The 72,089-nt window shown below is 46.3% G+C and overlaps 2 protein-coding genes across 2 annotated transcripts; one reads left to right on the top strand and one right to left on the bottom strand.

Annotated features, from left to right (window-relative positions):
- Positions 1-4,841: 4,841 nt before the first annotated feature.
- Positions 4,842-10,375, top strand: LOC142255177 (actin, alpha skeletal muscle 3). The gene is made up of 7 exons (XM_075326654.1): positions 4,842-4,944; positions 7,382-7,529; positions 8,097-8,421; positions 8,917-9,078; positions 9,188-9,379; positions 9,468-9,649; positions 10,126-10,375. Exons 2-7 carry the CDS (start codon positions 7,401-7,403, stop codon positions 10,267-10,269), a joined length of 1,134 nt encoding a protein of 377 aa, XP_075182769.1. The 5' UTR covers positions 4,842-4,944; positions 7,382-7,400; the 3' UTR covers positions 10,270-10,375.
- A 15,730-nt stretch (positions 10,376-26,105) lies between these two features.
- On the bottom strand, positions 26,106-52,961 carry NAA40 (N-alpha-acetyltransferase 40, NatD catalytic subunit). Its single transcript, XM_075326076.1, has 8 exons — positions 52,811-52,961; positions 50,834-50,929; positions 50,691-50,743; positions 50,506-50,601; positions 45,328-45,486; positions 42,481-42,564; positions 26,584-26,661; positions 26,106-26,481 (listed from the first exon to the last, which is right to left on the bottom strand). Exons 1-8 carry the CDS (start codon positions 52,814-52,816, stop codon positions 26,343-26,345), a joined length of 711 nt encoding a protein of 236 aa, XP_075182191.1. The 5' UTR covers positions 52,817-52,961; the 3' UTR covers positions 26,106-26,342.
- Between the last annotated feature and the right edge of the window lie 19,128 nt (positions 52,962-72,089).

A 72,089-nucleotide genomic window follows, 5' to 3' on the forward strand; every position in this document is an offset into this window, starting at 1 on the left:
GAGACATAAAAAAGCTAGACTGCAGTTTGCCAAAATGTGTGTAAGACAAAATCCTTCTGGGAAAGCGTCTTGTGGACAAATGGGACCAAGATAGAGCTTTTTGGTAAAGCACATCATTCTACTGTGTACCAAAAACAGAGTCCTACAAAGAAAGGAACACAATACCTACAGTCAGATACGGTGGAGGTTCAACTATGTTTTTGGTTGTTCTGCTGCCTCTGGCACTGGGTGCCTTTACTGTGGCAATGTGGTGCCTAGTATCAGAAAGCTGGGTTTCTGTCCTAGGTCATGAGTCTTCATGCAGAACATTCTTCTAAAAGCAGCAGAAATGTATGGAAACAAAGCGCTGGAGAGTTCTGAAGTGACAGCAATGAACACCTGTGAAGACATCTTATAATTACAGTTGGGAGAAGGCGCCTTCAAATATAAGGACCTGGAGCAGTTTGCAAAAGAAGAGAGGTCCAAAATTCCAGATGAGAGGTGTAAGAAGCTTATTCATGGTTATAGGAAGCGATTGATTGCAGTTATTTAGTCCAAAGGGTGTGCACCCAAATATTAAGTTGAGGGTGCCAACAATTTGGCCGGCCATTTTTGGAGTATTGTGAAAAATGCAATCTGCCTTTTTTCCCTGTTTTGTTGTTCCAATAGACACAAGGAAATAAACGTGTATAACGAAACTTGTAACTTCAATAATTTTCTGGAAACAATTTTTTGGAACAATTGAAAGCTTGGCAACACTTTCAGCCATGATTGTTTGTGTATAACAAAAAAATATATATACATAGCAGAAATTTACACACACTATCTAAAGAGACATATCGGCAGGTTTTTCCCTCCGCTCTCTATAAAGACACATCTGCAGACTTTCCTCCCTATCTGACATGAAATCAGAATAAACCTTTCCCGTTTTAGGTCACTTAAGAAACAAAATTATTTATATTTGCCAAATGCCAGAATAATGAGAGAGAGAATGTTTTAAGGCATTTTTATTACTTTCTGCAAAGTCAAAATTTTACATACTTTTCATTAGTATTTGGTACCATTGCCCTTACACTGTATGACTTGGGTGACACGATTTGGATCTCCTTCCACAAGCTTCTCACAATAGTTGGTCGGAATTTGGGCCCATTCCTACTAACAGGACTGGTGTAACTGAGCCATGTTTGTAGGTCACCTTGCTCGCATATGAATTTTCAGTTTTGTCCATGAATGTTCAATAGGATTGAGATCAGGGTTTTGTGATGGCCACTCCAAAACATTGACTTTGTTATCCTTAAGCCACTTTGTAACCAGTTTGGCAGTATGCTTCGGGTCATTGTCCATTTGGAAGACCCATTTCTGCCCAATCTTTAAGTTCCTGGCAGATGTCTTCAGATATTGCTTCAAAATTGCCACATAATCTTCTTTCCTATTTTCTGAATTACAACAGTCTCTCCTGCAGCAAAACAACCCCACGACATGATGCTGCCACCCCCATGTTTCACAGTTGGGATGGTATGCTTAGGCTTTAAAGCTTCTCCCTTTTTCCTACAAATGTAACAATGGTCATTATGGCCAAACAGTTCAATTTTAGTTTAGTCAGATCACATGACATGTTTCCAAAAATTAAGGACTTTGTTCCTGTGTGCACTTGCAACCATAAATCTGGATTTTTTGTTTCTTTTGGAGTAACAGCTTCTTTTTGGCAGAGTGGCCTTTAAGCCCATGTTGATACAGTACTCGTTTCACTGTGGATAATGACACAATCTTACCAGCTTCCACCAGCATCTTCACAAGGTCTTATGCTTTTGTTCTAGGGTTGATATGCACAGGTATGACCAAAGCATGCTCATGTCTGTGTAACGCCTGCCTGGATCCACAGACTCAGATGGGCTGTAATGGGGAGGCTAAAGGGAAACCATTCACCAAGCAGGACCCCCAGAACCCTGAAACCCTTTAACCCCTATACAGGGATTTGGAATTACACAGGGAATTGGTGATCACTACCTGTGGAAGGCTGCAGTCCGATGAGAGTAGTAGTCAGGCAGTGTCAAATCAGGAATTGCGGAACAGGGACAGAATCGGCAGGCAATGACGTAGTCAGCAAACGTAGCAGAGGTCAAATCCGGATCGGGAAGCGAGGTACAGAAACAGTAGGCAGGAGGGTAGTCAGAAAACACGCAGAAGTCAGCACACAGGAATAACCAAACAGAATAGGACGTAACAGGAGCCAGGAAAATCAGAACTATCTCTGGCAGTGGTCATGTGACAGGAGGGGGAATAAGAAGGGTGTGGTGTCTTCCCATTGGCCGTAGCCGAATGCTGGCAACTTCAGCTGGAAGACACATGCCACCCACAGTCAGCCAGCAGTACTGCAGATCCCAAGATAACCCAGCCCAGTAGATGATCGGAGCCTGCACCCACTGGTGTCGCTGGCATCGACTCCTCTCCCATCACCAGCACCATCCACGGCAGGAACACAGCGTCGCATGGCGATCGGAGCAGAAGTTGCTGGAGCAGACTCCGGCGGTGACGTAACAGTCTGGTACACAGAACCCGTCTCCTTCCTGAGCGGTATGATGTCTGGACATTCCCATCATGTTTGCACCTGGGTATAATTGTTTGTACATATGAGTGAGGCACCTTCAGGTATCTGGAAATTGTACCCAAGGATGAACCAAACTTGTGCAAGTCCATAGCTCTCTTCCTGAGATCTTGGCTGATTTCTTTTGACTTTCCCATGATGCTACACAAAGAAGCAGTGTGTTTCAGGTGTGCATTAAAATACATTCACATGTGTGTCTCTAATTAACTCAGATGTTGCCAATAAGCCTATCAGAAGCTTTCAAAGATGTGACATCATCATATAGGCTGTCCCATATTGTTTAAAGGCAAAGTACTCTTAGTGTATTTAAACTTTTGACTTTGCAGAAAGTAATAAAAATTATCTCTCTCTCATTATTCTGGCATTGGGCAAATATAAATAATTTTGGTTCCTAATTGACCTAAAATGGGAAAGGTTTATTCTGATTTCATGTCAGATAGTGAGAAAAACCTGCAGATGTGTCTTTTTAGAGAGTGTATGTAAACTTCTGGTTTCAACGGTAATTTAAATTTGGCATCACAGTAACCATAAAGTCCCACAAAATTAAATTATTGGGGCATTTATACCACACAGGGAACTCAATTAAAACAAAACCTAAAAAACAATGCTGGATTTCTTGGGCTATTTTTCTTTAAAAGGTATACGATATATATACAGTACATACCAAAAGTTTGGACACACCTTCACATCTCTAGAATAACCATTAAGAGGAGACTTGTGCAGCAGGCCTTCATGGTAAAATAGCTGCTAGGAAACCATTGCTAAGGACAGGCAACAAGCAGAACAGACTTGTTTGGGCTAAAGAACACAAGGAATGGACATTAGACCAGTGGAAATCTGTGCTTTGGTCTGATGAGTCCAAATTTGAGATCTTTGGATCCAACCACCATGTCTTTGTAGAAAAGGTGAACGGATGGACTCTACATGCCTGGTTCCCACCGTGAAGCATGGAGGAGGAGGTGTGATGGTGTGGGGAGGCTTTGCTGGTGACACTGTTGGGGATTTATTCAAAATTGAAGGCATACAGAACCAGCATGGCTACCACAGCAACTTGCAGCGGCGTGCTATTCCATCCGGTTTGCGTTTAGTTGGATCATAATTTATTTTTCAACAGGACAATGACCCCCAAACACACCTCCAGGCTGTGTAAGGGCTATTTGACTAAGAAGGAAAGTGAAGAGGTGCTACGCCAGATGACCTGGCCTCCACAGTCACCAGACCTGAACCCAATCGAGATGGTTTGGGGTGAGCTGGACCGCAGAGTGAAGGCAAAAGGGCCAACAAGTGCTAAGCATCTCTGGGAACTCCTTCAAGACTGTTGGAAGACCATTTCCGGTGACTACCTCTTGAAGCTCATCAAGATGCCAAGAGTGTGCAAAGCAGTAATCAAAGCAAAAGGTGGCTACTTTGAAGAACCTAGAAGATAAGACATATTTTCAGTTGTTTCACACTTTTTTCTTAAGTATTTCATTCCACATGTGGTAATTCATAGTTTTGATGCCTTCAATGTGAATCTACGAGAGTCCTGAAAATAAAGAAAACTCCTTGAATGAGATCGTGTGTCCAAACTTTTGGTCTGTACTGTATATTTTTAGATAGTAGAATATATACACATAAAATGGTCAATTTAAAAAATGAATCTCGTTCTGCACATTAGTCCTTAGAAAAAATGCTGCACTATTAGGTTGCACCAAGCATATAATTAGAATTGCTTTAAAGGGTTTAATGTATGCAAACATGATATTTATATTTTCATTGTGAATTTTGCTCCGCCGTTAGTCATGTAATATGTGTCTTCTAGTGAACTTTATGGCGCGGCGTGGTAACTGTTGATGTGGTGTTACATGTTTCTTGGTAGCTTGATACTGAGCCCGTCAAAGCCTTCATGAGAGCTTATAATGTACAGCTGTCCGCGCAGATACAATAACTACGCGGCGTCTTAACGGTTAATTATGCTGCAAGTATTTAAATTATAATTCTAAAATATTTTTTTTTATATATCTGTTAGTTATTTCCAAATCTGTCAATATCTCTGCCTTAAGAAATCTATCTATACACACACACAGCACTTTCTAAGTAAAGCTTCTCGGGTTCTACATCCAGGAATAGCCATGTGTAAGGGTGAGCTCTATAGAGGCTTGGGGGGAGGGAGACCCCCTCTATATATGGTCAGTACTCAGACCCCCAGCTTGGACCCTCACAAGGATGGCCGGGCCGGTCCTGGCTTCTCTCCAAATATGGAGCTAAGTGAGTGTGGGATTTCCCTGATCACCACTACAGGGGCTACCAATATAAATACATGTGAGTGGGCAGCACGAGCCAGCTCACAGCTACACCTACGCCCTCACTGCTGCAGCTTGGTAAGTCCTGTACAGCACCATGCAACCTTTCATAGAAAGAACTGCGGACAATTCCTTATTATCCCTAACAAATTATTAATAATCCCTTTTAATCCCTATTAGATTAATAGGGATTACCCCTATCGGTATATAAACAAATCCCTTATAAATAATCCTTATCGGTATATCAGGAATCCCTTAAAATTCCTATTAAAATATTAGAAACCCCTTATTAGAAGACCCTTACTATCCTCATCAGATTATTAGTAATCCCTTATAATCCCCATAAGATTATTAGTAATCCCTTTTAATACCTATAAGATTAAATAATTATCCCTATCAGTATATAAACGAATTCCCTAAAATAATCCTTATCAGTATATTAGAAACGTTTTATTAAAAGTCCCTTATTATCCCCATCAGATTATTAGGCTTCCCATATAATCCCCATTTTATTATTAGTCTAGATATCCCTATAATATTTATAAGAATTATTCCTATCAGTATATAAACAAATCCCCTATAAATAATCCTTATCACTATATTATATTAGAAACGTTTTATTTAACACTAGACCTACTGGACTCGTGACACCAATATAGAAATACATAGTGCAAAGTAGTCAAAATGACTACCTCAGTAGTTCTAGTGTTAAAGTCCCTTATTATCCTCATCAGATTATTAGTAATCCCTTATAATCACCATTAGATTATTAGTAATTTCTTTTAATCCCTATAAAATTAATAGGAATTATCCCTATCAGTATATAAACGAATAACCTATAGATAATCATCAGTGTATTAAAATGTTAGTAACCTCTTCTAAAAAGTCCCTTATTAGCCCCATCAGATTATTAGGAATCCCTTATAATCCCAATCAGATTATTAGTAATCCCTATAAAGTTAATAGGAATTATCCCTATCAATATATAAATAAATCCCCTATAAATAATCTTTATCAGTATAATATTAGAAAGATCTTATTAAATGTCCCTTTTATCCTCATCAGATTATTAGGAATCCCTTTTAATCCCTATAAAATTAATAGGAATTATCCCTATCAGCATATTAACGAATCTCTAATAATTAATCCATATCAGTATATCAGGCATCCCTTATAATTCATATTAAAATGTTAGAAACCCCTTTTTAAAAGATTATTATCCTCCTCAGATTATTAGCAATGCTTTATAATCCCCATCAGATTATTAGTACTCCCTTTTAATCCCTATAAGATTAATAGGAATTATCCTTAGCAGTTTATAAACGGAATCCCTTGTAAAATAATGCTTATGAGTATATCAGGAATCCCTTATAATCCATTAGAAGGCCTTTATTATCCTCATCAGATTATTAGGAATCCCTTAAAATCCCTTTCAGTCAATTATGATTTCCCTTGCTATTCCCATTGAGTAATTACCTCCCACTTTTTTCCAAATCATATCAAATCTCTATATGATATTGTTAAGTTATTTGGAGCAATTTTTGCATTATTTTTTAGCTTAAAGTTTATCATAAAAATATTTAATATAAATATAAAAATGTTCCTCTTTGTAGAACAATCTTGTTTTAGCTTACAAGAATGTTAGAATGTTTATATATATATATATATATATATATATATTATATATAAAATTATATAAAATAGAATGTATTAACAAAAATGTATTCTGCTATATATATATTATATACATATATCAAATATATAAACATTATAGAATGTTAATGATGAATATTCTATAAAATCGCTACAGATAAATATTATTTTATTCCTAGAACTATATTCTGTAAAGCATGAAGTAGGCTATAATAATAATATAATAATATTTATTCATTTATATAGCGTTATTAATTCCACAGCGCTTTACATACAATGGTAACACTGTCCCCATTGGGGCTCACAATCTAGGTTCCCTATCTGTATGGTTTTGGAGCTAGTATCTGTACACTCAGAGAATTCTATGTACAGTCTTGCTTATCTACAGCAAGCCACAAAAATGAGCAAACATAATCCCCAATATATTGCCTTTTATAAATATTAATCACTCCATAAAATCACACCCCAGCTAAAGAAACACATACTATTTCCCCAAAACCAACACTGACCTTATTCTTGCCAGTCTTTTAATATGGTAATGTAGAATTTCCTGTAGTTTCCTTGCAAGTTGTAAGGTTCTTATAGACGGTTAGAACCTTTATCCCTTTTGCTGTAAATGTTAGTAATGCATATTACATTTTAAGAAGTTAAATATATCTTCTCTGGCCAAACTTCCATCTTAACATCCTGAGCAAGACAGCTGAGTTAAGACGGAAAGGGACAACTGGTCTAAAAGGAGCAGATGGGACAGGAGGGAGGGACAGGTGCAGCCGCCAGGCGAGGGCAAAATATAACTATCAAAGCCTCTACTGTTACTTAAGCTGTTACTTAAGTGTATTCTCCTTTTCTGCTCCCTTAATAGCCTCTCTCCAGACTCCATCATGTGTGACGAAGACGAGACCACCGCCTTGGTGTGCGACAACGGTTCAGGACTTGTGAAGGCTGGCTTCGCCGGTGATGATGCTCCCCGTGCTGTGTTCCCCTCCATTGTTGGACGTCCTCGTCACCAGGTAATTTCTTCACTCCTATAGTTATTTCTCACATAATCCATTTGCGACATATTCTATCAATAGTCTAATATAATCACAAATCAAGCAAATAAAATGTTCTACTTTCCGCAATAAAGTTGGAACATATTTGGAACATACATGTTCTGATAGAAGAGGAAGAATTGTAATGTATTCCTCTAGTTTTAGGCTTGTCTCCAATAATGATGTTCAATGTGGAAATCATCAATATCGACCCTTTAAAGGGGCTAATATAAGACTTAAGGCCCTGTCACACAAAGATAAATCTGTGGCAGATCTGAAGTTGCAGTGAAATTGTGGACAATCAGTGCCAGGTTTGTGGCTGTGTACAAATGGAACAATATGTCCATGATTTCACTGCAACCACAGATCGGCCAAAGATTTATCTCTGTGTGTGACGGGGCCTTTAGGATAAAAAGTCCAACTAAAGAAAAAAAATCTTTTGCAGACACGTGTTTCAGGTTGTTTGCCCCTCATCAGTGCAAATATGACTGTTTGTATCCACATTGTGATATTCTTCTCACAACTACATTTTTCCATCCTCTCCAGGGTGTCATGGTTGGTATGGGTCAAAAAGATTCCTACGTTGGGGATGAAGCCCAGAGCAAGAGAGGTATCCTGACCCTTAAGTACCCCATTGAACATGGTATCATCACCAACTGGGACGACATGGAGAAGATCTGGCACCACACCTTCTACAATGAGCTGCGTGTAGCCCCAGAGGAGCACCCCACCCTGCTTACTGAGGCTCCCCTGAACCCCAAAGCCAACAGAGAAAAGATGACACAGATCATGTTTGAGACCTTCAACGTCCCTGCAATGTATGTTGCCATCCAGGCTGTGCTGTCTCTGTACGCCTCTGGCCGTACCACAGGTGAGATAAGTAATATGGACAAACATTGTATGATAATTTGGCATTTCTGCAAATTGTCTCTTTAGAGAGGATGAGTACTAGAACCTAAGTGCCACCTATTGGGGGTTAGCAATCCTAAAAGTCAATATGAACCCTTAAGAAGCCTTGTCATGTTACTGTTGATAAAATACCAAACCAGAAACACCATTTGCAAACACATGTTTCAGGGTGTTTACCCATCATCAGTGCAAAGTATGGCTGATTTGTCTGGTTAAGAGGCCTCTAACAGTGAGTTAACTTTTCTCCTTGTGGAGAGGGCCAAGCATGTTTGAGGAGACTTATAGGCCATGCAATGCTCCTCAGGGACTTTAAATATGTAAATATTAGAACACTAGTGCCACCTATTGGGGATAGCAGTCCTAAAAGGCAAAAACTAGTCTTAATGCATAATTCTGCAATTCAGTGTGTGTATTTCCCTATGTACCCTTAATTAACAATTTTACAATATCTCGACAGGTATTGTTCTTGACTCTGGAGATGGTGTCACACACAACGTACCAATCTATGAAGGTTATGCTCTGCCCCATGCCATCCAGCGTCTGGACCTGGCTGGCCGTGACCTGACTGACTACCTCATGAAGATCCTGACTGAGAGAGGCTACTCCTTTGTCACAACCGGTAAGGACTTCTTACTTAAAAAGCCAATAGAGCGAAAATAAAATTTATGAATCAATTCACAAAGTATTTTAGAACTTTTTGTAATCATGCTCCATCTTGCCTTATAAAGCTGAACGTGAAATTGTCCGTGACATCAAGGAAAAGCTGGCATACGTAGCTTTGGACTTTGAGAATGAGATGGCAACTGCTGCATCCTCTTCCTCTCTGGAGAAGAGCTATGAACTTCCCGACGGTCAGGTTATCACCATTGGAAATGAAAGGTTCCGTTGCCCAGAAACCCTCTTCCAGCCATCCTTCATTGGTAAGAGGACAATATCGTTCGCCGCATCTACGTTCTATTTTGTCACAATATTCTTTGATCTCACACAACTCCATTTGATCCACCCTAGGAATGGAATCTGCAGGTATCCATGAAACCACCTACAACTCCATCATGAAGTGCGATATTGACATCCGCAAGGACCTTTACGCCAACAATGTGCTCTCCGGTGGTACCACCATGTACCCTGGTATTGCTGACCGTATGCAGAAGGAAATCACAGCCCTGGCACCCAGCACCATGAAGATCAAGGTAAACCTTACATAAGACAAACATCAGTTTATTTTTTTAGGGGTGTCAATGGTAACAAAATTTAACCGGAACCGGTCAGACATGCTGCCCTTAAACCAGAGTCTAACAGCGTCAAACTCCCAGGTATCATTTAGTCTGAAACGCTCTGGCGCTTCAATATTTTACCGATCTGGCCGATATTAAAGACAAAATTAGTATTTGGATGACTTCTTCCCGTACCACTCCAGGTGATTAAGAAGTCACTTCTTATGTACAAACAATACTTCAAGATTTCAGAGAAAAACATACATGGCTAAAATGGTCCACCCCAAGGTCTGTGGTTTGGACCGCATGAATCGATGGTCAGGTTCTCACTAAATTTTAAAGTTCCCCCAGTAATGAAGTTGAACCTTTTTCTCCACTTTGTACATGTTCCGTACAGAATGTCTTTCCTTTCAATGATGAATAATCCTTGGTCATTTTTTTTCCACCCATAGATCATTGCACCACCTGAGCGTAAATACTCTGTATGGATCGGAGGCTCCATCCTGGCTTCTCTCTCCACCTTCCAACAGATGTGGATCAGCAAGCAGGAATACGATGAGGCCGGTCCTTCCATTGTCCACAGGAAGTGCTTCTAAGTTGACTGCCCACCGAATTCTATGTTCCTCCCTCTCATGTGGTACACTAGCAATTACAGAGATCATCTCCTTTTGCAACAAATAATAAACTAACCTTTTGAATAAATTTTGTGTAGGTGTCCCTTTCTCATACATACTTCAAATCATGGAAAAAAATTAATATCGGGATCCTCGGTTTTTGCCGATTACACGGCAAAATAACTGTGACGTATAGTAACATTTGCAAATAAAAGGGTAAAAGGTTTACTGGAGAACATAAGGCAAATGATTGGGTAGCCATCCGACTATGAGAATACCGGATGTGGGAGAAGTTTCATAGGAGCAATACTGCTTTTCGGGTAGGATCATATCAAGTCTAAAAAGACTTTAGCACTACACATGCACACAATACATTGGGCAATAGCAGCATCTCAATCTAATGAGGCAGATTGGTTCATAGTTTTAAGGCTGAAACAAGGTCAAGTTCAACATATACCCCAACATGTTGATGCATAGGAAGGGGGAAAAAAAAACCCCGAAAAACCCATAAGGCTATGTGCACAAGGAGTCTTATTTTGATCAGCTGTTGGAGCAGAAACCCAAAGTTTTTGGGGAGTTTTGAGACTTGGAGAAGAAGGATTTAAAGAGTTTTTGCTCAGATTCTGCTCCAAGTTTGAAAAGAAAAAAAAAAAAAAAAAAAAAAAAAGACAGGCAAATTACTACATTAGGGGAAAAATTCCTTCCTGACTCCACATACGACGGAGATCAGTCTAGCACCTTGGGTCAACATTCCAGAGAATCTATTCCCCACAACTAGTGATGAGCGGGCACTACCATGCTCAGGTGCTCAGTACTCGTAACTAGTGATGAGAGAGCACTACCATACTCGGGTACTCTTAACTACTGATGAGCGGCACTGCTATAATCGGGTACTAGGTACTTGTAACTATTGATGAGCGAGCACTACCATGCTTGGGTCCCGTAACTAGTGATGAGCGAGCACTACCATGCTCGGTTGCTTGGTATTCATAACTAGCAGTTGGATGCTTGGATGGGCGTGACTTGAGTACCAAGAATAATGAAAGTCACTGGGAACAAAAAAAATGCTCAAGTCCCGCGTTGACTTCCATTATACTTGAGTCACGCCCATCCAAGCATCTGACTGCTAGTTACGAGTACTGAGCACCCGAGCATGGTAGTGCCCGCTCATCACTAGTTACCAGTACTGAGCACCTGAGCATGGTAGTGCCCGCTCATCACTAGTTACGAGTACTGAGCACCTGAGCATGGTAGTGCCCGCTCATCACTAGTTTTGGGTACTGAGCCCCCGAGCATGGTAGTGCCCGCTCATCACTAGTTACGAGTACCGAGCACCCGAGCATGGTAGTGCCCGCTCATCACTAGTTATGGGTACTAAGCACCTGAGCATGGTAGTGCCTGCTCATCACCAATCACAACCTGCAATATTAGATTTATAAAGAAAGGCATCCAGGCCCTCCTTGCATTTACCGTATTTAGTGCCACAGCAGTCCAATTTGGATTATAAATGCTACACTTTAAGCACTTTCATTTTAGCTCAAAAAAAAAATAAAAAAAAAAAATTCCAGAATGATAATGCATCTCTAAATTCTACCTTCTCAAAAAAATATAACTAGCAGAACAATATTTGTGTTGTCAACATCCTTCACAGATGCAAACAGCATGAGATGTGATATGTTTTCAGTCGAATCCAAAAGAACGTAAATGCATAGCGAGACACGACAGGTTCAATGGGCGTATTACCGCGAAATCCTTAAAGAGGACCCTTGCTTGCACCAAAGGTCGATTTATTTGACTATTTAGTAATAGTAAGTCATGGTCCTGTAATATCAAGTCTCTGCGAACATCTTGGTTACTTATATAATGTTGCGATGAATGCAGGAGGCATTATTCTCTAATCTGGCACATGCTCAGTTGCAGTATAAGACAGTTTGGGTGCCAGTAGTTCTTTGTGTATTGTGTTATTTGTAAATAATTGTAAAGTGCTGTGAAATATGTTGGCGCTATGGAAATACAATTATTATTATTAAGTAAAATATTATCACAGTATAAATCTTGCTATATAATCATTATTCCAGAGGAAAGATAAGATGGTACCAAAGCTAAAGAACTACCGCACAAGAAGAACGTAATTGGCCAAAACCAAGAACCAACAGTTCTCGGATTTACAAGGAGTGGTCCACTACTCAGCATTAGTGGCCACATCAATGTAAACCTCATAGAGAAGGCTTTTCTCAAATACCTTGTGTAGTAAATTCTGACTCGGAGTGGCTATATCGGAGACCGCTCATCCCCATTACTTGTTCCCAGGGCTCCATGACCTCTGAGATCCAGTGACGTCACATCAACTTCCAGTTGACCCGACATCACCAAGGCGGCCCCAGTCTCTGTGAGTCACTGGGCTGTGGGCGGAGTTTCACCGGTCGTCACAGCCCAGCATCGCTCCTGCTTGCAGCGCTCTGCACTGAAGGAGAGAGCGCGAGATGCTGAGCTGTGAAGAGCGGCGAAACTCCGCCCACAGCCCAATGACTCAGTGAGACTGGGGCCGACCTCGGTGATGTCGGGTAAACTGGAAGTTGACGTGACCTCACCATATCTCAAAGGCCAAGTGATGGGGATGAGTGGACTGCAATAGCACTGCTCAGTCAGAATTTACTACACAAGATATTTGAGAAAAGTCTTCTCTATGAGCTTTACATCGATGTGTGGACATTAATGCTGAGTAGTGGGACTACAATTAAAAGAAGGGAATTTTGTTTACTTACCGTAAATTCCTTTTCTTCTAGCTCCAATTGGGAGACCCAGACAATTGGGGTGTATAGCTTATGCCTCCGGAGGCCACACAAAGTATTACACTAAAAGTGTAAAGCCCCTCCCCTTCAGCCTATACACCCCCCGTACTGCTACGGGCTCATCAGTTTTGGTGCAAAAGCCCGAAGGAGGAAAAAATTATAAACTGGTTTAAAGTAAATTCAATCCGAAGGAATATCGGAGAACTGAAACCATTTAACATGAACAACATGTGTTATACAAAAACAGGGGCGGGTGCTGGGTCTCCCAATTGGAGCTAGAAGAAAAGGAATTTACGGTAAGTAAACAAAATTCCCTTCTTCTTTGTCGCTCCTTATTGGGAGACCCAGACAATTGGGACGTCCAAAAGCAGTCCCTGGGTGGGTAAATAATACCTCATAATAGAGCCGTAACGGCTCCGTCCTACAGGTGGGCAACTGCCGCCTGAAGGACTCGCCTACCTAGGCTGGCATCTGCCGAAGCATAGGTATGCACCTGATAGTGCTTCGTGAAAGTGTGCAGGCTCGACCAGGTAGCTGCCTGACACACCTGCTGAGCCGTAGCCTGGTGTCGCAAGGCCCAGGACGCTCCCACGGCCCTGGTAGAATGGGCCTTCAGTCCTGAGGGAACCGGAAGCCCCGAGGAACGGTAAGCTTCGAGAATTGGTTCCTTGATCCACCGAGCCAGGGTTGACTTGGAAGCTTGTGTCCCTTTACGCTGACCAGCGACAAGGACAAAGAGTGCATCCGAGCGGCGCAGGGGCGCCGTTCGAGAAATGTAGATCTTGGCGGACATAGGTTTCCTAGCCTGTCTCATAGTGGCAATGACCTCTTGAGATAATCCTGAAGACACTAGGATCCAGGACTCAATGGCCACACAGTCAGGTTGAGGGCCGCAGAATTCAGATGGAAAAACGGTCCTTGAGACAGCAAATCTGGTCGGTCTGGCAGTGCCCACGGTTGGCCGACCGTGAGATGCCACAGATCCGGGTACCACGACCTCCTCGGCCAGTCTGGAGCGACGAGGATGACGCGGCGGCAGTCGGCCCTGATCTTGCGTAACACTCTGGGCAACAGTGCCAGAGGAGGAAACACATAAGGAAGCCGAAACTGCGACCAATCCTGAACTAAGGCGTCTGCCGCCAGAGCTCTGTGATCTTGAGATCGAGCCATGAATGTTGGGACCTTGTTGTTGTGCCGTGACGCCATTAGGTCGACGTCCGGCATCCCCCAGCGGCAACAGATCTCCTGAAACACGTCCGGGTGAAGGGACCATTCCCCTGCGTCCATGCCCTGGCGACTGAGAAAGTCTGCTTCCCAGTTTTCTACGCCCGGGATGTGAACTGCGGATATGGTGGATGCTGTGGCTTCCACCCACAGCAGAATCCGCCGGACTTCCTGGAAGGCTTGCCGACTGCGTGTCCCACCTTGGTGGTTGATGTAAGCCACCGCTGTGGAGTTGTCCGACTGAATTCGGATCTGCTTGCCTTCCAGCCACTGCTGGAACGCTTTTAGGGCAAGATACACTGCCCTGATCTCCAGAACATTGATCTGAAGTGAGGACTCTTGCTGAGTCCACGTACCCTGAGCCCTGTGGTGGAGAAAAACTGCTCCCCACCCTGACAGACTCGCGTCCGTCGTGACCACCGCCCCGGATGGGGGTAGGAAGGATTTCCCCTTCGATAATGAAGTGGGAAGAAGCCACCACCGAAGGGAAGCTTTGGTTGCCTGAGAGAGGGAAACGTTCCTGTCTAGGGACGTCGGCATCCTGTCCCACTTGCGTTGGATGTCCCATTGAAGTGGACGCAGGTGAAACTGCGCGAAAGGGACGGCTTCCATTGCTGCCACCATCTTCCCCAGGAAGTGCATGAGGCGCCTCAAGGGGTGTGACCGACCTTGAAGGAGAGATTGCACCCCTGTCTGTAGTGAACGCTGTTTGTCCAGCGGAAGCTTCACTATTGCTGGAAGAGTATGAAACTCCATGCCAAGATATGTCAGCGATTGGACCGGTGTCAGATTTGACTTTGGAAAATTGATGATCCACCCGAAACTCTGGAGAATCTCCAGAGTAACGTTGAGGCTGTGTTGGCATGCCTCTTGAGAGGGTGCCTTGACCAGCAGATCGTCTAAGTAAGGTATCACTGAGTGACCCTGAGAGTGGAGGACCGCAACTACTGTAGCCATGACCTTGGTGAAAACCCTTGGGGCTGTCGCCAGGCCGAACGGCAGTGCCGCGAACTGAAGGTGTTCGCCTCCCATGGCGAAGCGCAAGAAGCGCTGATGCTCTGGAGCAATTGGTACGTGGAGATAAGCATCCTTGATATCGATCGATGCTAGGAAATCTCCTTGGGACATTGAGGCGATGACGGAGCGGAGGGATTCCATCCGGAACCGCCTGGTCCTTACGTGTTTGTTGAGCAGTTTTAGGTCCAAAACAGGACGGAAGGACCCGTCCTTCTTTGGAACCACAAACAGGTTGGAGTAGAAACCGTGGCCCTGTTGCTGAAGAGGAACCGGGACCACCACTCCTTCTGCCTTCAGAATGCCCACCACCTGCAGAAGAGCCTTGGCTCGCTCGGGAGGCGGAGATGTTCTGAAGAATCGAGACGGAGGACGAGAGCTGAACTCTATCCTGTAACCGTGAGACAAAATGTCTCTCACCCAACGGTCTTTTACTTGTGGCAGCCAGGTGTCGCAAAAGCGGGAGAGCCTGCCACCGACCGAGGATGCGGTGTGAGGAGGCCGTAAGTCATGAGGAAGCCGCCTTAGTAGCGGCACCTCCGGCGGTCTTTTTAGGGCGTGATTTAGACCGCCATGCGTCGGAGTTCCTCTGATCCTTCTGAGGCCTTTTGGACGAGGAGAATTGGGACCTGCCCGCACCCCGAAAGGACCGAAACCTCGACTGTCCCCTCCTCTGTTGGGGTGTTTTTGGTTTGGCCTGGGGTAAGGATGTTTCCTTTCCCTTGGATTGTTTGATGATTTCATCCAATCTCTCACCAAACAAACGGTCGCCAGAAAATGGCAATCCAGTTAAGCACTTTTTGGAAGCCGAATCTGCCTTCCATTCCCGCAGCCACAAGGCCCTGCGTATTGCCACCGAATTGTCGGCTGCAACCGCCGTACGGCTCGCAGAGTCCAGGACAGCATTAATAGCGTAGGACGCAAATGCCGACGTTTGAGAGGTTATAGACGCCACCTGCGGCGCAGACGTACGTGTGAGTGCGTCGATTTGCGCCTGACCAGCTGAGATAGCTTGGAGTGCCCATACGGCTGCGAATGCTGGAGCAAAAGACGCGCCGATAGCTTCATAGATGGATTTCAACCAGAGCTCCATCTGTCTGTCAGTGGCATCCTTGAGTGAAGCTCCATCTTCCACTGCAACTATGGATCTAGCCGCAATTCTGGAGATTGGAGGATCCACCTTGGGACACTGAGTCCAGCCCTTGACCACGTCAGGGGGGGAAAGGGTAACGTGTATCCTTAAGGCGCTTGGAAAAACGCTTATCTGGACAAGCTCGGTGTTTCTGGACTGCCTCTCTGAAGTCAGAGTGGTCCAGAAACATACTCTTTGTACGCTTGGGAAATCTGAAACGGAATTTCTCCTGCTGAGAAGCTGACTCCTCCACTGGAGGAGCTGAGGGAGAAATATCCAACATTTCATTGATGGACGCAATAAGATCATTCACTATGGCGTCCCCATCAGGAGTATCAAGGTTGAGAGCAGCTTCAGGATCAGAATCCTGAGCAGCTACCTCCGCTTCATCATACAGAGAGTCCTCTCGCTGAGACCCTGAACATTGTGATGATGTCGAGGGGATATCATAGCGAGCTCGCTTAATCGGTCTGGGGCTGCGGTCCGTGTCAGAGACCTCACCCTGGGATCCATGAGACACCCCGGGAGGACATTGCTGTTCCAACTGAGGGGGACCAGGGGGCAATGATTCCACAGTGCCCCTGGCTTGAGATGCCGGCCTGGACTGCAAGGCTTCTAATATCTTAGCCATAGTCTCAGAAAGTCTTTCAGTAAAAACTGCAAACTCCGTCCCTGTCACCTGGACAGTGTTAACAGGTGGTTCTCCCTGGGCCGCCCTTAGCAGAGGCTCCGGCTGAGAAAGTGCCACAGGGGCCGAGCATTGCACACAATGAGGGTCAGTGGAACCTGCCGGCAGTATAGCCGTACATGCTGCACAGGCAGCATAGTAAGTCTGTGCTTTGGCACCCTTGCTATTTGTGGACGACATGCTGTTGTCTCCTCTGAGCAATACAGGAGGGTATATAGACAAAAATCAACAGTGCACCATACAGTGTAAAGTATAGTCTATAATCATGTAATCTATAATTACACTTCTGCACTAGTGGGGCCAGCACCACAGGTGCTGCTTACCGCCTGCGCAATGCGGTTGTGTGGGCACCAGAAATCCTGCCTGGGTCTCCCTGAGCTTGTCTCTCCTCTCCAGCGTTAGCAGAGCTGAGAGGAATGGCTGCCGGCGTCCTGAGGAGAGGAGGGAGCCGTGGGCGTGACCCAGAAAAGTGCGGGAACTGGTGCCCCACTGTGCAGAGTGAGGGGGGTGGAGTATGCAAAGCATGCTCCAGCCCTCAGTGCTGCCGTCCTGTACAGCGTCCCGCCCTTCCCCTGACTGGCAGGGCTGGGGGCGGGAAGAAAACGAGACTAGGCCGCAAAAGCCGGGGACTCGAGTTATAAGCGCGGCCGCCGTATAAGCGCGGTCGGCGCGGAAGTCCCCGGCGCACTAACAGTCCCAGCCGCACCGTAGTGATAACCATGGCAGCGGCGGTCAGCGCGGCAGTCCCCCTACACGAACACACTCAGCGACGCTGAAGTGTGTAATGGCACAAACGCAGTCAGCGCTGCTGTCCCCGGTGCACTAGCACACCCAGCAATGCTGGAGTGTTGCTGTGCGCGGTCCCCACGGGGACACAGAGTACCTCAAAGTAGCAGGGCCATGTCCCTGAACGATACTCGGCTCTTATCCAGCATGGTCCTCAGGAGCTGTGGATGGAGCACGGTCTCCTGTGCCTGGAGACCGAAAGGATCCCACTTCACCCAGAGCCCTAATTGAGGGATGGGGAAGGAAAGCAGCATGTGGGCTCCAGCCTCCGTACCCGCAATGGATACCTCAACCTTAACAACACCGCCGACAAGAGTGGGGTGAGAAGGGAGCATGCTGGGGGCCCTGTTATGGGCCCTCTTTTCTTCCATCCGACATAGTCAGCAGCTGCTGCTGACTAAGCTGTGGAGCTATGCGTGCATGTCTGACCTCCTTCGCACAAAGCATAAAAACTGATGAGCCCGTAGCAGTACGGGGGGTGTATAGGCTGAAGGGGAGGGGCTTTACACTTTTAGTGTAATACTTTGTGTGGCCTCCGGAGGCATAAGCTATACACCCCAATTGTCTGGGTCTACCAATAAGGAGCGACAAAGAAAAAAAAAAACTTCTAAAAAATAGATTTTATTCGACTATTAAAATACAAATGCTAAAATACTACGTGATATATTGCACATCACTACAATTCAGACAAACGTCATGTGAAGTGGGTGCGGAAAAGGGCAAACAACTAGTGATGGGATCGTGAGGTATTGTCTATATCAGCTGAATAGCCATTAAGTAATGAACAGGGGTAGGCTAACAAGGGACTAGCTGTTGCCTCCCTTTCACCTACCTACCAACGGAGGTGCACCATACTTTTTTGTTTTTTTTGGGTGCCCCCCATTCCTCGTCGGCTGCCCCTCCACTATCCCTATACCCTGGCGTTGCCTGAAGTAGGCACCCGTCACCAACATATAAATAAGATGAAGTGCCAAATCGTCCCTGGTCAAATTATAGCATAGACAAAACATTTTTCTATCAAAGAGCAATGAGCTCAAGCAACCGCCTAGAAAGAAAAATCTGTCAAGGGCTATAACAAAATAGATACCAATAACCGCAACAATATGCTTACACCTAATAAAATATAAAACATCCCAGTAAAGGGTAACAGATATATACAGAGAAAACCCTGACGTGTTTCCCCCCCTTTTTTTTTGGGGGGGGGGTTCATCAGGGGAAGATCAGTGTACTAGTGGTAGGTCCATAAAGCATGAAGGCCATCTAATCAAATGCTAATGCTCATGCATGCAATAGGATAACGCCAGTGGCCCTGTGTGTAGTCCTCAGATAAGGGACCACATATCCATGGTGTAATAACCAGACACCACACAAACTGAGGCATCAACCTCCCACCACGTGCTGGCGGTTTGTAAAATGGAGCGGGGCCGCCTATACTGTTGCCCGCTTTATAAATACCCGGATATTTAAAAAGCGGGTAGCAGCCATGTTTCCCGGAACTCCCGATACCTGTTAGAGATGTTCTCGCGAGAGGGGCTCTTACATACACACCTGGTGGCAGTGCCACCCTATAAGGAAATTTTGGGACGATGTGTTCAACCTCTTTAACAAGGTTTCCAGGATGGGAATCCAGCCTACCCCTGAGCTTGCCCTTTTGTCCCTGAGTGATTTCTCCATTGCTAAATACAAGAAGAACATCCTCAGGCACTTCTTGGCAGCTGCATGGAGACTGATCCCCAGATTATAGAAACAGGCGAAGACCCCTTCTAGATCCGAATTTGTTGCAGAACTTAATGAGATTTTCAGGATGGAAGAACTAATAGGTCAGGCAACAGAGACGTTGGAGAAAGTTGTAGACGTGTGGACTCCCTGGGTTCTATTTAGGGACTCCTCGGAATTGGGACTCTGGATCACGGGATAACTGGGCTGGATATACAGTGCCTACAAGTAGTCTTCAACCCCCTGCAGATTTAGCAGGTTTGATAAGATGCAAATAAGTTAGAGCCTGCAAACTTCAAACAAGAGCAGGATTTATTAACAGATGCATAAATCTTACAAACCAACAAGTTATGTTGCTCTGTTAAATTTTAATAAATTTTCAACATAAAAGTGTGGGTCAATTATTATTCAACCCCTAGGTTTAATATTTTGTGGAATAACCCTTGTTTGCAATTACAGCTAATAATCGTCTTTTATAAGACCTGATCAGGCCGGCACAGGTCTCTGGAGTTATCTTGGCCCACTCCTCCATGCAGATCTTCTCCAAGTTATCTAGGTTCTTTGGGTGTCTCATGTGGACTTTAATCTTGAGCGCCTTAAGCTGGTGTCACACATAGCGACAACGACAACGACGTCGCTGCTACGTCACCATTTTCTGTGACGTTGCAGCGACGTCCCGTCGCTGTCGCTGTGTGTGACATCCAGCAACGACCTGGCCCCTGCTGTGAGGTCGCCGGTCGTTGCTGAATGTCCAGCTTCATTTTTTCGTCGTCGCTCTCCCGCTGTGAAGCACACATCGCTGTGTGTGACAGCGAGAGAGCGACGAAATGAAGCGAGCAGGCAGCAGGAGCTGCGGTAAGCTGTAACCAGCGTAAACATCGGGTAACCAAGGGAAGTCCTTTCCCTGGTTACCCGATGTTTACGCTGGTTACCAGCCTCCGCCGCTCTTGCTGCCAGTGCCGGCTCCTGCACTGTGACATGTGGCTGCAGTATGCATCGGGTAATTAACCCGATGTATACTGTAGCAAGGAGAGCAAGGAGCCAGCGCTAAGCAGTGCGCGCGGCTCCCTGCTCTCTGAACTGTGACATGTAGCTGCAGCACACATCGGGTTAATTAACCCGATGTGTACTGTAGGAGAGCAAGGAGCCAGCGCTAAGCGCGGCTCCCTGCTCTCTGAACATGTAGCACAGCGACGTTATGATCGCTGCTTCTGCTGTGTTTGACAGCTAAGCAGCGATCATAACAGCGACTTACAAGGTCGCTGTTACGTCACCGAAAATGGTGACGTAACAGCGACGTCGTTGTCGCTGTCGCTTAGTGTGAACCCAGCTTTACACAAGTTTTCAATTGGGTTAAGGTCAGGAGACTGACTAGGCCACTGCAACACCTTGATTTTTTCCCTCTTGAACCAGGCCTTGGTTTTCTTGGCTGTGTGCTTTGGGTCGTTGTTGTTGGAAGATGAAATGACGACCCATCTTAAGATCCTTGATGGAGGAGCGGAGGTTCTTGGCCAAAATCTCCATGTAGGCCGTGCTATCCATCTTCCCATGGATGCGGACCAGATGGCCAGGCTCCTTGGCTGAGAAACAGCCCCACAGCATGATGCTGCCACCACCATGCTTGACTGTAGGGATGGTATTCTTGGGGGTCGTATGCAGTGCCATCCAGTCTCCAAACGTCACGTGTGTGGTTGGCACCAAAGATCTCGATCTCATCAGACCAGAGAACCTTGAACCAGTCTGTCTCAGAGTCCTCCAAGTGATCATGAGCAAACTGTAGACTGACATGACGCTTTGAAAGTAAAAAGGTACCTTACAGGCTCGTCTGGAACGGAGACCATTGCGGTGGAGTACGTTACTTATGGTATTGACTGAAACCAATGTCCCCACTGCCATGAGATCTTCCCGGAGCTCATTCCTTGTTGTCCTTGGGTTAGCCTTGACTCTTCGGACAAGCCTGGCCTCGGCACGGGAGGAAACTTTCAAAGGCTGTCCAGGCCGTGGAAGGCTAACAGTAGTTCCATAAGCCTTCCACTTCCGGATGATGCTCCCAACAGTGGAGACAGGTAGGCCCAACTCCCTGGAAAGGGTTTTGTACCCCTTGCCAGCCTTGTGACCCTCCACGATCTTGTCTCTGATGGCCTTGGAATGCTCCTTTGTCTTTCCCATGTTGACCAAGTATGAGTGCTGTTCACAAGTTTGGGGAGGGTCTTAATTAGTCAGAAAAGGCTGGAAAAAGAGATAATTAATCCAAACATGTGAAGCTCATTGTTCTTTGTGCCTGAAATACTTCTTAATACTTTAGAGGAACCAAACAGAATTCTGGTGGTTTGAGGGGTTGAATAATAAATGACCCTCTGAATAAACTTTTCACAATTTAAAAAAAAAATAAAAAAAGAAATAACATTCTTTTTTGCTGCAGTGCATTTCACACTTCCAGGCTGATCTACAGTCCAAATGTCACAATGCCAAGTTAATTCCGAATGTGTAAACCTGCTAAATCTGCAGAGGGTTGAATACTACTTGTAGGCACTGTATAGGCACACTATACAGGACCTGTTTTATCTCCATTGGCTTCTCTTACTTCTTTTTCATTCATTCTTACCTTCTAAGCTTTCTACATTATTTCTCGCTCTTTTGCTCTCTCATTCGTCTCTGTTTTCTATTAAAACAAGTGAGTTTTAATATGTGCATCGGACACAAGAACTCTTGTACCAACTACAAATTTTATATGTGATTTTTTTTCTCTTATGGTATGGTTGCAATGATTAATTCTTGGATAATTGTCCCTTGATATTTTGTCTATAACGTCAATAAACTTTCATTTGATTTGAACAAAAAGCGGGCAGCAGTATAGGCGGCCCCACTCCATTCTGACAGGTTCTCTTTAAAAAAAAGAAGGGAATTTTGTTTACTTACCGTAAATTCCTTTTCTTCTAGCTCCAATTGGGAGACCCAGACAATTGGGTGTATAGCTACTGCCTCCGGAGGCCACACAAAGCACTACACTTAAAAGTGTAAGGCCCCTCCCCTTCTGCCTATACACCCCCCGTGGGATCACGGGCTCCTCAGTTTTAGTGCCAAAGCAAGAAGGAGGAAAGCCAATAACTGGTTTAAAAACAAATTCAATCCGAAGGAACATCGGAGAACTGAAACCAATCAACATGAACAACATGTATACCCGAAAAAAACAAAAATCCCTAAGAAAACAGGGCGGGCGCTGGGTCTCCCAATTGGAGCTAGAAGAAAAGGAATTTACGGTAAGTAAACAAAATTCCCTTCTTCTTTGTCGCTCCATTGGGAGACCCAGACAATTGGGACGTCCAAAAGCAGTCCCTGGGTGGGTAAAATAACCCTCGTGACAGGACCGTAAAACAGCCCTTTCCTACAGGTGGGCAACCGCCGCCTGAAGGACTTGTCTACCTAGGCTGGCGTCCGCCGAAGCGTAGGTATGCACCTGATAATGCTTGGTAAAAGTGTGCAGACTCGACCAGGTAGCCGCCTGGCACACCTGCTGAGCCGTAGCCTGGTGCCGTAATGCCCAGGACGCACCCACGGCTCTGGTAGAATGGGCCTTCAGCCCTGAGGGAACCGGAAGCCCCGCGGAACGGTAGGCTTCAAAAATTGGTTCCTTGATCCACCGAGCCAAGGTGGATTTGGAAGCTTGCGACCCTTTACACTGACCAGCGACAAGGACAAAGAGTGCATCCGATCGGCGCAGGGGCGCCGTGCGGGAAATGTAGATTCTGAGTGCTCTCACTAGATCCAACAAATGCAAATCCTTTTCACATTGATGAACCGGATGAGGACACAAAGAAGGTAAGGAGATATCCTGATTGAGATGAAAGGGGGATACCACCTTAGGGAGAAACTCCGGAATCGGGCGCAGGACCACCTTGTCCTGGTGAATCACCAGGAAGGGAGATTTGCATGACAGCGCTGCTAGCTCGGACACTCTCCGAAGAGAAGTGACCGCTACAAGAAAAGTCACTTTCTGTGAAAGGCGAGAAAGGGAAACATCCCTCATAGGCTCGAAAGGCGGCTTCTGGAGAGCAATTAGAACCCTGTTCAGATCCCAGGGCTCTAACGGCCGCTTGTAAGGAGGGACGATATGACAAACCCCTTGCAGGAACGTGCGTACCTGAGGAAGTCGTGCTAGGCGCTTCTGAAAAAATACAGATAGCGCTGAGACCTGTCCTTTAAGGGAGCCTAGCGACAAACCTTTTTCCAAACCGGATTGTAGGAAGGAAAGAAAAGTAGGCAATGCAAATGGCCAGGGAGGAAATCCCTGAGCAGAACACCAAGATAAGAATATCTTCCACGTCCTGTGGTAGATCTTGGCGGAGGTTGGTTTTCTAGCCTGTCTCATGGTGGCAATAACCTCTTGAGATAACCCTGAATACGCTAGGATCCAGGACTCAATGGCCACACAGTCAGGTTCAGGGCCGCAGAATTCCGATGGAAAAACGGCCCTTGAGACAGCAAGTCTGGTCGGTCTGGTAGCGCCCACGGTTGGCCTACCGTGAGGTGCCACAGATCCGGGTACCACGACCTCCTCGGCCAGTCTGGAGCGACGAGGATGGCGCGGCGGCAGTCGGACCTGATCTTGCGCAGCACTCTGGGCAACAGTGCCAGAGGAGGGAACACATAAGGTAGCCGGAACTGCGACCAATCTTGAACTATGGCGTCCGCCGCCAGAGCTCGGTGATCGTGAGACCGCGCCATGAAAGCTGGGACCTTGTTGTTGTGCCGGGACGCCATTAGGTCGACGTCTGGCATCCCCCAGCGGCGACAGATCTCCTGAAACACGTTCGGGTGAAGAGACCATTCCCCTGCGTCCATACCCTGGCGACTGAGAAAATCTGCTTCCCAGTTGTCCACGCCTGGGATGTGAACTGCGGATATGGTGGATGCCGTGTCTTCCACCCACGTCAGAATCCGCCGGACTTCCTGGAAGGCTTGCCGACTGCGTGTTCCTCCTTGGTGGTTGATGTATGCCACCGCTGTGGAGTTGTCCGACTGAATTCGGATCTGCTTGCCTTCCAGCCACTGCTGGAAGGCTTGTAGGGCAAGATACACTGCTCTGATTTCCAGAACATTGATCTGAAGGGTGGACTCTTGCTGAGTCCACGTACCCTGAGCCCTGTGGTGGAGAAAAACCGCTCCCCACCCTGACAGACTCGCGTCCGTCGTGACCACCGCCCAGGATGGGGGTAGGAAGGATCGCCAGAATCCCGTGTCTGGGTCTCCCAGAACCAGTCTCCCCTCTCCAGCTCAGACTGCACCACAGGAATGGCTGCCAGCGTTCTGTGAAGAGGGGCGGACCGTGGGCGTGCCACAGACAAAGTGCGGGAAACTGGCGTCCCACTGTGTCCAGTGTGAGGGCTGGAGTATGTAAAGTAGACTCCAGCCCTCTGCGCTGATGTTCTGTACAGCGTCCCGCCCTTCCCCTGACTGGCAGGCCTGGGGGCGGGAACGAAGCGAAACTAGGCCGCAAAAGCCGGGGACTCGAGTAATAAGCGCGGCCGTCATATATGCACGGCCAGCGCGGAAGTCCCCGGCGCACCACAAGTCCCAGCCGCGCCGCAGCATTTTTTAAACTAACAGCAGCGGCCGGCGCGGCAGTTCGCAATACATAGACTCACTCAGCAAAGCTGTAGTGAGTAGTGGCACCAGCGCGCGCGCTGTTGTCCCCGGCGCACTAACACACTCAGCAATGCTGCAGTGTGTCTGCGTCTGTATGGGGACACAGAGTACCTTGATGTAGCAGGGCCATGTCCCTGACGATACTCAGCTCCATATCCAGCAGATTTTTCAGGGGCTGTGGATGGAGCACGGTCTCAGTGCCTGGAGACCGGTAAAATCCCACTTCACCCAGAGCCCTAAGGGGGATGGGGAAGGATGCAGCATGTGGGCTCCAGCCTCCGTACCCGCAATGGGTACCTCAACCTTAACAAACACCGCCGACAAAAGTGGGGTGAGAAGGGAGCATGCTGGGGGCCCTAGTATGGGCCCTCTTTTCTTCCATCCGACATAGTCAGCAGCTGCTGCTGACTAAACAGTGGAGCTATGCGTGGATGTCTGACCTCCTTCGCACAAAGCATGAAAACTGAGGAGCCCGTGATCCCACGGGGGGTGTATAGGCAGAAGGGGAGGGGCCTTACACTTTTAAGTGTAGTGCTTTGTGTGGCCTCCGGAGGCAGTAGCTATACACCCAATTGTCTGGGTCTCCCAATGGAGCGACAAAGAAAATAAAAATAAATAAATAAAAAATTTGGAATTTATGGTCGGAAAACTTCTTTAAGCCAAAAAACTGGTAAAAATGCAGTGATTAATCGGGGCCTAAGTTTTTTTGCTGAGTTTTTGTAGCAGAAACTCCAATACAAACTTGTAGATTTTGGACCAAAAAACACAGCAAAAAAAAAAAACAAAAAACAAAACACCTCAATAACAATCAATGAAAGCATTTTGAAGTCAAACAGGAATTTATTTACCGTTAAAAGGACTAGTAGAGACATGAGTTACACGCATGTCTACAATAGTGCTGCATAAAACATCACCAGGTTTAAAAAAAAACATAAAAAATACAAAAAAAGAACAAAACAGAAAAAAAAAATAAAATAAAAACAAAAACATTAGATAAGACAATCATTTTGTCCATTAGGATCCTCCACAGTCCTCGGATGTCTATCCACCCCTTCATTCAATGGCAGCAGCCAGCACACTGTGCTGAATGTGAATGGGGAGCGTCTCCAAATTTTGTTCTGCGGCTCAGAATCTCATATGTGCAGTCATCCCCGCAGCAGCCCGATACACTGGGAGAGGTCTCGTCTATCTCAAACCTAAAATGTAGGAATCAAAAAAAAAGGACAAAATATTAAAAATGCAGACGCACATCAGATGGTGGGAGAAGGGCGATGGCGACAAAGAATGATTGGACTTACTGTAAAGCATCTCTGAAGAACTGGTAAGCACCGTGATTGTGTTTAAAGACTGTGAGGACAACTTTCTTCATTTGTGTGCTGCAAATATAAAAATATGTTAAATTTATGGGTTAATACGTCGAGGAGCTTATTCCAAAGTATAACTTCAATGGAAGCGTCTGACGTATCGAAGCTATCACGAGCGCAATTAACAACACGTTTGCTCATGATGTAACAAAGACACTCCTCTGAAACGATTAGAACAACAAATATAAAAAAAAAATTCTGTGTAAAATTTTCCCAAAAAATGAGGAGCAACAAATCCAATCAAATTAAATGAAATTATTAAAAAAACATGCAATAAATGTAAAAAGAGATGCACACAGTAAGAAAAAGAGGATGCTGCAGCATACAAGGCAAAATTACAATGGCCCCGGTTGAAACAGGGAGTAGCGAAACGTACGTCGGGGTGAGAAGATTGCGGCATGAACTACTAATTGAGCCAGGTAATTTGATCTTTGCCTTGCTGTGGTGTATTCTTGTGTTCGTTGCGGCTTTCAATGACAGCGGTCGGTAACATGCACGGCACAGTATTCTATAGTGTGGAGCTCCACCTACTGTAATAAATTGGTATTACAGCCACAACAGGGTAAATCTGGGTTTTCTGTGCAATATTACGCATGATTGATACCTAGGTGGCTAATTTTGTATTAGGTATTTATTCTAGAACAACAGATATCCTTTTGTTAATATTGGCTATTGCTATTTTCACCATAAACTATTATTGTCAGTAGGTTTAGATATATGCAATTATTTATTGCACTAGATCACGTTATATTTATTGACAACATTATACAGTTTGGAGTATATTAGTAAAAGGGGATAATAGTTTTATTTATTTTTTACCACAGATTTGTCTTTTTGTATCATCACTATATGTAATTTTGCCTTGTATGCTGCAGTATCCTCTTGTTCTTATCTGTGTACATCTCTTTTTAAATTGATTGCATGTTTTTAATAATTTAATTGATACAAATTTAATAATTTTATTGGATTTGTTGCTCCTCATTTTTTGGAAAATTTTACACAGAATTTTTCTATATCACATGTGAGAAAGTCCCTGGAACCCTGGTCGAACGGCGCCCCCCTGTGGCCGGACACATAAAGCAACTGCCTGATCTGCCGCTGTTTGTAACCATAACTGACCTGTAAATGTACTCTGACCTATATATAGATACTCTGTAAATTCCATATTGTATATATTGTAGTTTCTAGTGTGCCATTTAGGGCGATTAAAGAAGGGAATTTTGTTTACTTACCGTAAATTCCTTTTCTTCTAGCTTAAATTGGGAGACCCAGACAATTGGGTGTATAGCTACTGCCTCCGGAGGCCACACAAAGCACTACACTTAAAAGTGTAAGGCCCCTCCCCTTCTGCCTATACACCCCCCGTGGGATCACGGGCTCCTCAGTTTTAGTGCAAAAGCAAGAAGGAGGAAAGCCAATAACTGGTTTAAAAACAAATTCGATCCGAAGAAACATCGGAGAACTGAAACCATTCAACATGAACAACATGTGTACCCGAAAAAACAAAAATCCCTAAGAAAACAGGGCGGGTGCTGGGTCTCCCAATTGGAGCTAGAAGAAAAGGAATTTACGGTAAGTAAACAAAATTCCCTTCTTCTTTGTCGCTCCTAATTGGGAGACCCAGACAATTGGGACGTCCAAAAGCAGTCCCTGGGTGGGTAAAATAACACTTCGTGATAGGGCCGAAAAAACAGCCCTTTCCTACAGGTGGGCAACCGCCGCCTGAAGGACTTGTCTACCTAGGCTGGCGTCCGCCGAAGCGTAGGTATGCACCTGATAATGCTTGGTAAAAGTGTGCAGACTCGACCAGGTAGCCGCCTGGCACACCTGCTGAGCCGTAGCCTGGTGCCGTAATGCCCAGGACGCACCCACGGCTCTGGTAGAATGGGCCTTCAGCCCTGAGGGAACCGGAATCCCAGCAGAACGGTAGGCTTCAAGAATTGGTTCCTTGATCCACCGAGCCAGGGTGGATTTGGAAGCTTGCGACCCTTTACGCTGACCAGCGATAAGGATAAAGAGTGCATCCGAGCGGCGCAGAGGCGCCGTGCGGGAAATGTAGATTCTGAGTGCTCTCACCAGATCCAACAAATGCAAATCCTTTTCACATTGATGAACTGGATGAGGACACAAAGAAGGTAAGACGATATCCTGATTGAGATGAAAGGGGGATACCACCTTAGGGAGAAACTCCGGAATCGGGCGCAGAACCACCTTGTCCTGGTGAAACACCAGAAAGGGAGATTTGCATGACAGCGCTGCTAGCTCGGACACTCTCCGAAGAGACGTGACCGCTACTAGAAAGGCCACTTTCTGTGAAAGGCGAGAAAGGGAAACATCCCTCATAGGCTCGAAAGGCGGCTTCTGGAGAGCAATTAGAACCCTGTTCAGATCCCAGGGCTCTAACGGCCGCTTGTAAGGGGGGACGATATGACAAACCCCTTGCAGGAACGTGCGTACCTGAGGAAGTCGTGCTAGGCGTTTCTGAAAAAATACAGATAGCGCTGAGACTTGTCCTTTAAGGGAGCCGAGCGACAAACCTTTATCCAAACCGGATTGTAGGAAAGAAAGAAGAGTAGGCAATGCAAATGGCCAGGGAGAAACTCCCTGAGCAGAGCACCAAGATAAGAATATCTTCCACGTCCTGTGGTAGATCTTGGCGGAGGATGGTTTTCTAGCCTGTCTCATGGTGGCAATGACCTCTTGAGATAATCCTGAAGACGCTAGGATCCAGGACTCAATGGCCACACAGTGAGGTTCAGGGCCGCAGAATTCTGATGGAAAAACGGCCCTTGGGACAACAAGTCTGGTCGGTCTGGTAGTGCCCACGGTTGGCCTACCGTGAGGTGCCACAGATCCGGGTACCACGACCTCCTCGGCCAGTCTGGAGCGACGAGGATGGCGCGGCGGCAGTCGGACCTGATCTTGCGCAGCACTCTGGGCAACAGTGCCAGAGGTGGAAACACATAAGGTAGCCGGAACAGCGACCAATCTTGAACTAAGGCGTCCGCCGCCAGAGCTCGGTGATCGTGAGACCGTGCCATGAAAACCGGGACCTTGTTGTTGTGCCGGGACGCCATTAGGTCGACGTCCGGCATCCCCCAGCGGCGACAGATCTCCTGAAACACGTCCGGGTGAAGAGACCATTCCCCTGCGTCCATACCCTGGCGACTGAGGAAGTCTACTTCCCAGTTTTCCACGCCTGGGATGTGAACTGCGGATATGGTGGATGCCATGTCTTCCACCCACGTCAGAATCCGCCGGACTTCCTGGAAGGCTTGCCGACTGCGTGTTCCTCCTTGGTGGTTGATGTATGCCACCGTTGTGGAGTTGTCCGACTGAATTCGGATCTGCTTGCCTTCCAGCCACTGCTGGAAGGCTTGTAGGGCAAGATACACTGCTCTGATTTCCAGAACATTGATCTGAAGGGTGGACTCTTGCTGAGTCCACGTACCTTGAGCCCTGTGGTGGAGAAAAACTGCTCCCCACCCTGAAAGACTCGCGTCTGTCGTAACCACCGCCCAGGATGGGGGTAGAAAGGACTTTCCTTTTGACAATGAAGTGGGAAGAAGCCACCACCGAAGAGATTCCTTGGCCGCCTGAGAAAGGGAGACGTTCCTGTCGAGGGATGTCGACTTCCCGTCCCATTGGCGGAGAATGTCCCATTGTAGTGGACGCAGATGAAACTGCGCGAAAGGGACTGCCTCCATTGTTGCTACCATCTTCCCTAGGAAGTGCATGAGGCGTCTCAAGGGGTGTGACTGGCCTTGAAGGAGAGATTGCACCCCTGTCTGTAGTGAACGCTGTTTGTCCAGCGGAAGCTTCACTATCGCTGGGAGAGTATGAAACTCCATGCCAAGATATGTTAGCGATTGGGTCGGAGTCAGATTTGACTTTGAAAAGTTGATGATCCACCCGAAACTCTGGAGAGTCTCCAGCGCAACGATCAGGCTGTGTTGGCATGCCTCTTGAGAGGGTGCCTTGACCAGTAGATCGTCCAAATACGGGATCACAGAGTGACCTTGAGAGTGCAGGACTGCTACTACTGCTGCCATGACCTTGGTGAAGACCCGTGGGGCTGTCGCCAGCCCGAAAGGCAGAGCTACGAACTGAAGGTGTTAGTCTCCTATAACGAAGCGTAGAAAGCGCTGATGCTCTGGAGCAATCGGCACGTGGAGATAAGCATCCTTGATGTCTATTGATGCTAGGAAATCTCCTTGAGACATTGAGGCGATGACGGAGCGGAGGGATTCCATCCGGAACCGCCTGGTTTTCACGTGCTTGTTGAGCAGTTTTAAATCCAGAACGGGACGGAAAGACCCGTCCTTTTTTGGCACCACAAACAAATTGGAGTAAAAACTGTGACCTTGCTCCTGAAGAGGAACAGGGGTCACCACTCCTTCTGCCTTTAGCGTGCACACCGCTTGCAGAAGAGCATCGGCTCGGTCGGGAGGTGGAGAAGTTCTGAAGAATCGAGTTGGAGGACGAGAACTGAACTCTATCCTGTACCCGTGAGACAGAATGTCTCTCACCCAACGGTCTTTGACCTGTGGCAGCCAAATGTCGCCAAAGCGGGAGAGCCTGCCACCGACCGAGGATGCGGAGAGAGGAGGCCGAAAGTCATGAGGAAGCCGCCTTGGTAGCGGGTCTTCCGGCTGTCTTTTTTGGGCGTGACTGAGCCCGCCAAGAATCTGAGCTCCTCTGATCCTTTTGAGTCCTTTTGGACGAGGAGAATCGGGACCTGCCCGAGCCTCGAAAGGACCGAAACCCCGACTGTCCCCTCCTCTGTTGGGGTTTGTTTTGTCTGGGCTGAGGTAAGGATGAATCCTTACCCTTGGACTGTTTAATGATTTCATCCAAACGCTCACCAAACAGTCGGTCACCAGAAAATGGCAAACTGGTTAAGCACTTTTTTGGAAGCAGAATCTGCCTTCCATTCCCTTAACCACAAGGCTATGCGTAAAACCACGGAGTTGGCGGACGCCACTGCCGTACGGCTCGTAGAGTCCAGGACAGCATTAATCGCGTAAGACGCAAATGCAGACATTTGAGAGGTTAAGGATGCCACCTGCGGAACAGATGTACGTGTGACCGTGTCAATCTGTGTAAGACCAGCTGAAATAGCTTGGAGTGCCCATACGGCTGCAAATGCTGGAGCAAACGACGCGCCGATAGCTTCATAGATGGATTTCAACCAGAGCTCCATCTGTCTGTCAGTGGCATCTTTAAGTGCAGCCCCATCTTCCACTGCAACTATGGATCTAGCCGCAAGCCTGGAGATTGGAGGATCCACCTTGGGACACTGGGTCCAGCCCTTGACCACGTCAGGGGGAAAGGGATAACGTGTATCCTTAAGCCGTTTGGAGAAACGCTTATCTGGATAAGCGTGGTGTTTCTGGACTGACTCTCTAAAGTCAGAGTGGTCCAGAAAAGTACTTAATTTACGCTTGGGATACCTGAAATGGAATTTCTCCTGCTGTGAAGCTGACTCCTCCACTGGAGGAGCTGGGGGAGAAATATCCAACATTCTATTGATGGACGCTATAAGATCATTCACTATGGCGTCACCATCAGGAGTATCCAGATTGAGAGCGGTCTCAGGATCAGAATCCTGATCAGCTACCTCCGCCTCATCATACAGAGAGTCCTCCTGCTGGGACCCTGACCAGTGTGATGAAGTCGAGGGCCGCTCATAGCGAGCTCGCTTAGGCTGTCTGGGACTGTCGTCCGTGTCAGAGCCTTCACCCTGGGATGCATGGGACACCCCCGGAGCCCGGAGCTGTTCCAACTGAGGGGGACCAGGGAGCAATGATTCAACAGTGCCCATGGTCTGAGTTACTGGTCTAGACTGCAAAGTTTCTAGAATTTTAGTCATAGTCACTGACAATCTATCCGCAAAAACTGCAAACTCCGTCCCCGTCACCTGGACAGTATTCACAGGTGGATCTCCCTGGGTCACCTCTAGCAGAGGCCCCGGCCGAGCAAGTGCCACAGGGGCCGAGCACTGCACACAATGGGGGTCAGTGGAACCTGCCGGTAGAGTAGCCTCACATGCGGTACAAGCAGCATAGAAAGCCTGTGCCTTGGCACCCTTGCTTTTTGCGGATGACATGCTGTTGTCTCCTCTGAGCAATCTAGGAGGGTATATAGCCAAGAATCACCAGCGACCGTACAGTGCAATGTATAGCATGCAAGCATAAAAATACAAATGTACACTTCGGCACTAGTGGGGTCAGCACCAGAGGTGCCGCTTACCGCCCGCTCAAACGCGGGTGTGTGGTCGCCAGAATCCCGTGTCTGGGTCTCCCAGAACTTGTCTCCCCTTCTCCAGCTCAGACTGCACACAGGAATGGCTGCCGGCGTTCTGTGAAGAGGGGCGGACCGTGGGCGTGCCTCAGACAAAGTGCGGGAAACTGGCGTCCCACTGTGTCCAGTGTGAGGGCTGGAGTATGTAAAGTAGACTCCAACCCTCTGCGCTGATGTTCTGTACAGCGTCCCGCCCTTCCCCTGACTGGCAGGCCTGGGGGCGGGAACGAAGCGAAACTAGGCCGCAAAAGCCGGGGACTCGAGTAATAAGCGCGGCCGTCATATATGCACGGCCAGCGCGGAAGTCCCCGGCGCACCACAAGTCCCAGCCGCGCCGCAGCGTAAACTGACAGCAGCGGCCGGCGCGGCAGTTCCCAATACATTAACTGACTCAGCAGAGCTGTAGTGAGTAGTGGCACAAGCGCGCAGCGCTGTTGTCCCCGGCGCACTAACACACCCAGCAATGCTGCAGTGTGTCTGCGCGCGGTCTGTACGGGGACACAGAGTACCTTGACGTAGCAGGGCCATGTCCCTGACGATACTCAGCTCCATATTCAGCAGATTCCCCAGCGGCTGTGGATGGAGCACGGTCTCAGTGCCTGGAGACCGGTAAAATCCCACTTCACCCAGAGCCCTAAGGGGGATGGGGAAGGAAGCAGCATGTGGGCTCCAGCCTCCGTACCCGCAATGGGTACCTCAACCTTAAACACCGCCGACAAAAGTGGGGTGAGAAGGGAGCATGCTGGGGGCCCTAGTATGGGCCCTCTTTTCTTCCATCCGACATAGTCAGCAGCTGCTGCTGACTAAACAGTGGAGCTATGCGTGGATGTCTGACCTCCTTCGCACAAAGCATGAAAACTGAGGAGCCCGTGATCCCACGGGGGGTGTATAGGCAGAAGGGGAGGGGCCTTACACTTTTAAGTGTAGTGCTTTGTGTGGCCTCCGGAGGCAGTAGCTATACACCCAATTGTCTGGGTCTCCCAATTAGGAGCGACAAAGAAATATATAATTTAATCTTGGACTGTTCTGTTATCTCGATCCTGAATCCCACGTCTGTGTTCTCGGTGAATAGTTATCGTAATCGATTGGTGGCAGAGAGTTTAAGCCAAGGATCATTGTGGGGCAACCAGTGAGATCTGAGGGAGGTTTAGATATTTTCCGTCCGCAGAGGTCGGGGGAATATACACCTTACTCTCACCGGGAGCCCTTCAATCATCGGCATAGTAGAATAGCGGCCTCCTTGCTTATTGTCGGGCAATTCCATGATTGGCCTGACTATAAGAGGGGCGCGACAGAGCGCGTCACGTGCTCGGTCTGTCGGGTGGTGGAAAGGGGGCTGTAACTTCCACTTCCTACCCCCCGTTTCGTGACCAATAGGTGGCGCTGCGCTAGAGTTTGTCTCCTTTCCTAGAGAGACAATTTGAATATTTCTTAGAGGGGCGTGGCAGCTATAAGTCCCCTTACTGGCAGCCAGACTGACTTGCAAAGTCTCCTTAAGGAGAATAGTGTTCCCCCATGGTCCCCCCATATAGCTTCTCATGAGCCAGATCAGACACCCCATACTTTGCACTGACGAGGGGCAAGCACCCTGAAACACAGTGTCTGCAAATTGGGATACTGATCTGGCATAAAATCCTAAATCATATGCAAAGGATTGTTAAAAATCCACTTCTGACTTTTAGGATCGCTACTTCCAATAGGTGGCGCTGCGCTAGAGTTTGTCTCCTTTCCTGGAGAGACAATTTGTCTATATCACTAGTGCAGCCTGTGCAGCCATACAGGGGCTCATTACTACCTCCAAAGGTGAAATTTTGCATTTTGATGAGTCATTGGACTGAAAAAGGCCCATATACTGTATTTGCACAGGGACCCTTTACTGTATGTGTCCTCCAGTGTTCCATACGTACCGTATTTTCCATGTTATAAGATGCACCGGAGTATAAGACGCACCCCAAATTTAGAGCCGGGAAATATATAATCCTAGTGGGCTGTGTAATGGCTCGCCGGGGGGGAGGGGGTGCGGCGGTAGTGGAGCGGCTCAGGAGGGTCACAGGAGGTAGGGTCAGTGGACAAAGGGTTGGTGATAAGGGATGATCGAATACATCGGCTTTGTGAATATTTTCCGAATACCTCGCCGCTATTCGACTATTCACAAATATTCGATGCGCAATGCAAGTCTATGGGAAACCCAAATAACTATTCAGCACTATTCAGGCTTCCCATAGACTTACCCCCAAGCCCGCAGTATCACCAATAGGGATGATCGAATACTTCAAATATTCGGCTTCACGAATATTTTTCCGAATGCCTCGCTGCTATTCGATGCGCAATTCTATGGGAAACCCGAATAACAACTATTCAGTACTATTCGGGCTTCCCGTAGACTTACATTGCGCATCGAATAGAGGCGAGCCATTCGGAAAATATTCGCAAAGCCGAATATTTGAAGTATTCGATCATCCCTATTGGTGATACTGCGGGCTTGGGGGGGGTGTTATCTCGTGGCAGTGCGCACCATTTATATGTCGACGTGCTGCAGGCTCCAGTGAGCTGTCGGCTGTTGACGAGAGACTTCAAGAAAACTGCTGCGGAGGCGGCGCGTGCGCAGATTGGTATCCGCGATCATTTTCTTGAAGTCTGATGCGTTAACAGATCAAGGGAGCCCGCAGAACGCCAGCAGATCAATGGCGCCTACGGCAGCGATACCCTTGATCCTGCAGTGTCGCAGACCCACTGTCTTGTAACACCCCCTCCCCTGAGCCCTCAGTATCGCCGACCCTGCCTCCTGTGACCCCGCTCCACCACCGCCTCCCAAATAAGCCATAACTGAATTATAAGCCGCCCTCCCAGTTTTGGGGGGAAAAAAAAGAGAATTTTGTTTACTTACCGTAAATTCTTTTTCTTATAGTTCCGTCTTGGGAGACCCAGACCTTGGGTGTTTAGCTTCTGCCTCCGGAGGACACACAAAGTACTACACCTAAAAGTGTAGATCCTCCCGCTGAGCTTATACACCCCCTGGTGAGCCAGTCCCAGCCAGTTTAGTGCAAAAGCTGAAGGAGAATAGCCACCCACAAGTAGAACAGAGCAAGAGCCGGAACAACCGGAGACTCTGTCCACGACAACAGCCGGTGATAATACGCGGAACAAGAAATTGCCAACAGGCAACAGGGAGGGTGCTGGGTCTCCCAAGACGGAACTATAAGAAAAAGAATTTACGGTAAGTAAACAAAATTCTCTTTTTCTTTATCGTTCCTTTGGGAGACCCAGACCGTGGGACTTTCCAAAGCAGTCCCTGGGTGGGAATAAACAGAAAACTAAGAAGTAGGCAGAACCTAACTTCACAAATGGGTGACAGCCGCCTGAAGGATGCGTCTGCCCAAGCTCGCATCTGCCGAAGCAAGAGCATGCACTTGGTAGTGCTTCGAGAAGGTATGCAGGCTAGTCCAAGTGGCAGCCTGACAGACTTGTTGAGCCGTAGCCTGGTGCCTAAAAGCCCAAGAGGCACCGACAGCTCTGGTCGAGTGTGCTCTGATCCCCGGCGGGGGAGGCACCTGAGTACTCTGGTAGGCGTCCGAAATGGTCGACCGAATCCAAACGGGCTAAGGTCGGCTTAGAAGCAGGGAGGCCTTTGCACCGACCTGTGGTTAGCACAAAAAGAGAGGTGCACCGCCTAATCGCAGCGGTGCGAGACACATAGATCCGGAGAGCACGCACCAGATCTAGAGTATGCAGCGCTTTTTCAAAGCGATGAACAGGGGCCAGACAGAAGGAAGGTAAGGTAATGTCCTGGTTAAGGTGGAAGGGAGAGACCACCTTAGGAAGAAAGTCCGGAGTCGGACGGAGAACCACCTTGTCTTGATGAAAAACTAAAAAAGGTGACTCCGAGGAGAGCGCAGCCAAATCAGAGACTCTCCTGAGAGAAGTTATGGCAACCAGAAAAGCCACTTTCTGTGAAAGCCGATACAAAGAAACATCCCTAAGAGGCTCGAAGGGGGCTTCTGCAAGACCGTGAGAACAAAGTTAAGGTCCCAGGGATCCAAGGGCCGCCGGTAAGGCGGAATGATGTGAGACGCGCCTTGCATGAAAGTGCGGACCTGAGACAGCCGAGCGAGACGCCGCTGGAACAAAACTGACAGAGCTGAAACTTGTCCCTTGAGAGAGTTGAGGGACAGTCCTAGCTGCAGACTGGACTGTAGAAAAGACAGAAGGGTCGGCAAGGAGAATGGCCAAGGAGGATGGCCGTTAGAGCGACACCAGGACAGGAAAATTTTCCAAGTCCTGTGATAGATCTTAGCGGAGGAAGACTTGCGGGCCCGAGTGATAGTGGAGATGACTTCAGGAGGAATACCAGAAGCCGTCAAAATCCAGGACTCAAGAGCCACGCCGTCAATTTGAGAGCCGCAGAATTCGGGCGGAAAAACGGACCTTGCGAGAGTAGGTCTGGACGATCCGGGAGATGCCACGGCATCTCTACGGACAGTTGGAGCAGGTCCGGATACCAAGCTCGCCTGGGCCAGTCCGGTGCAATGAGGATGACTCGACGGCCCTCCATTCTGATCTTGCGCAGGACTCTGGGCAAAAGAGCTAGAGGGGGAAACACGTGGGCCAGACGAAACTGGGACCAGTCCTGAACCAGAGCGTCCGCGGCGAAGGCCTGAGGATTGTGGGAGCGAGCCACGTAAACAGGAACCTTGTTGTTGTGACGGGATGCCATTAGGTCCACGTCCGGAGTGCCCCATTTGCGGCAGATCGACTGAAACACTGCCGGGTGCAGGGACCACTCGCCACCGTCCACGCTTTGACTGCTGAGATAATCTGCCTCCCAGTTGTCCACGCCTGGGATGTGGACTGCGGATATGGTGGACCTGGAGTCCTCCGCCCATTGAAGAATGCGTTGTACCTCCATCATTGCCAGACGGCTGCGTGTGCCGCCTTGATGATTGATGTAGGCAACCGCTGTTGCGTTGTCTGACTGGACTCAAATGTGCCTGCCCGCCAGCAGGTGGTGAAATGCTAGGAGAGCTAGAAACACGGCTCTGGTTTCCAGCACATTGATTGAAAGGGCTGACTCGGACGGAGTCCAAGTGCCCTGCGCTCTGTGCTGGAGACATACCGCTCCCCAGCCGGATAGACTGGCATCCGTGGTGAGAATCACCCAGGACGGGGCCAGGAAGGAGCGCCCTTGGGACAGGGAGAGGGGCCGAAGCCACCACTGTAGGGAGCTCCTGGTCCGTGGCGACAGAGCCACTAACTTGTGTAAGGAGGAAGGCCGCTTGTCCCAACAGCGGAGAATGTCCAGCTGCAGGGGGCGCAGATGGAACTGGGCAAAGGGAACAGCCTCCATGGACGCCACCATTTGACCCAGCACCTGCATCAGACGCCTGAGAGTATAACGGCGGGGCCTCAGGAGAGAGCGCACCGCCAGCTGGAGTGACAGCTGTTTGTTTAAGGGCAACTTCACGAGTGCCGACAGTCTCAAACTGCATCCCTAGGTACGTGAGACTCTGGGTCGGAGTCAGAGTGGACTTGGGAAGATTGACAAGCCACCCGAATTGGGCTAGAGTGGCGAGAGTGAGCCGAGACACTCCGCTGACAGTCTGCGCTGGATGGAGCATTGACTAGAAGGTCGTCCAGGTAAGGGAGCACTGCCAACCCCTGGAGGTGCAGAACCGCAATCACTGCTGCCATGACCTTGGTGAATACTCGAGGGGCCGTGGCTAACCCGAAGGGGAGAGCCACGAATTGGAAATGATCTTCTCCTATTGCAAAACGTAGCAAACGCTGGTGTGAAACTGCAATTGGCACATGTAGATAGGCATCTCTGATGTCGATGGACGCCAGGAAATCCCCTTGGGTCATTGCGGCAATGACTGATCGCAGAGACTCCATGCGAAAGTGCCGCACCCGAACATGCTTGTTGAAAAGCTTGAGATCCAGGATGGGCCGGAAGGTACCGTCCTTTTTGGGAACTAGGAAGAGGTTTGAGTAGAAACCTCTGAACCGTTCCCGGGCAGGAACTGGTACAATTACTCCGTTGGCCTGCAAGGCTGCCACGGCCTGTGAGAAGGCGGCGGCCTTGGAGCAGGGGGGAGTTGAGAGAAAAAATCTGTTTGGCGGGCTGGAAGAGAATTCTATCCTGTAGCCGTGGGAGATGATATCCCGCACCCACTGATCGGAGACGTGTTGAAACCAAGCGTCGCCAAAGTGGGAGAGCCTGCCACCGACTAAGGACGTTGCCGGAGCGCGCAGAGAGTCACGAGGAGGCTGCCTTAGTGGCAGCACCTCCTGCGTTCTTCTGTGGACACGCTTTTGGGCGCCTGTTGGATTTCTGGTCCTTAGCTGAGTTAGCGGACGAGGCGGAGGGCTTAGAGGACGACCAGTTGGAGGAACGAAAGGAGCGAAACCTCGACTGATTCCTACCCTGGGCAGGTTTCCTGGTTTTGGTTTGTGGCATGGAAGTACTCTTCCCGCCAGTAGCTTCTTTAATAATTTCATCCAGCTGTTCACCGAACAGCCGGGACCCAGCAAAAGGGAGCCCAGTAAGGTACTTCTTAGAAGAAGCATCTGCCTTCCACTCGAAGCCACAAGATCCTGCGGATAACGAGGGAATTAGCCGAAGCTACCGCAGTGCGGTGAGAAGCCTCCAGCATGGCAGACATGGCATAAGATGAAAAAGCTGAAGCTTGAGAAGTTAAGGCAACCATCTCGGGCATAGACTCCCTGGTGAGGGAATGCATCTCCTCTAGAGAAGCAGAGATGGCTTTAAGAGCCCACACTGCTGCAAAAGTTGGGGAAAACACGGCCCCCGCCGCTTCATACACGGATTTGGCCAGAAGGTCAATTTGACGGTCAGTGGAATCCTTAAGGGAGGTGCCATCAGCCACCGACACAACGGTCCGGGCTGAGAGCCTAGACACCGGAGGGTCTACCTTTGGGAAATGAGCCCACTCTTTGACCATCTCAGGTGGAAAGGGAAAACGGTCATCAGAACCACGCTTTGGGAAGCGTTTGTCAGGACAGGCCCTGGGCTTGGTCACAGCTGTCTGAAAACTGGAGTGGTTAAAGAACACACTCTTTGCTCTCTTAGGTGAGGTAAACTGGTGCTTTTCTGCCAGAGAGGGTTGCTCCTCTGATACTAGCGGATTGAGATCCAGTACAGAATTAATGAAAGCAATCAAGTCACTAAGATCTGAGTCACCCTCGGAAAGATCAATGGGGTACATGGAGTTAGCCTCCGAGCCCCCTGTAAAGGCATCCTCCTCATCCTGCGAGTCAGCTCTTGAATCAGAGCCGCGGGATGAGGAGGGAGAGGGAACCGTGCGGAGCCTCTTAGGAGGACGGGGTCTGGGCCCTGATGATGAATCCTCTGTGAGCTCCGGTGGACGGAGGTCATATGATAGAGATCCTAAGGGACCCTTAGCAGTAGAGGCACCCTGTGAAGGGGGCTGATGCATATTCATCAAAGTCCTGGATAGAAGTCCCATGGACTCAGCAAAAGACTGGGAGATAGACCTAGAGAAGGACTCTACCCAGGCCGGGGGTTCAGCCACAGGTGCAGGAGCAGCAGCCTGAGAGACCACTGGGGGTGAGACTCCAGGCTGTGGCACCGCCAAGTTAGAGCAGACATCACAATGTGGATAGGTGCTCGGATCAGGCAGCAGGAGCTTACATGCAGCGCATACAGTATAAAGCTTTGGAGCCTTGCTCCTCGTGTGAGACATGCTGCTGGAGTGGGGGCTCTGCCAGAGAATGAACCCCAGGGAGTATATACAGAGGTCCACAACCAGAGACCGGTTGTGGCTTACCAGACCAATGGAAGCGGTGTTGTGTGCCCTCCAGATCCCGAAGCCCGGACCCCCAATGCACAGAACCTCAGCAGGGATGCAGAGTGCAGGCCAGCGCAGAGTGAACCCTGTCTGAGAAAATGGCCGCCGGAGCGAAGAGAGGGGGCGGGACTTGGGGGCGTTCCTGTAGGAAAGTGGGATCTGGAGGGCCATAGAAACCTGCAGGGGAGGAGACACGCACAAGCAGTGGGGAGTGTCCCTCCCCTGTGCAGGACGGCCGCCGGGAGGAGCCGTGCCTGTCCCTCTGCATGAGTGACATGCGAGGGCAGTGAACAGAAACTAGGCCTCTGGCAAAGCCGGGGCCTAAATTTGAGCGGCGAGGCCGACGCGCAGACACCATCGGCGCGGTTCTCGGGCGAAAGCTAGAGAACCCGCCGGAAATGCCAAAATAAATACAGTAAGCACACTCTCCCCATACAATAAAGTACAGGGACCCCCAACATATAAACGTCTCAGATACTTAGCTGCTGAGACGCAGGGCCAGGTCCCTGGGGATGAGTGCTCCGGTCCAGCAGGGTCCTAAAGGGCTGCGGATGGAGACCGGTCTCCTGCCAGGCATGGAGACCGCGCTGGCTCCCACTTCAAGCCAGAGCCCAGGAGGGATGGTGAAGGAGCACGGCATGTAAGGCTCCAGCCTTGGAAATCAACCTTACAACACCGCCGACACAGTGGGGTGAGAAGGGACATGCCGGGGGTCCAGACGTGGACCCGCACTTCTTCAATCTTTTCCAAAAAGCAAAAAATCATATGAGAATGCATGTGTGGATGTATGCCTCCTGAACACAAAGCGATAAACTGGCTGGGACTGACTCACCAGGGGGTGTATAAGCTCAGAGGGAGGATCTACACTTTTAGGTGTAGTACTTTGTGTGTCCTCCGGAGGCAGAAGCTAAACACCCAAGGTCTGGGTCTCCCAAAGGAACGATAAAGAAAAAAAAGTGTGTCTTCTAATCCGTAAAATCCGGTAAATTTATTCTGAGACAGTTCACAAATGTGCCATTGTGACAGTCCCCCCCCCCTACTCCTACTGTGCCCCCAATTCTTCATGCAACGGGAGATCTAGCCGGTAATAGGTCTTACACTACTTACAGTTCAAAAGATGCCGTAATATGGACTGGCAGGGGAGCAAAGACATCACAATGTCTAAACATACACACCTAATGCTGCTCCTAACTTTTACTGGAACCCTCTTAAAAGGCTGGAGTCACACATGGGTGTCACTCGCGCGGGAATCGAGTTGCATCACCTGCTCTCCGGAGAGGAGCGCGTAGCTGCATATATTTCTATGCAGCTACATGCTCCTGTCTGGAGAGAGTCAGGCTGTGTCCAGTGATGTGACTCCACTCTCGTGCAAGTGTTACTCCGGCCTAACTTTAGAAACAGGATTCAATACGTCAGATAAGTGGAAAGTAGTAATTATTTTTCCAGGGTATCATTTCATATAGTCCTACTGACATACAATACATGGCCGTTATTTAGAAATGTCTATGTAAAACGCCTTTGAATGTTTTATTTTTTTTTTTTTAATTAGAACATTCAGTATGTGGAGCAGAAAGGGGAAAGAAATGAATCAATAGACAAGGTTAGCAATTAATTTCCCCCGTATGTTATATTTTTATATTATGAGAATGAAGCGGAATAATGGCAGAAATTTTATGGAAAGATGAATGTCTATCAAACTCACCTATTTGCCATCAACTGCAAAATCTGTACCAGGAATTTCCCCACTCCTTTCCTGCGGACGCGGATTTCTAACTGCACCTCATAACTGGAAAAGAAAAATGGAAAGAAACATTTAAAAAGGGGATGTGCAGTCCCAAAAAACACAAGAAAGGAACAATTCTGCAGTACCTGACAGCGGCTCATAGACTGAATACAGCAGCCAGTTGTCTAAACACCACCTTTATGAAAATGACCTGTCCAATGATTAGGGCAACCCATTTAAAAGGGACTATCAGCACATGATGACTGTTTACACTAATCATTTAAAGTCACCTCCCCAACCAGTTTGTTTTCCATCAATCTCCACCCTCCCCTCGTCTGTGATTGACAGCTCTGGCTTCATAGAGTCAGAGAAGGGAGGAGATAGATAGAAAACCAGCAGATGTGAAGGTGAATTTAAATATTTAGCCTCGCCATGATGCACGAGAGCCTGTGCTTGGTGTGTACAGTCATCCTGTGCTGACAAAAGTCCCATTAAATGATTAGCCCCACCATGGTGCACAAGCAAATGTACTTGGTGTGTACAGTCATTCTGTTCAGATAAGAGTCCCATTAAATGATTAGCCTGCTATGATGCATGATCGCCTGCACTTGGTGTGAACAGTCATCCTGTGCTGATAACAATCCCTTTAAAGGGAACCTGTTATCTAATTCATACTGCCCAAACCATAAGCAGGATGAATCAGAGTTTGATTGCATATTTGCAGTCAAGTACAGTGGAACCTTGGTTTACAAGCATAATCCGTTCTGGGACTGTGCTTTTAAACCAAGTTACTCGTCTAGCAAAGCAACATTTCCGATATGAAATAATGCAAGCTCAGACAATTCGTTCCACAACTTGTTCAATGTCCCATCCTGGTCCTCTATTGTGCCATTCCACACACGTACAAACACACACACATATTATGCTCACCTTACCTTCCGTTCCCTTGCCGGCCTCCTGGTTCTTGTAGTTCGCCGGTACAGGATGTGTATCGGGAAACCATCGAGACCGATGCCCCGGAACTTCCGCTGTCAGAGCGCTGATGTCAAAGGCAGGAGTCGCTTGCCTCCGATTGGCCAGCGCGCTGCCTTTGAGTATCGGCTGACAGCGGAAGTTCCTCCATTGTCGCGATGGTTACCGATACACATCCTGTAGCGGCGAACTACAAGAACCATGAGGCCGGCGATGGAACAGAAGGTAAGGTGAGCATAATATATGTGTGTTTGTGTGGACTGCAAGAGCGGGTCAGAGCACGGTGGATGTACGGAACCGGAAGTGTGTGCGGTGGGTATTTTGCTTGTACAGCAAAGCTTGCTCGTAAACTGAGTTACTAATTTACAGCAAGCTTTGCTCATTAAGCGAAATACTCGCTAACTGGGGCACTCCTTAAGCGAGGTTCCACTGTATATTTTTTTTTATCTGAAACGCTCTGGGGGTTTAGAGAACTTATAGAAGATCCACCTGGGAAAAAGACTAGTCTGGTGACGACAACAGCCAGCTCTACCCAGCGCTGCTGCAAGCAACCGACAAGCCTCTTCCCATGTAACACACTTTGGAGAGATCTGTCAATTACCAGTTGCAGCGCTGGAAGAACTTATATTAAATTTTCTAACTATATTTTGTCAAAATTGCTGGAGCTTAATAAAGTTCTGTATAAGGGAGACCATTGTTTGGCCCCCAACTGCCACAGCCACCCACTGACATCCTGCAAACGGGTCTTCCTCCTTCCCTTATAAACCAACCGCTTTAGGAGCTGCGGTCTATTTAGACAGTGGCATCAAAAAAAAAAAAAATTAAAATCTGGGATCAGAAGCTCAGTTGGAAAACAATTCTGTGCTTAAAGAGCACCACCAGGATTCTCCTATATAAACTAAAGCCAGTGCTATACTGGCGCTATCATGCAGATTCTATACATACCTTTAGTTGTGAGATCGGATGTATAGTTTCTGAAATACAGGCAAGTAAAGTTTGTAAAATGCACTGTTAGGTGTTGCAGAATATCTAATAGGTGCGTCAGGTTTTGTTAGTTATTCCCGTCCCTATCTGCCTGCTTGTCCTTCCTCCCCCTGTCTTTGTTATTACAGGGGGAGGAAGGACAGAGGGGGAGGAAAGCCAGGTAGTAGACGAAAGTAACCTCATGTTACCAAAACAGCCGTCGGGTGGTCTGTCGGACCCTACTCTCTCCTTCCCCCCCCGTTTTTGGCATCTTAGCATCTGACCTGCCCATGTAAGTATTATAGTAACCATTGGTCTATCATACATTATGCGGTATATTTACCCACATTATCTTCAATGGTCACATGCACTGGGAATGTCTTAGTGATGTATGGCGACATCTAGTGGGCATAATGAGTATTTATAATGTCACGTTGCAATTGTAATGTTGTATGTACATCATAATCAGAGGTGTCCGTGGACCTTTTTGGGGTTCATTTTCTGTACCTAATGTCTTCACCCTTTTCATGTTGTCTGCTATTACATAATAAATTTGCAAATCAATTTATGGGCGTTTGATCGTTTTCTCTTGTTGTGTTTAGCAGACAGGGGCAGGAATATTTTGCAAGACCTGACCCACCTATTAGATATTCTGTAGCTGCTATCAATCAAATAATGCAATTCACAAACTTTACTTGCCTGTATTTCAGAAACTATACCTCCGATCTCACAACTAAAGGTATGTATAGAATCAGCATGATAGCGCCAGTATAACACTGGCTTTAGTTTACTTAGGGAAGTCCTTGTGGTTGGTCCTCTTTAAATTGCACCAAAGACACTGACAAAAAAACAAAAACACACATACTGGACAACCCATCTAATGTTCCTTACCAGTAGAGCACTTCATCTCCACATTCGACATCAAATCTGAAGTGCACAAAAGCCACGGGCATACTAAGCTCGTCTCTGGCAATCAGATACCAGGCACGTTCATCTGTCAGCTCCTCTCGTTTTTCTCGCTCTTTCCATCCCCATTCACTTTGTTCATAACTACATAAAAGATTAAAGAAAGAATTTAACAGATTTCCAGAGGAATGATCTGCGGTGGCCTTCAGGACTAACGACCGGAGCCTTGACACTACAACTCAACGGAACACTGAATTACCAATACTTATTGGAAATAGGATGCTGAAGGCAGAAAAGTTAAGATTCTTACAAAAGCTTACACCTGGACAAAAAGAAAAAAACCGCTCTTAAAATTACCGTATTTTTCGCTTTATAAGATGCACCTGATTATAAGACGCACCCCCAAATTTGGTGAAGGAAAAGAGATTTTTTTTTTTAATAAATGGGGTCCGTCTTATAATGCCAGTGTCAGTCTAACAAATCATACAGGGTATATGTCCCTCATAGCCCCCTTAATCTGGATATGGCCCCCTTATATTGAATATAGCCCCCTTGTGCTGGCACACGTCCCACAGTGATACCACACGTCCTCTATGGCTGGCACACGGCCCCCTGTGGCTGGCACACTGCCCCTATTGCTGCCCATGGCCCCCTGTGGCTGGCACACGGCCCATATTGCTGCCCATGGCCCCCTGTGGCTTGCACACATCCCCTATTGCTGCCCATGGCCCCTGTGGCTGGCACACGGCCCATATTGCTGCCCATGGCCCCCTGTGGCTTGCACACGGCCTCTATTGCTGCCCATGGCCCCCTGTGGATGGCACACAACACCCTGTGTTTGATATGGCCCCCAGGCTGCTGCTTTTAGTAAAATAAACTTTTTCCTTACCTTCTCCAGTGCTGTCCTCTCTCGTGTCTCCCTCCCTGCAGTTGAGCTCCTGCACTAGTGCACTTCCTGGTTCTTGGAGCCGGTCATGTGATCAGTACAGCAGAGTGACATCTCTGCATGCATGATCACAGCGGCAGGAGGGAGACACCGGGAGACACCCTGGAGGAGGTAAGTAAAGAGTTTTTTATTTTACTATGGGCAGCAGCATGGGGGCCATATCTAACACAGGGGGGCATGTGCAATCAAAGGGGAGCACAGGCACATATAATATGCGCCGATCCCCCAGCCCGTCACTGCGGTGCGGTTTCAGCACCACGGTGATGGATAGCGGCAGTACATATTATATGAGCGGGAGCAGATCTCCCGCTGCAGCCTTCACCAGCCTCCCTCAGCCTCCAGAGCTGCCCCCACCTCCCCTGGACCCTGCAGTATATAATCCGTATATTCGGATTATAAGATGCACCCCCTACTTTCCCCCAAAATTTGGGGGAAAAAAAAAGTGTGTCTTATCAAGCGAAAAATACGGTAACTTTAAAGCATTTTACAGTCCCATGAAACCTATTACAAACAGAAGACTGATTAACTGCATGAATGGAAAATGTCCTGCCCCATAAGTGGTGATAAAGAGCTGGTCCGCTGGGATAGCAGGGTCCAACCACATGTACTGGATTTTTCAGATTGTAAGACACTTTTCCTCCCAAAAATTTGGGAGGAAAATGAGGGGTGAATCTTACAATCTGAATGTAGTTTAATAGAAGTGAAGAATGGGCGCTGTGCTGGCGGTGAGGACCCTACTGGTTGTGTGGAGCAGGGCGGTGCGGCGGGTCTTCCAGATGCTTTGTCAGCAGTTTGGGCTTCAAAGAAATGGCGCCCGTAATTGGCGCGTGCACAAATGGAGCTCTCGGCTCAAGAGCTCACCTGCGCACGTGCCGCCTCTGGCCCATTGATCTCCCAGCAGCGGATTTAAGGAAAATAGCGTCCGGAGGTGGCTCGTGTGCAGATGAGATCTTGGCTTGTCATTGAGCAGACAGCTCAATCTTCACACGCGCCACCTCCGGGCGCCATTTCTTTAAAGCCCGCACTGCCGACAGAGCATCTGGGAGTGGGACACCGACCGCACTACCCTTGCAGCCAGTACAGCCCCACTGCAACGCCTGCAGCATCGCCCTACTCCAGAACCGGCCCTGCCTTATGTGACCCCACTCCACCACCGGTGGCAGCCCCCCCCCCCTCCAGTAAGACACCACCGGAGTAGAAGATGGAACCCCCCCTTTTTTTTTAACAATTTGCAGCACGGTGGCTCACTGGTTAGCACTATAGTCTTGCAGCGCTGCAGTCCTGGGTTCAAATCCCACCAAGGACAACATCTGCAAGAGTTCGTATGTTCTCCCCGTGTTTGCGTGGGTTTCCTCCGGGTACTCCGGTTTCCTCCCACACTCCAAAGACATACAGATAGGGACTTTAGAGCCCCAATGGGGACAGTGTTGCCAATGTATGTAAAGTGCTGCGGAATATGTTAGCGCTATATAAAAATAAAGATTTGATTTGATTTAAATTTGGAGTGCGTCTTATAATCCGGTGCGTCTTTTAAAATGAAAAATATGGTGCTTATGAAGGATCGGGTTTAAAAATATTTGAAAGATTTTTCTCCTATAAATCGTAGACATCATTTCAAAAGGGCAAAAGTGAAAAGGCGGCTAAATCATCCATACGCAGTCTGTACAGGGAGAATCAATATTAGATCTTGATGTTCTGGTACCGTACCCTAGAGCTGTGACAAATTTAATCCACAGTTCCCAGATGTCTGTTGGCGTTGTGATAGGGCAGCTAGATCTCAATATCACATTTTTTTGGACTTGCGCTGGGGTGATTGGATTTGAGGTCCAGTGAAATCCTTAAAGGGAATCTGTCTACAGGTTTTTACCACCTAATCCGAAAGCAGCAAAATGTAGAGACAGCGATATTGATTCCAGGGATATGTCACTTACTGGGCTGCTTAGTGTAGTTTTGATAAAATGACTGTTTAATTAGCAGTAGATTATCATTACAGGACTAGTTGGCCTGCTGCAGGTAGTCCAGCATATTCATGAGCTCTGTATAACTCCTAGATCTGCAGCAGAGAAAACAGTGATTTTATAAAAATGACAGCAAACCGCTCAGTAAGTGACACATCGCTGGAATCAGGGTCTCTGTCTCTACATTATGCTGCTCTCAGATGGGGGAGCAAAAAAAACTGGTGACAGATTCCTTTTAATTCAAAATGTTCTGTATGCGAAGGTATGGCAGGAGCCTGCAATCTATCCTAGAGGTTTGGGAAAGAACTCATCCAAACTATTACTGCATATCTAAACTGCGGCCAGGTGCTTGATCGCTCTCCAGTGGAAAATGGATAAATCTCCCTCCTATCAGGAGCGGCTCCGACATTCGCAGGGTGGAACACATGACAGCTTTACTGAATGCAAACAACGTGGTTTCCTTCAAAATCTTCTGGGCTTCTTGTGATTATTTCTGGGCTCAATATAATAACTAAGGCACTCATCTCGAGGGCCCCGCACCCCCCCCAATGTGTGTGAGTCCTCTGTCTTTTGTCTGGGTATTGTTTATATGGAAATCTTATATGGATAAGGTGACGCAGGTTGGGTTTATAGTGGCTCCGTGGATAACTTGCATATGTGGATTGTTTACACCTTCAATTTTATTACTCCGTTCCAGGATGTAATATGTCTCAGGGGCCACTGGAGGGACTTCAATCCTAATGATAAGTTTTAATGCTCTTTACATCCACTGAGCTACTTTTTCCTAATGTAAATCTTTTGTGTTTATGCTGATTATTACATTTTATAAACCCCCCCCAAAAAAAAGGGGCAAGAGTGACAGTCCTTAAAGCACCACTCCAGTACAATTTTATTTTACTACTGGAGCGGTGATTTAAATCCAAGTTCCCTGCTCCTCGTCTTATACTTACCTGTTGCAATCTTCATCTTTTAATGTGCACCAATCACCAGGATTTTTTTTATATAACCTAAAGCCAGTGCTATACTGGCACTATCGTGCTGATTTTATACATACATATATATTATATATATATATTATATATTATATATATATAGACATATATAGACATATATATAGTTGTCAGCTCGGATGTATAGGTTTACAACACAAGCAAGTAAAGATTGTAAAATGAGCAGATTTTTGATTGGCTGCCGATCACCTAATAACTGGGATGGGTTTTGATACGGATTCCCGCCCCCTTGCCTGTTCATCATCCACCTGTTATTTATGCTAATGCTACTATAAAATCGTTATGCTAACTGGCTAGAAGGACCTGTGCAGATGTCATACTCATATGACCAGAAGGGGCGGGGCCTCAGCCAACATAGCTGATACCAGGAAGCAACATATTTTTTTTCTGTTGTCTGAAGCCCCGCTTTTTCTGGTCACATAGGTATGAGATCAGCACAGGTCCTTCTAGCCACTTAGTAAAACATTTATATAATAAAATTAGCATAAATAAGTTGGGGGATGATGGACAGGCAGGGGGGCGGGAATCATTATGAATACCCACCCCAGCTAACAGCTGCCACCAATCAAAAAGCTGCTCATTTTAAAAACATGACTTGCTTGTCTTTCAAAATCTATGCATCCGAGCTGACAACTAAATGTATGTTTAGAATCAGCATAATAGCACCAGTATAGCACCAGCTTTAAGTTATATATGAAAATCCTGGTGATTGATGCGCTTTAACTGCTGCTCCTGTTGTTCTCTGGTGTTTCAAAGAACACTCTTCAAATGCAAGTCTATGAAAGCCTCGTTCTGGCTCTCATAGACTTTTATTTAGCACAGTAGTTACGGTCACAAGATCATCAGTGGTATTAGAGCGGTGTTGATAAAAAGGTGAAAATGTTGGAGGAGGAGTATAAAACTGAGGGCAGGGACCATAGATTATAAACACCACTCCAGCGGTGAAAAAAACGGAGTGGTGCTTGAAGATCAGATAGGACTGCCTCAGACCTCCTGATCTGAATGACCCACGGCTGGGCTGGACATCACAATCAGAACTTAGGCAATGAATGTAGTAAGTGTGAATCCGGCCTTAGAGAAACAGGTTTTCAAAATTATTCCTACAGGACCATACAGCCTTGTCAAAATGAGAAAATCCCTTTAAGGTCACGGAATGGGGCAAAAACAGCTATATATGGACGGGGCATAAAATGCCAGTATATGTCCTGGCCAACGAGTCTGATATATAAGGTTACAAAGAGATTCTTACAGCATCTGCATATTTGTCTTTGTAAGTTCGAAGGCCCAGTCTATGGTCTTTTGGTCCAAATCTGTTACTCGGCAGCACTCTATGGTCAAATTCAACCTGAGAATGTAAAGAATGAAGACGGGTTAGCAAAAATGTCAAGATTAAATACTCAAAAAACACTCAGTTTTCCCTACATCACACCTTACCCATTTCTGTCAAATTTTTTAAAGACCGGAAAGGCTCCAAGAGGGTCACCAAGCTGCAAAAAAAGAGAAATAACCAAAACCAAGGGTCAGAGAACAACGATAGGCAAGAACATAAAAAAAACAACTTTGTAAAGGAAGCTTACCTGATTGGCTGCTTGCACCTTGGCACACACAGCGGCCATGGCGGCGCGCTCCTCTTGTCGCTTTTGCTTTTTCTCTTTTGCCCTTACAGATTTTCTCTGAGGACCAAAGGGGGGGGGGGAAAGAGTCGTAAGTGAAATTCAGGATTCATATCAATGGAAGATAGAAGTAACTGTATGGTAAATGCAAAAACAGAAAAAGATATAACTGCACAAATTGCCATTTTTCTGTCGCTGTACAACCGCCCCCCCACCCCCCCAAAAAAACCCAAATACTCTAAAAAGGCAACTGAAACTTTGTATGTTCCCCAAATTGGTCACCATCCAACAAAACAAAAACAAAGAAAAAATAAAGCCTTCACAAAAGGTCCATCAATGTAAAAATAAAATTAATTTAATTGGTGTAACCACTAACACACATATGTATTTTACATCCTCTAAACACACATGCATGAAAGATCTCCTATATATAAATACAGAACATATTAGATCCCATATATACATACACACACACACACACTATACATCTGGTCCCATAAATACACACACATATATATCCCATACGCACACTAAATATATTAGTTCCCCCATATGTACACTAAATGTATTAGATCCCCATGTATATGTTTATTACATATACACACACACACACACACACACACACACACACACGTGTGAGTAGAACCGCTGTATACACACACACATACTATATATTAGATCCCCATTATACACACACACTACATATCAGATGCCCCTATATACACAAATTATATATATATATATGTATGTGTGTGTGTGTGTGTTCAACCTACACACACACCATATATATATATTAGATGTCATAGAAGCAAAGCCCCTATATACACACACTATATAAGTATTATAAGTATTAGATCCCCCATATCAGCACTGTATATATGCACATATGTATTAGATCCCTATATACACGCTAAATATGTATTAGAGCCCCTATATATATATACACACACACACACACACACACACACATTAGATTCCCTATATAAAAACTATAGATTAGATCTCCTATATACACATTGGATCTCCTATAAACGCACTATATTAGATCCCTACATATACACTAGATCCACACTCTATATATTAGATCCCTACGTATACACACTATGATAGATCCCTTATATATACACAAACACACACACACACACATACATACATACTATCCCGCATAAACACACTATATATTAGATCCCCTATAAACACACACACACACTATATATTAGATCCCCTATATATACACATTGAATCTCCATAAAACACACTATATATTAGGTCCCTACATATACACTAGATCCACTACATACACACTCTATATATTAGATCTATATATATTAGATCTATATATATATATATATATATATATATATATATATATATATATATATATATATATATACATACATACATACATACATACACACACACACACTAGATCCCCTATATACACACTAATAAATATTTTATATATAACTATCCCCTATAAACACACTATATATTAGATTCCCCTATATATACACTAGATCCCATACATGCATATTATATATTAGATCCTTATATGTACATATTAGATCCCCTAGAAACAAACTATATAGTAGATCTCCTTTATATACAAATTCGATCCCCTATATATACACACTATACATTACATCCCCTACACACACATTAGTTCCCTTACACACACATCTGGCAGACGCCCCATTCCCCGTGGCTCTTTTCCATATTAGTGCACATCCCTGCAGCAGGACCGCAGCCGCCTGTCTCCCTCCGGCTGAGAATAGCCCGGTGCTGTATACAATAGCAGCCCCAAAACCCAAATAAAAGACATAGCCAGTGCTCGGAGGACAATCCACTGTCCCCATTATACACCGGCATCCTAACCCCAACTGCCACAGCCAGACAACTGCCCCCAACCACTTCAACTGCCCATGCCCCCTCCCTCCTCACCCCCATGACGTAGCAGATGACGTAAGACTCTCAGTCCCGGTTCGGTTCGGTGCTGGAGGGGGAGAAGAGTAGAGTAAGGGGGCTAAGTGATGATATCATCACGCACTGGACCCAACACGCCCACTCATGTAGCTCCCCGGCATAGCGAAGCTGAATGGAACGCAATGCGTGACTTGCGTGTGCGTTTCAAGCCTCATCGGCAGTTGGCGGGGAAAATAAGAAGTCCCGCCCACCCTGTCTGAGTCTTTGTCTGGGTGAGGGAACGCGGCTGGCGTGACGTCACATCATGGGGAGATAAGAATATGAGAGGTGGCAGGTGGTGTAGCGCCATTGTGGGGTGCTTGTTGCCATGGAGATAATAGTGAGGTGTAACTTAGGAAACGGTGCTATCTAATATAGCACTATGAGGACGGAAAGTCCAGCTGACTGGCCACCACATGTAAGCAGCCATTATGGTTTCCTCTGGTGGTAGACGAGGGTGTATGGGGATTATTCCTTGCTGGGTGGCATATTGGGCTTTTCCATGGAGAATAGCTCTGTGATGTGGGTCGGTAAAAGGAAAGCGACAAAGAGGTAGAGGTACTATAACATTTCCTGTAGTTATGGGGTCTGTGCGCCATGTTTAATCATAAGGCCAAAAAACACTGTGCAGCACATATCAAGGGGGTGTGGCTTATAGGAAAGAAGGCGTGGCTTAAAGGGGTTTTCCATTTTCAGAAAATGTTCAGCTCCTGCCCTGTAGCAAACTGAGCCCTACTCGCCCTCCCCGGGTCCAGTGCTGAGTCTCCATCCTCCCTTCCCAGTATATTATTCTATGCCGCATGCATGACTTGTCAGTGGCGCTGCTACCAATCGCTAAGCAGCTTGTGCTGTCAAATTGGGCAAAGTGCTCAGTGATTGACTGCAGTGTTGGCAACAGGCTACTTTCACACATCAGTTTTTTGGCATCGGGCACAATCCGGCGTGTGCCTGATGCAATGGATCCGGCGCAGAATATGCAAAAACGGATGCGCCTGATCCTTCTTTTTTTTTTTTTTTTCACAGATCCAGTATACCTGATCCGTCAAAAAACGGATCCGGCGCATCCGTTTTTGCATCAGTTTCGTCCGTTTGTTTGCTAGATCCGTTTTTTACAATACATTGGAGCATGCTCGGTTTACAAAAACGGATCTGGTGGCCGCATCCGTTTTTTGGCGCATTACGCCGGATTCGGCGTCCGTAGGCTTCCATTGTAAATCTCGCTGTATTGCGCCGGATCCAGCGTGATGCGTTTTTTTTTGTCAGAAAAAAACGTTACAAGAGACGTTCCATCCGGCCGTCGCATTAGCCAATTATGCCGGATCCGGCAAAAGCCGGATGCAAAAGCCGGATGCAACGCAAGGCTATCAGGCACAATCCGGCGCTAATACAAATCAATGGGGATAAAATGGATCTGGCGCTGGATCCGTTTTACCGTTTTATTCGGTTTTTTTCCGGATTGTGCCTGATGGAAAAAAACAGTGGCATAGGACCATAGAGGGAAAAAATGCTATTTTATTTAAAGATTAAACTAATTAGGATTTATGTGAAATAATGCAGGGAGGAATTAATAGTATTTTTTAAGAGTTTGTGAATTATCTACATGTACGAGGGGCTGCTGATAAGTCTTTGGCTTTGTGATCATTTTTTGTTTCTATGGTAACAAATGTTAAATCACGTAAAAGCCTTATGTGTCTAATATATGTTTTCAAAATTTTTTGTTTGTTGCTTATGGCAACAGTGTTCTACACACGTGGGATAACAAAATGTCGGAGTCTAAACATTTTTGTTTCTGCAAGGAAAGTCCGCCAAGGATATTTATGGTGATATGTCGCAGACATTGGGGGATCAGTGACCTTCATATTCCACAGTTAAGAACTGGGTTGACAAATTTAGAATGGGCCACTTTAGCACCAATGATGAGGAACGTCCTGGACGACCGAAAGTGGTGGTTGTTCCGGAGATCGTAGATGCTGTGCACAACCTCATACTGGAGAATCCACGAATTTCAGCTAAAGCAATAGCAGGCATTATGGGGATTTCCCATGAACATGTTTGTGTCATTATCCATGAACATTTGGACTTGAGGAAGCGATCTGCAAAGTGGTCCCCAAATGTTTGACAACAGATCAGAGAAGCAGCGAGTGAAAACTTCCTGGCCCAATTCCCGGTTACTATGGATGAGACCTGGATTTATTTGTATGACCCTGAAAGCAAGGAGCAGTCAAGAGTGGAGGCACAGTGGTTCTCCTCATCCAAAGACGTTCAGGGTGCAAAAATCAGCCACTAAGGTGATGGTGTCTGTGTTCTGGGATAATGAGGGTGTGCTGCTAGTGGACTACCTTCAAAAGGGTTCCACCATCAATGCAAGGTATTTACATTGAACTTTTGGACCAATTGAAGGCAGCTCTGAAGGCCAAAAGGCATGGCAAGCTGTCCAAAGGAATCTTGTTCCTGCAAGACAATGCCTCTGCTCGCACTGCACAAGCCAGCACAGCAAAACTGTCAGAGCTGGGCTTCCAGTTGGTGACCACCTGCCTTATTCACCAGATCTAGTTCCCTTCGAGTATCATCTGTTTCCAAACCTGAAGAAAACACCTCAAGGGTACCAAATTTTACACCATTTCTGATGCCATGGCTGCTACGAATGCCTGGTTTGAGGCACAACCGAAATCCTTCTTTTTGCTAGGCTTACAGAACTTGGAATACTGATGTAAGAAGTGTGTTGTCATCAGTGGAGAGTATGTGGAATAAATGTAACGTTTCATCATCCTATCTCGTTTCTTTCTGGGTAAAGCCAAAGACTTATCAGCAAGCAGCCCCTCAGTGTTCCTTGTCAATTGCTTTTAACTTGGTAAACGTCCTCTCCTTTAGGTGGCAGCAGACGACTGCAAAGTGGTCATAGAAGCCGCAAAAACTTTCTCTGTTTGTACACTGACTTGATTTTATAACTCCACAGTTGTATATATTTGTCAGTAAAGGGAGGCTTTCCTCAAAAGATGACCTATTGTTTAAATATATAATTATTGAATTTTTTAATTGGAATTTATTTTTTATATATTTTGCAGTATTACAATGACTGAACCTGTATGCCAAATTGATAACACAGGATGCACAATCACAATTTGTCACAGCTGACCCTGATTCCCCCCCCCCCATCCTATCAGTATGACCTTTTGTACAGACGCTGCAATACAAAAGATTATTGAGACTAATACACATGTGAATATCATGAAGCTATTCTAAAAAGCTCTAGTGGCCATTATGCAAATTGCATGATGTCTTTATTTCCATTTTTAATACAGATAGTAATATACACTATTCACAAAGTTAGAGATATTTGGCTTTTAGGTGAAATTTATGTAAAATAAAAAGTTCATGCTATAGTGATATTCTATCATGGAAGTTGTGCATTCAAAGGGAACCTGTCAGGTCCAATATGCACCCAGAACCATGAGCAGTTCTGGGTGCATATTGCTAATCCCTGCCTAACTGTCCCTGTATACACTAGCATAGATAAAGAGATCTTTAGAAAAAGCATTTCTAAAGATCATTTAACATATGCTAATGAGCGAGGGGACTAGTCCCAAGGGCGTTGCTTCCCTTGCTAGTCGGCTCCATTAGCATGTTAGCACGCTCCTGTGGGTGTACTATCATGCTAATGAATGTGCAGCGTCAGGGAATGATCTCGTGCACCTGTCCGCTGCCATCGCCGCCCAACGCTGGATTTTGGCTCAGTGCGCATGACCCCAAGGTTTCGGTTATGTGCACTATAAAGCTGGGTGTACGAGTCCAAGCTTCAAACTGAAGTAATGCGCATGACCGAAAGTCCAGGGTCATGCTCACTGAGTTGAGGTGATGGCAGCAGAGAGGAGGTGAGTGAGATCATCCTCTGACACTGTGCATTCATTAGCATGATGGCACACCCACAGGGGCCCACAGGGGTGTACTAATATGCTAATGGTGTCGACTAGAAAGGGAAGCAACGCCCTTGGGACTAGTCCCCGCACATGCTAAAAGATCTTTAGAAATACTTTTTCTAAAGATCTCTTTATCTATGCTACTAGATACAGGGACGGTTAGGCAGGGATTAGAAATATGCATTCAGAACTGCTAGTGGTTCTGGATGCATATTTGACCTGACAGGTTCCCTTTAAGTAGAATCAAGCGATGGTGATTTTCTCATCTCAAACAATTTTTTGAAAAAAAGCCAGCAGTGGTTCTACACGCCCCCCCCCCAAAAAAGTGGCCTTGAGCATCAATTACATCTTGACAATGAGGTCTCCTGCTGGCCACAAGTGGAGTTAGTGTCTGCTGAGGCCGGCATCCCGCTCTTCTTGAATGGCGGCTCTCATGTCATTGCGATTCTGGGGTACAGAATTACGGCCTTTACATAGCAACTCAGCTCATCCCATAGGTTTTCTATGCATTCAGGTCTGAATAAAGTGCAGCTGCTCCATTTGAGTTACCCCGGTCTCCAACAGCCGTTTCCTAATGATGTGATCCAATGAGCAGGACCATTGTCGTCTATGTAGATGAAATTAGGCCTCTGTTGTTTATGCAGAGGCACAATGACTGGATTAATGTCATTTTTCAAATAGTAGGAGCTTTTCACTGTACCATTCAAAAATTGTAGGGCAGTTCTGTGTTGACTTGACACCACTAAGGCTCGTCTGGTGACAACAGTGGCTGATGCTTAGTGCTCCCCTTGATGTCTCCAGGATAGTTGGCGGTAATAATTTCTGATCAGCATGAATCAATTTTTATCTTTGCACAGCATCGAGGCCCACTGGTCCTTTATCCAGTGTAGATGACGCCTAGTGATGTGGTCAGGTACCTTTGTAGGTCTAGCTTGCAGACCAGGCCAATGTAAATGGTTTCGTATAGTCTGACGTGATACTTGGGTGCCTCTCACCTCACCCACTGCCACCACCGTTATAGAAGAATTTACATACTAAGCAGGCGCACCTCCTATATCATTCCTCCGCTGCTTTTATTTCACATCAGTCATGCGATATTGATCACTGTAAAATGTGAAGAACCTTGCTTATTATCCCTGACGGTCGTCTATTGGTGACCCGCATTGTCTTGCATCCTTACTTTATGCAACAACCTTGAGCCGAAACGTTGGTGTTGCTATTGTTATGGTGCACTTTTTGCAAAAAAATCAATAAAAATAATTTTTGCATTCATCATTATTCTCCTTCCCCAAACCCCCCCCCCCCCCCTTGTGTGCTGGGGCTTTACGTTACTTGACCCTTCAGTGCCAACCCTTAGCAGTTGAGCCAGATCTTATTCCTTCTTCATGAGCTGAGTAGACAGTCTACACTGCACACTGATGAAGGTCTATGTTAGGCCGAAACATCTGAGCTCTGTCTGGTCAAGCTTACTCAATAAAATACCAGGAGCTGTGGTATGATCAGACCATGTCCCGCTCTGGTCAGACACGGCCATTACACAGTACATAGCAGGGACACAGTTTTAAGATCATCTCCGCACAGGAACTTTTTTTTTTTTTTTTTTAAACATTTAATTGTGGAAATTTTTATTATTCTAAGATCTATTGATTAAAATGAACTTAAAAAATTACTTTGTGGGATAACCCATTTAATACAGGGTGTTTGTTCATTTTGTTTTTATGTTTTGTTTGTCTGTATATAGCCCCAGTGTGAATGCACACCTACGAATTGAACTTATACCAATATGTGTTCCATCTCATTTATTTTTGGTCTTGCTTTTAGTTTTTTTTTGTACAAACAGGTCTTTTGGATTGTTCATTTGGTTTTATATAACTGTCCACAGACAGGAGTCTGAACAGTTGGGTCTTCGTCCTGCTCTACCTTTACCTATTCTGACATTTGCTGACACATAGCCTAAAGCCCGCTTTACACACTACAATATATCTTACGATGTGTCGGCGGGGTCACGTCGTAAGTGGCGCACATCCGGCATCATAAGGTACATTGTAGTGTGTGACAGGTACGTGCGATTGCCATTGAACGTTAAACCGTTCATCGCATACACATCGTACCTTTCTATAATTTTACACGTTGGATTGTTCAATGTACCCGGGGTAGCACACATCGCAGCGTGTGACACCCCGGGAACATTGAACAGATCTTACCTGCCTCCTGCAGCTCCCGGCATGCACTGCGGAAGGAAGGAGGTGGGCGGGATGTTTACGTCCCGCTCAGCTCCGCCCCTCCGCTTCTATTGGCCGGCTGCCGCGTGACGTTGATGTGACGCCGAACGTTTCCCCCCCCCCACTCCAGGAAGTGAACGTTCGCCGACCACAGCGAGGTCGTATGGACGGGTAAGTACGTGTGACGGGGGTTAATCGTTTGTGCGGCACGTTCGACAAATTGAACGTGCCACACATACGATGGGGGCGTTGCAAATCGCATACGATATTGTATGCGAATTGCAACGTGTAAAGCAGGCTTAACTCTTGTAGTTCAACTCACTATGTGCCCACAGGAGCTCGCACCTGCGGATTTTGCTTCGGAAAACCTGCGGATTTATCTGGATTTTCTAGATAAATCCGCAGGTTTCAGCAAGTACAGACACTCCCCATGTTATCCTATGGGACATGGGGAGTGCTGTATCAATGCTGCGGTATGTGCGGCTGCGGAATATGCTGCGGATGTCCCGTAGCCGCACGTAACTGCATGTCAATTATTACTGCAGAATAACCTGCGGAAATCCGGGCGTCCACTATGGAGATAGAGGCCGGTTCTTCCACAGGTAAGTCGCACGAATATCCACAGGTTTTCCGCCGCTACTTCGCTGGAATCCCGCAGCTATGGGGAGCAGCTGCGGGAAACCTGCGGACGTACCTGCGGATATATCTGCGGGTGCGAGCTCCCGAGGGCACATAGCCTTAGCATACGTCCCGATTTAATATACATTTTGAGCAAAATAATGTTTACTAAGTGCCCTATGTAATTTACATGCACTATTATTTAGTTTGCGCATTTTGCTTTTATATTTGGTTCTGGCAAGTAATGTACGGTAATCTCTGATTTGTACTAGTTTCTTTTCTTTATAGCTAGTTATTAGATACAATTAGTTCCAAAGACCACTTTGAAAGAATATTATATCAGTTACTGTAAAACCCTATGGAATGAAGATACGTAGGTGTTTTTTGTTTTGTTGTTTTTTTGTTGTTTTTTTTTTTTTTTTATTATTATTCTTAAACCACAAGGAATCTTTCTCTCTCATCTGTATTTCTCTAGAGTATTGTAATGCTAACATACATGTTCCTTGTCGGCCGTTAAGTTTTCAAATTTTATTTTTTTTCAAGGACATTTAGTAGTTTTCATTTACTGGTTAGTGTGTATTTTGCAATTTAAAGATATAATTAAGTTTAGCATACTATCTTCATCTTTAGAAATTATGTAATGGTGCAGAGTTTGTTTAAGCAAAATATAGCCAAACATCCAAAAATAAAAAAAATTGTGGGGTAGCTGTAAATATAAACATTGCTTCTTTTTAGGTAGTGTGGGAGCACGCATATAGGCACTTTAACGGGTATAAAAATAAAAGTATATTTGCTTACCACCATTAATATCATGGCTTAAGTTAAGACACCCCTTTTTCTTTTGAGTACTGTGCACCAACTTGCTAACTTTTCAGCTTGTACAAATAACTCACGAGGTTAAGCATTCCTTGACATAAGAACGTTATTTTTATTAATTTACTCCAGCATTAAAAGAGATCCATAAATTTATATGCATTTTGAAGCATACAATACAAATTTAAAATAGTTACAAGTGCATCTCAATACATTAGAATATCATCAAAAGTTAATTTATTTCAGTAATTCAGTACAAAAAGTGAAACACATATTATATAGAGTCATTACACACAGAGGGATCTATTCCTATATATTATATAGTCATTACGCACAGAGGGATCTATTCCTATATATTATATAGTCATTACGCACAGAGGGATCTATTCCTATATATTATATAGTCATTACGCACAGAGGGATCTATTCCTATATATTATATAGTCATTACGCACAGAGGGATCTATTCCTATATATTATATAGTCATTACGCACAAAGGGATCTATTCCTATATATTATATAGAGTCATTACGCACAGAGGGATCTATTCCTATATATTATATAGTCATTACGCACAGAGGGATCTATTCCTATATATTATATAGAGTCATTACACACAGAGGGATCTATTCCTATACAGTTAGGTCCAGAAATATTTGGACAGTGACACAAGTTTTGTTATTTTAGCTGTTTACAAAAACATGTTCAGAAATACAATTATATATATAATATGGGCTGAATGTGCACACTCCCAGCTGCAATATGAGAGTTTTCACATCCAAATCGGAGAAAGGGTTTAGGAATCATAGCTCTGTAATGCATAGCCTCCTCTTTTTCAAGGGACCAAAAGTAATTGCACAAGTGACTCTAAGGGCTGCAATTAACTCTGAAGGCATCTCCCTCGTTAACCTGTAATCAATGAAGTAGTTAAAAGGTCTGGGGTTGATTACAGGTGTGTGGTATTGCATTTGGAAGCTGTTGCTGTGACCAGACAACATGCGGTCTAAGGAACTCTCAATTGAGGTGAAGCAGAACATCCTGAGGCTGAAAAACAAGAAAAAATCCATCAGAGAGATAGCAGACATGCTTGGAGTAGCAAAATCAACAGTCGGGTACATTCTGAGAAAGAAGGAATTGACTGGTGAGCTTGGGAACTCAAAAAGGCCTGGGCGTCCACGGATGACAACAGTGGTGGATGATCGCCGCATACTTTCTTTGGTGAAGAAGAACCCGTTCACAACATCAACTGAAGTCCAGAACATCTGTCTCTGTCTCTAAGTCAACAGTAAAGAGAAGACTCCATGAAAGTAAATACAAAGGGTTCACATCTAGATGCAAACCATTCATCAATTCCAAAAATAGACAGGCCAGAGTTAAATTTGCTGAAAAACACCTCATGAAGCCAGTTCAGTTCTGGAAAAGTATTCTATGGACAGATGAGACAAAGATCAACCTGTACCAGAATGATGGGAAGAAAAAAGTTTGGAGAAGAAAGGGAACGGCACATGATCCAATGCACACCAAATCCTCTGTAAAACATGGTGGAGGCAACGTGATGCATGGGCATGCATGGCTTTCAATGGCACTGGGTCACTTGTGTTTATTGATGACATAACAGCAGACAAGAGTAGCCGGATGAATTCTGAAGTGTACCGGGATATACTTTCAGCCAGGATTCAGCCAAATGCCGCAAAGTTGATCAGACGGCGCTTCATAGTACAGATGGACAATGACCCCAAGCATATAGCCAAAGCTACCCAGGAGTTCATGAGTGCAAAAAAGTGGAACATTCTGCAATGGCCAAGTCAATCACCAGATCTTAACCCAATTGAGCATGCATTTCACTTGCTCAAATCCAGACTTAAGACGGAAAGACCCACAAACAAGCAAGACCTGAAGGCTGCGGCTGTAAAGGCCTGGCAAAGCATTAAGAAGGAGGAAACCCAGCATTTGGTGATGTCCATGGGTTCCAGACTTAAGGCAGTGATTGCCTCCAAAGGATTCGCAACAAAATATTGAAAATAAAAATATTTTGTTTGGGTTTGGTTTATTTGTCCAATTACTTTTGACCTCCTAAAATGTGGAGTGTTTGTAAAGAAATGTGTACAATTCCTACAATTTCTATCAGATATTTTTGTTCAAACCTTCAAATTAAACATTACAATCTGCACTTGAATTCTGTTGTAGAGGTTTCATTTCAAATCCAATGTGGTGGCATGCAGAGCCCAACTCGCGAAAATTGTGTCACTGTCCAAATATTTCTGGACCTAACTGTATATTATATAGTCATTATGCACAGAGGGATCTATTCCTATATATTATATAGAGTCATTACGCACAGAGGGATCTATTCCTATATATTATATAGAGTCATTACACACAGAGGGATCTATTCCTATATATTATATAGAGTCATTACACACAGAGGGATCTATTCCTATATATTATATAGTCATTACACACAGAGGGATCTATTTCAAGTGTTTATTTATGTGAGGCCTCTGCCACATTCACGTGAAAATCACGCACGTGCCGAGAGACACGTATTTCCCCTGCGTGTTGCGTGCAGGTAAGTACGTGTCTCTGGTACGTGCGGGACACGTGTGTTCTACGTGTGCTATCTGCGATAGCACACGTAGAACCGGTAATTTACATACTCACCTGGTCCTTCCTGCTGTCCGCGCTGCTGTCCGTGGTGCTGATCTTCGGATCCAGCCCTCCCGTCTCCCCGCTGCTGCCAGGCAGTGAAGTGAATATTCAATGAAAATAATGAGCGGCGGTCGGCCGCAAGTGACAGCAGCGGCAGAGACAGGAGGGCTGGAGAAGGTGAGTAAATGTGTTTTTTTTTTTTTTCCACTGACACGTGTGTTTTCTCCGGCGCGTGTCACACGGGACCGCATCCACACTACACCCGTGTGGTACGGGTGCGGACCGTGTGACACCCGTGCTGCGGGAGAAAACACTGACATGTCAGCGCTTTGAAAAACGCACACACGTACAAATGCACACGGACACACGTTCCGTGTGGTTTTAAGTGTGTGTGGCTGTTACAATAGGGTAGCATTGCTTAACGTGTCTCCGTGCCGCCGGTACGTGTAAAAAATGACAAACATGTGCTGGCGGCACGGATGTGTGTCACAGGCCTTAATGTTGATGATTATGGGTTACAGCCAATGAAAACCCAAAAGTCATTATCTCAGAAAATTTTTATAGAAGACCAACTGAAAAAATTATTTTAAACACAAATGTTGGTCCCTACTCTGTACAGTAAATGCCTCAATACTTGGTCAGGGCTCCTTTTGCATGAATTACTGCATCAATACGGCGTGGCATGGAGGCGATCAGCCTGTGGCACTGCTGAGGTGTTATGGAAGCCCAGGTTGCTTTGATAGCAGCCTTCAGCTCATCTGCATTGTTGGGTCTAGTGTCTCTCATCTTCCTCTTGACAATACCCCATAGCTTCTCTATGGGGTTTAGGTCAGGCGAGTTTTCTGGCCAATCAGCAGAGTGATACTGTGATTATTAAACCAGGTATTGGTACTTTTGGCAGTGTGGACAGGGGCCAAGTCCTGCTGGAAAATGAAATTCCCATCTCCAAAAAGCTTGTCGGCAGAGGGAAGCATGAAGTGCTGTAAAATGTCCTGGTAGACGGCTGCGCTGACTTTGGTCTTTATAAAACACAATGGACCTACACCAGCAGATGACATGGCTCCCCAAACCATCACTGATTGTGGAAACTTCACACTAGACCTCAGCAGCTTGGATTGTGGCCTCTCCACTCTTCCTCCAGACTCTGGGACCGCGATTTCCAAATGAAATGCAAAATTTACTTTCATCTGAAAACAACACCTTGGACCACTGAGAATAGTCCAGCTGTTTTTCTCCTTGGCCCAGGTAAGATGTTTATGGTGTTGTCTATTGGTCATGAGTGGCTTGACACAAGGAATGCAACACTTGTAGCCCATGTTCTGGATACATCTGTGTCTGGTGACTCTTGAAGCACTGACTCCAGCAGCGTCCACTCCTTGTAACTCTCCCCAAAACTTTTGCATGGCCTTTTCTTAACAATCCCATCAAAGCTGCGGTTATCCCTGTTACTTGTGCACCTTTTTCTACCACACTTTTTCCTTCCATTCAACTTTCCATTAATAGGCATAGATACAGCACTCTGTGATCAGCCAGCTTCTTTAGCAATGACCTTTTGTGGCTTACCCTCCTTGTAGAGTCTGTCAATGTCAATGGCTGCCTTCTGGACAACTGTCAAGTTAGCAGTCTTCCCCATGATTGTGAAGCCCGATGATCTTCTATAATATTCTAATTGTCTGAGATAATGACTTTTGGGTTTTCATTGGCTGTAAGCCATAATCAACCATAACAGAAATAAACACTTGTAGTTGGATGAGGAGACTGTGGGGGAAAAAAAGCGCAATAGGGTCTTATCTGGTATAACAGTAGATGAGAAAAATGGATGCACTCACCTATAGGGGTTGTGTAAGTCACAACTCCTATAAAGACGTAGTGGTAGGGTGAATAGCCGCAGCCCCGCAGGATTAGATTCAATGTTGGTCTAGGTGCGCACGTGTGCGTATTACATGCAGTTACGCTGCGATCTGCAGTTGGATGAGGAGACTGTGGGGGAAAAAAAGCGCAATAGGGTCTTATCTGGTATAACAGATGAGAAAAATGGATGCACTCACCTATAGGGGTTGTGTAAGTCACAACTCCTATAAAGACGTAGTGGTAGGGTGAATAGCCGCAGCCCCGCAGGATTAGATTCAATGTTGGTCTAGGTGCGCACATGTGCGTATTACATGCAGTTACGCTGCGATCTGCAGCGCAGCGTAACTGCATGCGTCCTGCGTCCCCTGGACAGTCTATGGAGATTGTGCAGGAGCCGTGCAGACGTGGCATATTAGAACACAGTGATTTGGCTGCTGCCCGAATCGCTGCGTTCTAAGAAGTGACATGTCACTACTTCCGTGCGGTTTGCATGCTGTCTGTAGGGAGAAGAAGCATGCAGAGCGCATGTTCTCTGCCGGCACCATGCGCTTCAGAACGGAGCTTTTCAGCTGCGCTCTGAAGCGCACCTTTTAGGTGCGGTGCAGAGCGCACACGTGCACACATAGCCTTACTGTAGAAAGACGGGTCTCATGCCGCGCTTATCACCATTCAAGAAGCAGATGCTTTTTTAATCCATGTCCTTTATTCAAAAAGCATATACAGGTCTACACATTTCAAGGGTCTCAGCCGCGTCCCTCAGGACAATTTTAAATGACAGGATAATACAGACAGAATGGATGTATATATATGTTCGTAGGGAGAGACGTCACAAGTCCTCCCTCATAGAAAAAAATCCGCGGGATTCTTATAATTTAAAAAGAACGGCTAAATCTCCATTGTCTTTATATATACCAGCTCATCCATTCTGTCTGTATTATCCTGTCATTTAAAATTGTCTTGAGGAAGGGGACTGAGACCCTTGAAACGCGTAGACCTGTATATGCTTTTTGAATAAAGGACATGGATTAAAAAAGCATCTGCTTCTTGAATGGTGAAAAGTGCAACATGAGACCCGTCTTTCTACACTAACAGAAATAAACACTTGAAATAGATCCCTCTGTGTGTAATGACTCTATCTAGTATATAAAGCTGAATGTGTGTGTGTGTGTGTGTGTGTGTGTATGTATGTATGTATGTCCGGGTTTGGCATCTGCACCGTCGCAGCTACAGCCACAAAATTTTGCACACTCACACTTCTGGACCCCGAGAGCATCATAGGCCATGTTTTGAGGGGAAATTTTAACCCCGCACTTTAGTTATTCACCAAAAAACCTGCCTCCATTAAAGCGAATGGAGCTGGGAGCCACAGTGCAGCCAGAACTTCAGAAGAATGCGCAGCCACGCCCTTAAATGGACTGTTGGCGTGTCACAATGCAGCCAGGGAAAGAGACAGACACAGACAGGGAAAGAGACAGACAAAGAGACAGACTGACAGGGAAAGAGAGAGACAGGTTAAGAGACAGACACAGACAGACACAGACAGACAAAGAGACAGACAGAGGGAAAGAGACAGAGGGAAAGAGACAGACAGGGAAAGTGACAGAGATAGACAGACAGGGAAAGAGATTGAGACAGATTGAGAAAGAGACAGAGACAGACAGGGAAAGAGAGAGACAGAGATATATACAGAGGGGGAGACAGACATAATTACATTTATATCTATTTGTGTTGTGGTTTTTGTGTGCAGAATACATTTTTGTTAATACATTCTATTTTGTTAACAGCAGTTATTAACCCGGGCGAAGCCGGGTAGTACAGCTAGCATGATATATAGGAATAGATCCCTCTGTGTGTAATGAATGACTCTATATAATATAAAGGAATAGATCCCTCTGTGTGTAATGAATGACTATATAATATATAGGAATAGATCCCTCTGTGTGCAATGACTCTATATAATATATAGGAATACTGTAGATCCCTCTGTGTGTGTAATGACTATAATATATGCGACTCCTTTTTTTGTATTGAATTACTGAAATGAATTAACTTTTTGATATTCTAATTTATTGAGATGCACCTGTACTTATAGCATTCTACAACTTTGTTGTTCATTATGACTATCTCATCATGCAATGTAGCGAACATTATCACTACGGCAGCTTCACACACACTTACCTGCCCTGCAACGAGGCTCTGGCCGGCGACCCGCCTCCTTCCTAAGGGGGCGGGTTGTGCGGCGTCACAGCGACGTCACATGGCAGGCAGCCAATAGAAGCAGAGGGGCGGAGATGAGCGGGACGTAAACATCCCGCCCACCTCCTTCCTTCCGCATAGCCGGAAAGGCAGGTAAGGAGATGTTCCTTACTCCTGCGGCTTCACACACAGCGATGTATGCTGCAGCTGGAATGAGGAACAACATCGTATCTCCTATTGGTGCGACATTATGAAAATGACCGACGCTACACAGATCACTGATTTTCGACGCTTTTGCGATTGCTTATCGGCGCATCTAGGCTTTACACGTTGCGTCGTCATTACCGGATGTGCATCACTTTCGATTTGACTCCAACGAGATCGCAGTAGCGATGTCGCAGCGTGCAAAGTACCCCTAAGGGTCATTTAACCCTCTTTCAGGACTTCAGGAGGGAGCTCGAAATTTCTGGGACTTCTATTAATGCCCTCACTCAGGATGTCACATTCTTGGAACTGGTCAGATTTTACCGTTTACTTACAAGCAGCTCAAATCTTGTTTTTCCATTATTCCTGAACAGCAGCTTCCCGATAGTTGACAAGCCGTTCTTTCTTGAACTAGATGCTATAAAATTGGCTCTTGAACAATGCAGCATCTGCTTGTAAGAGCTAAGGTTCAACTGACCAGCTATACGAACCATAAAAATCTTAAATATCTTCAGTTGGCCTCCAGACTGAATCCCCATCAAGCTCGACGATCACTTTTCTCATGGTTTAATTCCATCCTCTCCTACCATCCTGACAGGAAAATTCATAGAGCTGACACCCTGCCTAAATCCTTTAATCTATGTGATGCCTCTGAAGACGCGCCTAAACATGTAATTGAACCAGAACGTATTTTTGTTTCCATCTCTTCTTCCCATTCTCCACCTAAAATAAAAAATGCTCTCTTCTCAATGACACTCTACTGGAAAGTCTTACCTTAGGCCTAGTCTTTCCTTCAGTCTTGTCAATCGGTTGTGAAGGGAACTGCTCAACTCTTCTCTCATTTCAACTTGTGGCCCAAATGGAAACGAGATGTTAAATAATTTGAGGCATTTAGTTTAGTGTGTGCAGTTCAAATTGTCATGTCAAGTGCCACTTGGTCCTCTTCAGCTCCCTATACCACAAGAGCCTTGGTCTTAAATCTCTGGACTTTGTTCCAGGTCATCTTAACTAGGTTTCATTACTTTCTGGGTTAGCTTAAACAAATTCTCCAAATTGTCTAGTTTTGTTCCATCAACCAGACTTTCATTTCGTCCACAGTTGGTTCAAGTATTTTTCAAAATGTGTGTGTGTGTGTGTGTGTGTGTGTGTGTGCGCGCGCGCACACGCAGTTTTACTCCAGATTCCAGACAGCATTCTGTAAGAATTTAAAAATCTCTTTTAGACTTTTCCTATCATCACCAAAGTAATTGACAAACAGAGAATCAGCCTATGGAAGATTTCTGATGAATTTTCTCTAATTCCCATAAAGACCTGCTTCCTTAGGCAGAATTTACACTCAGCAATTCTGTTGGAGTCCCTGCTGTAAAGTACCGGATTGCATATACTACACTTATTCTTATGATTAACTGCATCCTTAATAAAAGATATCAGATTACTTTACATCTACTGATCCCATGTATATTATCATACCAGACTCTGCTGGATCTCGTGATTCATGCTCTTCCTGGTCTGTCGTTTTGCACACATTACTATCCTGGTTCTCCCTGATCCACGTGTCATCTGGCAAGCCCCACAATGCTGTTCCATCACCTCTGGTCCGTGCTGCTCACTTTTACCTATGTTTTAGAGCATGGGTCCCCAATTCCAGTCCTCAAGGGCCGCCAACAGTGCAGGTTTTCAGGATTTCCTTAGTATTGCACGTGATCAGGGCCGGATTAAGGTTGGTGGGGGCCCCTGGGCAGAAAATCTGGTGGGGGCCCCATAAACGTTAACATTTTTAGCCATAACAGTAGAGCACGAACTGTAGCATTTAGATATAAATCCAATAAACATGTATCTTACCCTGATCTGCCACATTCAGATTTACAGGACTACAATACAGATACAGTCCAGGATAACTCACAGCCGTCACTTATACAAAGAAAGTAGAGTAAAGGGGGCTTTACACGCTGCGACATCGCTAATGCGGAGTCGTTGGGGTCACGGAATTCGTGACACACATTCGGCCGCATTAGCGATGCCGTTTCGTGTGACACCGATAAGCGATTTTGCATCGTTGCAAAAACGTGCAAAATCGCTAATCGGCGACATGGGGGTCCATTCTCTAATATCGTTGCTGCAGTAGTAACGAAGTTGTTCCTCGTTCCTGTGGCAGCACACATCGCTCCGTGTGACACCGCAGGAACGAGGAAGCTCCCCTTACCTGCCTCCCGGCTGCTATGCAGAAGGAAGGAGGTGGGCGGGATGTTACGTCCCGCTCATCTCCACCCCTCCGCTGCTATTGGGCGGCGGTTAAGTGACGCTTCAGTGACGTCGCTGTGACGCCGCATGGACCGCCCCCTTAGAAAGGAGGCGGTTCGCCGGTCACAGCGACGTCGCCGGACAGGTAAGTATGTGTGACGGCTCTGGGCGATGTTGTGCGGCACGGGCAGCGATTTGCCCGTGTCGCGCAACAGATGGGGGCGGGTACGCACGCTAGCGATATCGGGACCGATATCGCAGCGTGTAAAGCGGCCTTTACTCACATATTTTTAATTGATCCCAATGTTAAGGCAGCCAGGGACGGCTCCAGGTTTTTGTGGTCCCCGGTTGAGTCTCAGTGGGCCCCATCCACACACAGACACACGCATACACATACAGGCATACGTACATATACATATTTGAAGACAAATTCACAAAAATACATTTAAACAGACAAATATATGCACAGTCATATACACTGACATACATGCAGACACAGACGCATTACCGGTGTTAATATGGAGAAGTCACAAGCAGCCTCACTCACATCTCCCGCTTGTTTTCAGCTCCTCCAGGACTTATGGCTGTGTTGCATGATGGCCATCAATAACAGACATGACTGCACACCATGCACACTGACACAGCACTGATGTATATACATCACAGGAGGGGCTGGGGCCTACAATAAATACATTACAGGAGGGGCAGGGGGCATAGACATTACTGGGGGGGGCATAGACGTTACTGTAGTGGCAAACCGCTCTGGTGGCGTACACATTACTGGGATGGGTGGCTTAGCGCTCTGGGGGACCCATATAGTTCTGGGGTGCCGCATAGACTGCTCTGATTCATATATACACACACACAGCTCTGCTTCACACACACAGCTCTGCTTCACACCACACATCTTTCTTCAGCTCTGCTTCACACACACACACAGCTCTGCTTCACACACACACACAGCTCTGCTTCACACCACACATCTTTCTTCAGCTCTGCTTCACACACAGCTCTGCTTCACACCACACATCTTTCTTCAGCTCTGCTTCACACACAGCTCTGCTTCACACCACACATCTTTCTTCAGCTCTGCTTCACACACAGCTCTGCTTCACACCACACATCTTTCTTCAGCTCTGCTTCACACACACACACAGCTCTGCTTCACACACACACACAGCTCTGCTTCACACCACACATCTTTCTTCAGCTCTGCTTCACACACAGCTCTGCTTCACACCACACATCTTTCTTCAGCTCTGCTTCACACACAGCTCTGCTTCACACCACACATCTTTCTTCAGCTCTGCTTCACACACAGCTCTGCTTCACACCACACATCTTTCTTCAGCTCTGCTTCACACACAGCTCTGCTTCACACCACACATCTTTCTTCAGCTCTGCTTCACACACACACACACACACACACACACAGCTCTGCTTCACACCACACATCTTTCTTCAGCTCTGCTTCTCTCACACACACACAGCTCTGCTTCACACCCCACATCTTTCTTCAGCTCTGCTTCTCTCACACACACACACAGCTCTGCTTCACACACAGACACACACACAGCTCTGCTTCACACACAGACACACACAGCTCTGCTTCACACCACACATTTCTTCAGCTCTGCTTCACACACACACACAGCTCTGCTTCACACACACACAGCTCTCTTTCACACACACTCACACACAGCTCTGCTTCACACACAGACACACACACACAGCTCTGCTTCACACCACACATCTTTCTTCAGCTCTGCTTCACACACAGCTCTGCTTCACACCACACATCTTTCTTCAGCTCTGCTTCACACACAGCTCTGCTTCACACCACACATCTTTCTTCAGCTCTGCTTCACACACACACACACACACACACACAGCTCTGCTTCACACCACACATCTTTCTTCAGCTCTGCTTCTCTCACACACACACAGCTCTGCTTCACACCCCACATCTTTCTTCAGCTCTGCTTCTCTCACACACACACACAGCTCTGCTTCACACACAGACACACACACAGCTCTGCTTCACACACAGACACACACACAGCTCTGCTTCACACCACACATTTCTTCAGCTCTGCTTCACACACACACACAGCTCTCTTTCACACACACTCACACACAGCTCTGCTTCACACACAGACACACACACACAGCTCTGCTTCACACCACACATATTTCTTCAGCTCTGCTTCACACACAGCTCTGCTTCACACACACAGCTCTCTTTCACACACACACTCACACACACAGCTCTGCTTCACACACAGACACACACACACAGCTCTGCTTCACACCACACATATTTCTTCAGCTCTGCTTCACACACACACAGCTCTGCTTCACACACACACAGCTCTCTTTCACACACACTCTCACACAGCTCTGCTTCACACACAGACACACACACAGCTCTGCTTCACACCACACATTTCTTCAGCTCTGCTTCACACACAGCTCTGCTTCACACACAGACACACACAGCTCTGCTTCACACACAGACACACACACACACACACAGCTCTGCTTCA

The sequence above is a fragment of the Anomaloglossus baeobatrachus genome, chromosome 10 (assembly GCF_048569485.1).
Source record: "Anomaloglossus baeobatrachus isolate aAnoBae1 chromosome 10, aAnoBae1.hap1, whole genome shotgun sequence".
Lineage (NCBI taxonomy): Eukaryota > Metazoa > Chordata > Amphibia > Anura > Aromobatidae > Anomaloglossus > Anomaloglossus baeobatrachus.

What these genes read in the sequence shown, in the direction of transcription:
- LOC142255177 (XM_075326654.1), top strand. Translation starts at nt 7,401, where the DNA reads ATGTGTGACGAAGACGAGACCACCGCCTTGGTGTGCGACAACGGTTCA. An exon ending in CTTCCAGCCATCCTTCATTG is followed by an intron (nt 9,380 to 9,467) that starts GTAAGAGGACAA and finishes GATCCACCCTAG; the next exon opens with GAATGGAATCTGCAGGTATC. An exon ending in CCAGCACCATGAAGATCAAG is followed by an intron (nt 9,650 to 10,125) that starts GTAAACCTTACA and finishes TTCCACCCATAG; the next exon opens with ATCATTGCACCACCTGAGCG.
- NAA40 (XM_075326076.1), bottom strand. An exon ending in AAAAAATTTGACAGAAATGG is followed by an intron (nt 50,602 to 50,690) that starts GTAAGGTGTGAT and finishes TTACATTCTCAG; the next exon opens with GTTGAATTTGACCATAGAGT. An exon ending in TTCTTCAGAGATGCTTTACA is followed by an intron (nt 26,482 to 26,583) that starts GTAAGTCCAATC and finishes CCTACATTTTAG; the next exon opens with GTTTGAGATAGACGAGACCT.